This window comes from Rhipicephalus microplus, unplaced genomic scaffold, assembly GCF_043290135.1.
Source record: "Rhipicephalus microplus isolate Deutch F79 unplaced genomic scaffold, USDA_Rmic scaffold_35, whole genome shotgun sequence".
NCBI lineage: Eukaryota > Metazoa > Arthropoda > Arachnida > Ixodida > Ixodidae > Rhipicephalus > Rhipicephalus microplus.
In genome coordinates this window covers 4,167,805-4,239,893 of record NW_027464608.1, presented here as the reverse complement: position 1 = coordinate 4,239,893, position 72,089 = coordinate 4,167,805, and positions in this window count along the sequence as shown.

Below are 72,089 nucleotides of genomic sequence, written 5' to 3'. Positions count from 1 at the left end.
TTTAGAGAATGCGCCAGTTTCAAATAGCTGCTGCAGTTTTGTGTCGAGGCAGGCTTCACGCAACCAGGAAAATTCCTGTCGGTATTGGTTATCCCCGGCTTGCCTGATTGGTCCGCGAACCTGTGGATGCTGCAAAAACCTATTTAGGCAGTGACTTGGGTCCTTTTTGGTGAGAGTGGACTCGGGGTCAACAACGCATCTCACCACCGGAGACCAGTCAGGCAAGCCGAGAGGTATGCCATCATTTTTCATGTTTTGTATTTGTGATTTAGTGCATTGTGGGAAGTTAAGTTATATTAGATAAATAAACCCCCAATGAGTGCTAGCCGAAACCATCGTGTCGACAACCCCAAAGTTTAGCTACAGCAAAAAACAGTGATGAACACAGAGTGTAGATAAAATTCTTTATTGATAGATAACATGAGAAAAATAATCCAAGCACAAAGAACTGTAAAATTTTTTTTACAAAAGCACAAATGGGGGCATACGCAAACTAAAAATATACAAAATCTCACTAAATAGCAAACAGAGAATACAGCAAAACAGATCAAAGTTGAAAAGCGAAAGCGCTCAGACATGACCACTTATTATGGAAGCAGAGTTAGTATTTCTCGGCCTATACAAAACGGTGGAGCTGAATCGAAAAAAAAAACTTATTGCTTATTTCTAAACCTCTGCAGCAGCTCGCATTCCTAGCAGACCAAATTTTATGATAAGGAGTTTTGTAAGGTCTAGTAAGACATTCTGTTTCTAATGTAGGTTTTCGTGAACGATGCCTGGCTGAACACTCGTTCAACAGCAGCCCTTGACACTAGTAGCGACAGCAACGAAAGCACCAGCCGAGACACCACTGGAAACATTGAGTTCCTGGCAACATTGTTTTTTTTCGAATTGGGTACACTTACCCAGAATTGGGTTACAGAGTGGGCATCCTCTGCCAGATGGTCGACGCTGGTATGACGCATGTGATCACAGATTCCATAGACGAAAGTGAACTCTGCGTTACAAAAGTACTGAATCAAGGACGCACGAAATTGAAAAAGTAGTCCTCGACGCTGTTTGGCTAGAAAAGCTTCAGGTCACCCAGAATCTTCATGTTCATAAAAAGCCGCTCCAGTGCACTTTGTACAAATGTTATAACAAACTTGTGGCATATTTTCAACACAAATCTTTGTCCGAACCACTCAGCGAAGGCTATTAAAGACCGTCGAGAAAAATAACCCTTGTGCTGCATGCCCTCACATGAAACATGGGTTGCTCTAACTCCGCATTATCAGGTTCTGCATCACCGGACATACGAACTCTTGTCATTAGTACTTTTAATGAAATCAATTCTATATTGAACCTCATGAGTTCCGGGGCATTGCACTGGACAAGCACACCCATTCTCCTAAATTCATCGACTATTAAGCTTAGAAAACAAACAAAAAGTAATTTTTTATCAACGTACTTATAACTGAGTAACCTTGCTGCGTAGAAGCGTTTCTTACTTTTCATCTCATTGAAGTGGGCTCGCAGCGCATCCTACTGATTGAAGAGGGATCGCAAGGCAGGTGCAATGCTAAGCCACATCTTCGCACACATACCTACAACCTTCTGCGGGACATCAGCCGATTTGATGGCGCGTTATATTGCTGACTCGCCTTTTCGAAAAAACGCGCAAACAAGTTGAAGGTGTTGCGTACAGAGTACAGACTGTTCGTGGTAAATACATCTATCACCTCACTACGAGCGAGCGGTAAAGAATGGCACACAAACTTTACATGAACAGGCAGCCCATTTTCTGTCTTCAGTTTTGTGTATAGGCTGTTGTGCTGCCGAAAGATGACGCTCGCCCCATTTGTCCCGAGAACTACACAAAATTTGACTTCGAGATGGCATGCGTTCAAATGGCAGAATAGCCCTTTTGCAGATGCGTACGCCACTGGAACCAAGCGGAAAAAGGCTGTAATGAAAGCCGTTTTTCAGCGAGAAGAAAAATTCTTAAAACAGCTAGCTCTTTCATGCACGAGACATCCACGCTTTCATCCACAAAATGCACTCTTGATTCGCTCCAAAACCGCTTCTCTGAACGTCAAAGTTTTTTGAAGTTCAAAAATTCTTGTTGTTTTCTCGTCCAGGAAACAAAGAGATCTTGAGGCTCCTCTGCGAAGCATCCTCTGTCAGGTATATACGATCCACTGTGTTACAGAGGACCAAACACCCTTGAACAGTACGTATAGCACAGATAATTGTACAATAATCAACATTGATCAAAAAAGCAGAAAACAACAAAAAATCGCGTTCTCGGCATCCAGGCCATCACAAACAAAAGAAGCAATAGAGAAAATAGATCGCGTAAAAAACTTTCATCTTACTTTGAATCTGGCTTTAACTACATACAGCTGGTTTGTATTTAACATAATTAGTAATCACTCTAGAAAGAGATTACTATAGGACATTAGAGACATGTGATATGCATAACATTTTCTCAGCATAACACATTCAGTATACCTTTCCATCGCTGACCTGTTGTAATTGCTTAGGTCAATATTTTTTATATTCCATGAAACCGTATATTCTCTTGCAATAGCGCCTTTTAAAATTTCACTTTGAATGATTTTTCCGTATAATAAAACTTGACCCGATTTCCTACTTGTTTAATAAGTGGGCTTTTAATAGGTAAACGTTAGTTTATCATAATTTGTTCGTAATCGTTGAGGACGGCGTAAGCTTTGACGAATGGGATGACGGTGTTGTCTAGCTCCTTCGTTGTGCTTATACAATATTTCGCTGTGTAAGATTTGTAACATAATTATTGAGTAGACTTGATCCGCACAAAGCGTATTTTATCTTTCAAATAGACATGTTGTCTTCAAGCTTGCGTATTTTCTTTGTGATTGCAGTACAGACAGAAAACTCTTTTCTTTAAAATTACAAATTTGTTATAGTTAGTTGTAGTAGTTGTTTTCCACACTAGAGCTCCATAGCAAAGCTTAGAAAGAAAAAAGGCAATTGTATAGTGTTTGTTCCAACCATAGAGGAATCAGTTTAGAATCTTTGCTCATAATACCTACACTTTTTCATTAGTCTATAGACAAATGGCTATTATGTGCGTTCAAGCTTAACTTTTCATTATATGACACTCCAAGAAACTTCTGGTTTGTCACGTGCTGCAGTCTCATTCCTGCTCAATTAATGGTTAGTTCCTTATTGATGGATGTATTGCGTGACCTAAATATGATTGATTGATATGTGGGGTTTAACGTCCCAAAACCACCATTTGCTGATAAGAGACGCCGTAGTGGAGGGCTCCGGAAATTTTGACCACCTGGGGTGACCTAAATATGATCTATTTTGTTTTTTCGGCGTTTAGCTGCAATTTATTTTGGTTCTTAGAACAACCTAGTGTTCATACGCAATGATTCACATTGTGTTCTTATTTACTAAAGTTGCGCTATTTAAAAAAATAGATTGGTGTCATCGGCGTACATTTCAGATCTGGTGAACCAGCCACAAGGACTAAAACGTTTACAAAAACTATTATTATTAACGGGCCTAGCTTGGAGCCCTTAGGGAAACCTTGTTAAGCGTTAAATAACTACACAAAACATCCTGCATACATACGAACTGTTTGAGGTTACTTATGGTGCAGTCAGACGACGGACCTAATCCGGATGTGGCGGGACAGACGGCGCGTCACATGACCTCACATCAGCGATTCCCTCGTCCGTGACTCGTCCGCGCGGCTCACGGACGGATGACCCCAACCTGTTTCTCACATCGGGATTCTAGCGGCAGAAAGCCGATAGTTCAGCGGATTAGCTCGGGGTTTCTGGCAACCAGTACACTTTTCGTCTGCCCGCGGCATGTCCTTCATGGCTAGCGGACAGCTGCATGACTGGTCGCCATACGCTTGTGCGTGGTTTACTTAGTTTCCGGGGGCTTTGTTCTCAGGTGAATAAATACGCAGAAATCACTTTTGATGGTTCGGGAAATGTCACCGCCGTCGTTTGACACGCGAAATTCTTAGCCGTCATGGTGGTGAAATATTCTAACTTCTGCAACTGGCGACGTTCCGCTTCTAAAGAAGGATGGGAGACGCGTTCAAAAGTTCTACAAGTGGGGAACAATGTAGTTGAAAGAACATTCTGCCAGCAACTTCCTTTTCTCCTGAAGGAATAACATTCCTCGTTCATTTATTACAACGCGACAGACATCGCAGCAAAGCGTCGCTTCTTGCGGGCATCCATGTTGAATACTCTCAAACCAGTCTGCTGCCAGCGGGAGCAGGTGAGCGCTGAATATGCTGTCGATGGTAATCCGGCTGTTCTCTCCTAGGACACCGTCCGTCGTGTAGATGCACCTGCAGGCGGATCATCCGCAGATTAGCCGTCCGTGTCCACGACAGATCCGAATTCTGTCCGTCGTCTGAATGCACCATTTAGGGGGCCCTGACACTTTCAAGTAATCATAAAGTTAATTCACTGAAAGAGCTTATTTGAAGAATCCGCCCAGTGCGAGTGGAGTTACATAGGTTTGTCACATGTTGCAATGGCATTCTCTCTTCTCTCGTCCCGACGAAAGCACTGGAAGTTCAGCAGGCAGGAATAGCAGGGCCACAGGAAAACGTCACACGCGCCTCGTGACCTTAAGACCTTTTTTGTTTGTTTTTTCTCGAAAGGCGCGCCTTTTTAGTGGGGTCCCGCGTGGACAAGTAACAGCCTCCTGCGGCGATCTCTGTAACCAGCGAGCGCGCCATCGTCCAATCAGCCAAAGGCCCATAGATAAGCTTGCTACGTGTGATTTTTGAGCAGATTTCGTAGTCTGTCGAGGGAAGAGAAAGCAATTTGTAGCTGATCTTGATAATTTATTGTGAATTCCAGGCTGCGTGTTGCGCTATAATACTTAGCTCGCTTGTGGTAGGGAGCCTATACTGCCGACTAGCAGCGTTTTGTGACCATTATCAAACAGTGTTGAAGGGCCCCTTTAAGTAGCTTGCATTGCAAGCAATCGACTTGCAACACCCTTACTTCGTACTTGTTAAGTTTCTAGAATAATAGTTTGTGATCCATAGATTCAATAGCCTTCTTTCAATCTAAAGGTAAACCAAGCGTAAAGTCTGGTTCAATATTTGCAATCATAAAAGTGCTTGTTCAGTGGATTGATTTTTTGAAGGCGTACGGACTGTTTTTAAGTACACTGTGTGCGTTAAATATTATAACTAACTTGTCATAAACTATATGTGCAAAATTTTTGAAAAGCCGGTTGATGTACATATTGATCTTTAGTTACTGAATTGTCTTTTATCTTCCCCTTTATGTAATAATTTATTTGGAGATTATTTCAATTGATTCAGTAAAATACCTCCAAATAATTGTAAATTTAATAAATATGCTGGCACTTCGCTAGTATCATGAGCGACATTTATTACTACAATCGAAGTTACTCCGTCTTCCAGCAACTATATTTTGTTATGACTCTTTTATTACTGCTGCTTTGCCTGTATGATCTGTTCGTCTGAAAAAATACTTTCACTGACTTCGGTTAGAACTTCGTTTTTATTACTACAGCTTTCTGTGGCAGTTGAATAAGCCCAGGTTTTTATAAAGGGTCCATTCATGGCAACTGATTTTGTGTTTTCTGCTGACATCAGGGCTGAGTAGCATTGGTCATTTTTTATTCTTCCTGCTAAATTGTTTACTGCTTCCCAATTTTTCTCGGTTAATTGCGCAATCGGTAAAAAAGTTCATTTCTATATTCGTTCTACTCCATGAGTACTTCTTGATTGCGATCTGTAAAGAACTTGAGGAACATTAAATACTCATATTTTATGTGTTGGTACGCATTTTTATTTACGTATGGCTTTGTTTTGTTGTTTCCGCGATATGCTTTTCGCAATGAGAAAGAAATTTCATAGTATTTACGCAAGCGCTGCAAGAAAATACTGTAGACGTTTCTAGCATCAGATTAACGATGAACATATTGCAACCGTTCTTTAAAAGCAACAGTCTAAAGTTTTGCAACGTTTTATCATTTCTCTTGCGCAACGTGAATTTCGCGACTTGTATTTACGATATTCTAGCTCACTTTGATGACGCGAAAATAGGAAAATGATCGGTGACGTCAGAAGCTACAACACTTGCTTTGATGTCTCTACTGCATAAGTTCTATAGGCATACTTCTTTTAGAGTATTAGAAGTGACTGTTACTTTTGTGGCTAAATCAATAAAGTTTTTCAAGGCATCACAATGAATAACATTACTTATCTCGTGTGGCCATGCGTCTTCGGAGATAAAGTTTTTGTTACTATCACCCATAATAGTTTATGCTGATTTTATTCATATTGTTGTTGAAGTACCTGTTCAAATAATGACTCATTATAATTTTTGCCGACCAGGGGGCCTGCAAATTACAGATAGTTCTGTTTTTCCGATTCGCAATGTTATACACTGGATATCATAATTGATTTCTGAAAGATCTTAAGCCGCAGAGTAACAAAGGCAGTCTCGGCAAATATTGCTACTCCGCTTCCTTTCTTTTTGTTCTTCATGAAGTGTTCAGAATGATAGCCAAACAAAAAATGCAGTTAGATCATGTGCAGTCATCCAGGTGTCAATTATACAATTGATATAAAATTTACTTCAGCCGAATAAAAAATTCCCAGTAATCTACTTTATTTCTCATACTTCTCAAATGAACAAGTATTGCTGTTAAATGATTCCCTTCATTAAACTCTTTCGCAAGTCCTCATAAAGGGCACGAATCATTTTTTTGTTTTCGTTAGCCATTTCTGAAATACTCTCAATGAGTGCCCGTCTGTTCTGCTGGTGTCATTTTGCAAAGATTGTCTAGAGAAAGTATATGCAGAAGAGGGGTGTTGTAATACCTTCTTTCGCACACTTTACTCTTTGAGGTCCAAACGTACTTTCAAGTCACTTCTCGTTTGTTTTGCGGATGCAAGCGACCTCTCATTTGCCTTTGTCAGATGCCCATTAACGAACACATTATTTGTAGTCTCATAACGTAGTGTTGCTGCATTCAACCTCACTTTCCTTGCCAGTGTGAGAACGTCATCTCGCTTATTTCTTGGAACAAAACGAACAATTATATTCTAAGTTCCTGCCTTCTAAGTCTGCACGTAGTGGCAGTTGTCAATATCAGTAGGACTGATCGCAACACACACACACACACACACACACACACACACACACACACATATATATATATATATATATATATATATATATATATATGTGTGTGTGTGTGTGTGTGTGTAAGGGGAAAAAGTGTATACCTAAGGGCTCGTTTTTCCGTGTTTTGACACAATAATAATGAAATCTAACAGACAATAAGGCCAAGGAAAGCACAGGAGAGGTTGTTAGACCGAATTGTAAGGTAAATGTTTAGAAAAAAAGTGGGTGAAAAGATAACTTGCCGTGGGCAGGAACCAAACCTGTGACCTTCGAGTAACGAGTCCAATGCTCTACCACTGATCTACCACTGCGGCTATCTTTCCAGCCACTTTATTGGGTACATATGTGATGTTAAATGTGGGAGTGTCAGTCAGCGCCATCTCTAGGCCTGGCGGCGAGTGTGGCACACTCATTATGAGCCCGTGTAGCGTCACGTAGCACGTGATCTTATTACGAGCTGGCAGTTGACCAATAGTCTTTTGTATACAACCTAAGGCACCAAGTCTGCCAGTAGGAGAGCCTCCTCAAAGAGTAAGGGAAAGAAGTGTATACTTAAGGGCTCGTTTTTCCGTCTTTTGAAACAATAGTAATGAAATCTAACAGACAATATTGCCAAGGAAAGTATAGGGGAGGTTTGTAACCAAATCGTAAGGTAAATGTGAAGAAAGAAAAGTGGGTGAAAAGATAACTTGCCATGGGCAAGAGCCGAACATCTGACTTTCGACTAACGCATCCGGTGCTCTGTTCCTGCCCACGGCAAGTTATCTTTTCATCCACTTTTCTTCCTTCACATTTACCTTACAACTCTGTCTAACAACCTCCTGTATACTTTCCTTGGCATTATTGTCTGTGAGATTTCGTATATATATATAGGGAAAACAAGTGTATTTTAAAGGCTCGTTTTTTGTGTTTTACACAGTAATATATATATATATATATATATATATATATATATATATATATATATATATATATATATATATATATATATCCTGTGAAGCCCTACTTCTTTTCCCATTCATTTTTGCTATTGCACGTGTACTTGGTTGTCCCACTTTTTCATCCTCGAGGACTTCTTCTTAAGCTCATATATCTCGAGCTTCAAAGCCGAAATGCACTGCCACTGCCGGAAGTCGGCAATAGGTGCGAATTTATGCGTTCTAACACAATGATCAGTTATCTGGTACGACTGAAATCGTACGTGTCATCACCCTTCACCCCACAAAACATGGCGCCCGTCACGCAACCACAGCTGTGCATGCGCAGATTGGTCTCCTGAAAAAGGCCTATTGCCATATAGCTGTCGAAAAAGTGAAGAGGACGAAAAGTCAAAATACCACGGGCAGGCTCAACGAACCTGCTGGTTTACGGCTACCTACGGGTCACGTGAACTGCTAGCTTCCAGAACCACTTGCTCAATTCCTTTTACAGGAGGCTTGGCATGCACTAATTTCTGACCAAGCACCTCCCCTCCTTTTTTTCAATGTTTTTTTAACCTGTTCCCCACCACAAAATCCGGCCATAGAGGCTCCTGCAAACCAAGGTTAACAAAGTCTTTATATATGCGCATGCTTTCTTAGTTCTCCTACTGCGTGGTACCTCAAGGCTAAATTCTGAGTTGTCGCAAAGTCTTGAAATATTCGGAAGAACATTTGCCGTCTTTTGTCATAATGAGTGATGCATCACATGGATTCTTTCCGGTTTAGTGAAAACTGTAAATGCATGCGTGTTCAATAAAGTACTTCATAAGAACCATAGGTGTAGATTAGCAGAGTGTGACGTTGAGCGAAGTTGAAGAGCCTTTTAGAGGCTCTTCTACTGCTGTTTTTCATGATGTCTTAGAATAAGAAAAGGGAGCTGTTGAGTGTGGGGGGGGGGGGGGGGGGGGGGGTCTGGTGCTTGCTCGCCATCAACACATTTTTGAATCTGATGACGCGTAAATCCTGTTCTTGGACCACGTCTCCAGGTGCAGTGATCTTTCAACAAGTTTGAGAACTTTTTGTCGGGTCCTGGGGAAGCGTGCGCATGTAAGCATTTGAGCCGCTGGGTTGTTAGTATATCCATAGAAAAGGCTGAGAATGAAAGGAACGCATGTTCGTGCGTTCGTGAGCCGTTTGGAGTAGTCGGTGCTAAAATTCTCTACCATTGTAACTTCTTGCGGAGTACGATAACAATGTCGCTCAAGAATAGCCATATAGTAAAAGAAAAGAAATCCGACGGTAATGCAAACAATGAGTAACCCAATTGAGCTGTTGATAGCCCAAACTGCTAACGCTGGATTCTGCCATTGCAATACTGCAGTCGTCGAACGATCCGCATTCGCGCCCCATTATCTTTAGTCATAACAAAATATTGTTACTTTTCCTTAGAGATATTTAGGAATCCTTGGTGTAAATGCTACCTATATAAGCAGTTGATGTGAATAGTATTTGAATATGAAAAAAAGACCGCGTGTAAACGCGCAAAATTTGAAACGTCTTAAAGTGAGCTAGATTTGCAACATTTCCTAAGTTAGGCAGGCTATTGAACGAACATGTTCGAAAGTAGAGGTACTTCTTGGTTTGTCTTTGTTTTGTGATAAACGATATTTGTGGAAGTTTGCGGCCTTGTTCATTTCTTTCCTGCCTAACATTTCTCTAAATTGGTGCGTTCTTTGGCGATCACCAATGCTTTTAATTGTACCAGCGGGAGTTGGATGATCAATAAATGTCTGTATAAACATTTCATCATTGCACGACTGAGTGAATTTTTACTAATGCAGGTACATGGCAGATAAAAGTGCCCTAAATTGAGGTAATTACATGCCTATGGCCATACTTTGTTCTCGGAAATGCAAGGCAGTCTTACATCGTGGCTTAGAGGGGGGGGGTCAAGATGTAGGCTTGCTTCAGGAGAACAAGAGCTCATACTACACCCCGTGTCGACGCACATGGGTAATTGCATTTCACATAAATAACTCCTACCGTTGGCAGTAGACATGCCGTGGCGTCAGAAGTAACATCTAGGTGAACCTGTGAACGTACCTATCGCTCCCAAAGTAACTGTTGTTTTGAAGTACGTGCAATTTCTATATCAAACCTCCCTGCGAACAGCTGGTAAGATTGGGTGTAATTAAACATACATCACAGGCGAAATGTGCAATTGGTGAAAACTAAGGAATGATACACATTTCTTAAGACAAATTTTTAACCCTTTGTTCAGGGAACCAGGGCAATGTCAGAAATGTTTTTCGGAAGTAGGGGGGTTCAAATGCACCTTATGATTGTTCATGCGTAGGCTTGTATGTGTGCGTGTGTATATGTGCAAGCCAAATTGAAAATTTCGCGGGAGATTTGGTAGTTTTTCAACTTTACTCAACCTATCCGTCAACTACGCCCCTGTGAGCGAAAGTGTTTCAAGGAAACGTGGGGCAACCATTATTGACCTTCTTTGAGAGACAGCTTTCTTTCAAACAAAAGTAGACAAACATTAGGTAAACCGTCTTTAGAGAAAGTTTCTTTGGGCGAACGCAAACAAATTTGTTTCTTTAAATTCTTTAAACAACAGTAACAAAAACTTTTATAACGTTATGTGAATAGAACGTCCGAGGCCATAGCCTGTCACTAAAGTTAGAAGAACTTTGATTGGACGATTAAAAACAGAGTCAATTTTCGTTAGGGTATAGAACACGTTCATCTTTGGTGCTTTCTTACTTCAAAGATGAGCCACTATAAAAGACGGCATTCGCGTATTGCGATATTGTACACACGACTAAGAGACGTTTGATTAAAACGTCCGCAAGTTACGACAAGACGTGTACCGAGTTCCAAAGCTCATTTTCCTGCAATCTTTCGCAATAAAGACCTGTAAACTCTTTCAATGGCTGCTCACCAAGTACAATTTTGAGATGATGAGCGCAATGCATTCAATCATTGACGATCACGTTTGTCCAAATTCAAATCACTACGAACCACTGAAATTGGTCAAATATAAAGCTGGACGACGCTTTCAGTTTTGTAGCATTAGCTACACTGGCCTTGCTTAGCCAATTTCACGTGAGACTGGTCTGCGCATGCGCAATGATACTCCGCCGCCGCCGTGCGTGGTTCGCCGCCGGTGTGCGCGCAATTCGATGCTCTGCGCAGACAATCAGTGGTGTCATGCACCGTAGCCGGCACCTCCCTCGCACCCGGCCGCGGCCGTGCGCGACTCGCCGCCGCCGGTGTGCGCTTTCCAGAGGAGTGCCTTCATAGACTTGGTAGATATATGGACGCCGACGCGCGCGCCTTCCCTGTGCAGGCGCCATCTGACACTGCAGTGGAGCCACTTGATAGCGCCTCTGACTGGCGTTTGCCTCTGTGGTATAGCCATGGAAAAGGAGAGTGCAAATGGTGCTTAACGGTGCAGTAGAGCGGGGAAGCTTCACTCATCTGATCCCGAAGTAGTTGCCAGGCAAAATAAACATGTGCCACATAATACGTATACCGAGTGTATGATTGGAACAGCTGTAAGCATGATAATAAAGCTAATTCTGGACAATCAGGGAAGTTTTCCAGGGGAGTGACGTCATGACCTTGACAGACATATTGGCGCGAGCGCGTGCGCAGCTATGCTATCACAGAAAAACAGACAATTCCAAATACCGTGTTGGGGCCATAGAGATGGAAGCGTGTTACTTCACTGACCACCGAGCCGTATTTGGGGCAATAGAGAAGCTACCTGGACGTTGAGCAGAAAATATACATATGCCACATAATACGTATGCCGTGTGTGTGTCATTGCAGCAGCCGTAAGCATGATAATCAAGCTAATCCTAGACACTCTGGAAAGCTAGGAATATTCAGCTGAACCTTCGCTAAAGCTACGTATATCCTGCCATAGCTGAGCTAAGCCACTGCCATTTTTTCTCGCGTGCTCGCACCTACATCATGAGGTGGTGACGTACACGATGAAATAGCCCTGCGTAGATGGTCATGCTGTGATGTCGGTGCCTACGTAAACTACTGTGCTCTGACGTCACGAAACGTCGAAAATTATGTGACACGAATTTCACAGTTCATGAAGTTTGTTCTCTATGTAGACAGATCAAATTGGCCTAAATTATGAGACACCAGAATCACGACGTACATACGGAATGCTTGATGATAAGTAGACGACGCTCGAGAGGAGGAAATCATTGGTTAACCGTAACTCTCCTGTGAAGTTAGCCCAATATATCAATATAAAGACGCCAGAGTTTGCGTACATTGCAGAAATCACCTTTAATTTTGTTCTTGTTCTCCTATCGTTCCGTTCTTTCGCTTGTTCTTTTCATTTCTTTGTTATAGAGGTGGCTGGATCGCATGGTTTTTTCATATTTACAGCTTTATTGTCCGTGAAATGAAATGAGAGTGGTTCTTGTACAGACTGCTGTAGGAAGTTTGCAAGTCTAGGCACGTTCCTCGGATTGTAGTAGGTTGCATATGGACACATGTGAGTGTGGATTTGGAACGCATGTCCTGCACGGTCTAGTAATTGGCGATGAGGTACATTCGTTTATTCGTCTGTCCATCTGTCCGTCTGTCTGTCCATCCATCTGTCTGTCACTCAAACTAACGCTACCTGCTGAGTGAGTCAAACAACTAGATGGTTATGAATCAGTCACAACAGACATGCATGGACAGACCCGTGGCTCTAGGAACTACGTGCCTGAAAGTGAATGTGCGCATCTTATTCATTTTTATTTGGAAATGACAGAGATATCAGGGGCTAATGGGCCTCCGTTTCGCTTGCGTTTGGGTCTTTGGTTAACGCATCGAGCTGATGCGAGCCCTGGGAGCGAGAGTAATCTTATGGGGCGTTAGAACACCAGTTATGCTGGTATATTCAATCACGATCAAGTAAAAAATTACACGACGTTAGGTCACAACAGCACCACTCACGTGCCAGCAAAATGTCGTAGTTTTCGTACTCGGTATGTTGCAAGGCCTGATGATCAGAATGACAGCAGACCGCAAAATAAAGGGGGACCACGCCCAATCGCAACTCGTGAGGGCGACGACCCTTAATGTGCATCTTCCGTACCTTCGCGCCATCTCGCCAGTACTAACAAGAACACGAAGTCACCGATCTCTGAGTACTGTCAGTGAATAATGGTGTATGCAAATATCTCACCGTTTATAAGCTCAATAACGTATGCTTTGATGCCGGGTGGTGTGCTGCGGAGCCCGAGGTCGTAGCTTTGATTCCTGGCAACAGAACTTTCTTTTCTAGACTTTTCTATGCCATGTCTTGCTTCAAACTTCGAGTCCTGTCTTAAGTGAAGTCATGCCAAAGGAGCCACGATGAACTTTGCATTAAACATTTTTGTGTGTTGAAAAATGTCGCAAAACCTGATTTTCTTGCTCGGCAAATTTTGTGTTTTGGCTTATGAAACATTATAAACTGCACCACATTACCTGTTGTGCCATTATTACTATGATATAGTATGCCTTTTGTTGAAATAAAAATCAATGAAGGCGTTTTCGTTACCGTTACTTGGTGACGGCTACGCTTTTCCACTTGATAGGTACAAATAAAGAAAAAAAAACAATAGCATATATACATATTTGCAGTCCTACATGGGTGAGAGCAAAAGTTCTCCTAGGGGCAGAACAAACACGTAGACGCCACGCTCACTTTTAACATTTGTTCGCTCAGTAGTCGTCACAAATCTTCGTTTCTTCGAAGAAGTGCTGCAGCACCTTAATTTCTTTACCTTTTGTTTTGGATGGCCATGGACCTAGTATTTTATGCAAAGTGAATGGCCGCTCGGGATCTAACCTATGGAGTTCCTGTTCTAGTCGCCTTCGGTGTGTGTCGTGTTTCGGACAGGCGAGCAAGAGGTGACAGATATCCTCATCGTCGTGGCCGTTCGAACATGCTGACAATGTTGCACGCTGAATACGAAATAGGAAGTGCTTTGTGTAAGTAGTTCCGAGTCGTAGGCGATGTATGAGTGTGTCGATACGTCTTGCGAGGTCACGGTCTTATTGTTATTCAAGATTAGGTAAACAAAATATTGTATCGATACATTTGTTGTATCTGTGAACAAGGTAGACAGGCGTCATTCACGTTTTGCTGTTCTTAAACTTCCAATTACATCATATTGAGATACCGCAATCAGGTACGTTTGCGTAAAATTATGAGCGGTTTTCGCCAACTCCTCCGTCATTTCAATTCCTTTAATTCAGCAGTGACTGCGAACCCACTGGAATGCCACCCGATGATTGGGCTTCGTAGCTTCTGAAAGCTCTTTTAGTATAGCTTATACTATACGCACATCAATGTGTCTTGAAGTGGCTTTTTCCACAGATGCTAGTGCAGCCAGAGAGTCCGTAATTACCACCCATTTTCTTGGTGTCGTTGACAGTTGAATAATGTTTATGGCTAGCAAAATGGCTACGAGCTCCGACGTTGTTGAAGAGGAGAAGTGGCCTAACCGACATGCTTATTCTTCGTGCGATTCCGGAATCATAAATGCTGATGTCGCTGTCTCTTTGGTGACGGAGTCGCCAGTGTACACGTGAGTGTATCCTTGGTACCTGTCAAACAGATGATGTGGTGCCAACTGCTGTGCGGCAACGATTGACACTTCATGTTTGCCGCGAAGTCCGTACATTGACGTTTCAATAGTTGGTAGCGGAATCAGCCATAGTGGGTAGTTTTGGTCCAGTGGCCAATGTGTCGACAAAGGAAGCCAGGAAATGTACTGTTGGTACACATGGTGTACTTACGCTCCGGCACGGTTCACGATGTTTGATATGAGAGGATGCGAAGGGTATGGCGTGACTGGTCGAAAAAGGTGCCGACATGTCTCCAAAATTCTAATTACTCTAAAGTTGGGTTCTAGTGCTTCTGCCAGTGTCAGACAACTTGATGTCGCCTGTGGAACCCCCAGACGTACGCGTAAGCTTCGTGCTTGTAACAGCTGAAGTCGGTGTAGAGACGTCTGAGAGATGTTCTGGAGAACTAGCGCAGAGTAGGCAAGTTTCTGTAAGATTAATGCGCAATGAACGTGGAGTAGAGACGCTGATGTATCGCCCCATTTTGTTCCCGCGATGCAACCTATAACACTTATAGTGCAGTTCACTTGATTTCCTAGATCATCAATATGCTGATTCCTTCTGAGTTGGCTATCTAAAGTAACGCCAAGGAAGCGATGCTTTTATGCGATTTCAATTCTTTAGCCATCTACAACAAGCTTCAAGTTTTTCACTGTCTTTCTTGTGAACGGCGGAACTACCTATTTGACGTGAAAATTCTGCATGCCTTGCTCTTTGAGGTAATCACTTAATTGCATTTAGTTCTTGTTAAAGCCAACAGTCCATCACTTCCAGTTTTTTGTGGGACGTCCCGTCTGCATACATAGATATGTTCAAGGCTTCTGGCAGAACTTCTGCAAGACCTGCCATTGAAGCGTTGAAAAGAAGCGGACTTAGAACGCTGTTTTGGGGTACACATGTGCTCATGTTGAAGCGATCGCTGTCTCCGTTATTTGTTGAAATGTATATTTATCTGTTACGCAGGAAGTTGGCAATCGATTGAAGGATACCATGAACCCCTAGTGAAGTAAGCATATACAGCACAGAAAGGTGGCTCACAGAGTCGAACGCCTTCTTAATAACTATGGACGCCGCAATAGCCATGTTTCCACAACTTGTCTCATGTTCTACAAATGTAGCAGGTTCGAATACGCAGTCCATAGTGCAACGTTTTTGTCTGAATCCATTGATCTGTTCTTGAAGAAAGTTCTTAGCTTCATATCACCACTGTATTTTGTCAACAATTTTTTATGACTTTAGGTACTCAACTAGTGAGGCTGACTGGTCGAAATGAGTCAAGCGAAAACGGTGATTTACCGGGCTTCAGAAGTGGGACGATTCTCGTTACCGTCCAACACATTGGAACGTGCGCCTTCGTCCACATGTCGTTATATATCCATAGAAGAACTGGCATGCCGTTGGGTCCTAGATTCTTCAGAAGACTGTACGATACGTTGTCGGGACCGGTTGCCATTCTTCCGCGGGTTAGTAGTAGAGCAGTACGCAACTCTAGTAGACAATGCGTGTTATCCAGTTCAGCATGTGTTAAAGCGTATACATCTTGAATTTGCTGCTCTACAGAATTAACAGTGCAGTAGTATTGTAAACCAATTGCCCAGTTTCAGTCAGCATTGTGCAAAACCTATTAGGAACATCGCGTTCGGATAATCCAAGAGATATGACCGATGTTCTGAATTGGTTTCGCTGGGATACTGGATGACTTACAGCAGTGATTGTTTGCCAGATTTTCTAAAGTAGAGTAAATCATGTCAATGAATTGCAGAAATTGTGCCATTTTTCCCTATATAACCTTTGAATGTGTTGGTTAGATTGAATGTGTGTGGCCTGACTCTTCTTGTAATCTTCTAGCCTCCCAGTGGGGCGATAGCGACGTTCTGCTCGTCTTCTAATTGATCGTAGGCACTTATAGTCTGCATCTACACTGGAGTGGCCTGCTCGGACAGCTGTTAACTTTGTCGCACGGGAGTAAATGCTTTTAATGCAGGACATAAATGTATCGAATTCATTACCTCTCATTAAGTAACGTCAAGTATGTTCATAAAATAGTTTTCAGTTAGTTAAATCATTGTGATCGTTTGCACTTGCATCTTGGGTGTTGCATGAGAACTGAGTAAAAGTCACTCCTTCGTGTATTGAAGTCTGTACACCAGCTCATATTTCGTGCAGTGTCAACGGAGGCTACAGCCAAATCTAGACAGCTGGCATAGATGTAACCTCTTAAAAATGTTACTAATCCATCACCCAGTACAACAAGACCACATCGATCAAATGCTTTTTCAAGTGTTCTTCCACGTGAATCAGTATGAGTAATGCCCCACGTGGTATTGTGCACATTAAAGTCTCCACAGATGAGGGCAGGTCCCTGGGATTTACCCAATAAATGAACGAGGGATGATTAGGAGATGCGTGTTGATGGTTGCAAATAAACACAAATTACGGTGATGGTAAGTTTATGGAATTGAATTTGGCACCCTACAACTTCCGCCACGTCTGAGTCCGACCACTAAAACAAAAGAGGGTATGTTGCGCCGTACGCATAACAGTGCCCTGCTCATGCCTGAATTTTTTCTTGATGAATATGTGAAATAATTAAAAATTCTAAAGTCAGGGCCAACGTCGGTTTAATTAAGACACAGAACGGGGAAGCTATGCAGAGCAACCACCTCCCTAAAGCCTGCGCTTTTGGACCTAAGGCCAATGGCGTTCCACTGAAACACAGCTGTGTTGCGGAAACAGTTGCTTATTTGTAGAGTCAATTTTCGTATATAACATTTTTTTTGTTGTACTGCTAATACTCTAAAGAAACGACTGCGCTTACCTCTGAAAGGTCATTGGTCTGTGGAAATACACGCAGGATTGCCTTCAAAGCAAGGAAGAGCATCGAAATAACCATATCCACATCACTTGTTTTCGGTGCACGTTGCTCTTGTGCCTTTGGCTTTGATGAGGTGAAAGGTGTAGACGGTTGATTAGCCTGAGTTGCTGACGGTTTTGGTGTCCTGCTGTCACTTGTCCGCCTTTGAACGCTTCGTGATCATCGTAAACGGCCCGTTTTGGTTGTGCTTTTGTTTTTCTGAGCTGGAGCACGCCTGGCTACCGTCACATAAGATAGATATGATGTGCTCTTCTGTAATTTCGAAGTCTTAGAGAGTGGATGTACAGTTTCAGGATTCGGACAACGCCATTCCTTTTTGGAGCTCTTCCAAGCAAAATTTCTTGTCGCTTTAGTCGAGTAGCCTCCTAGTGTTTCGGACAACAAGCATACGATGCTACCTGGTCTCCGTTGCAATTCGCACTTTTCGGATGATTCCTCAATATACAATCTTTGTATTCATGTGCTTGTGCACAGAGTTTGCAGCGAAGTCGTCTATGCCACGATTTGGCAACATGTCCATATTGTTGATGGTTGCAACGTCGTGTACCTGGCTGTAGGTACTCTTCCACCAGATGACTTGTAAAGCCTAGGAGATTACGAGGTGGCAGTGGCTTGTCGAGGGAGAACTCAAAAATTACACTGCCGAGTAAATGTGGCTCTGCTGACCCATTTTAAAAAAAAAAACGCCGAGCCATTTATCTCCTGACTGAGATTACACCGCTGTCTCCTAAATATTCAAGCAGTTGATCTTCACTGTATTGCACTGGTACTTGTCTAATATTTCCTAGGTTCTTCACATACGACTGTGCTATATGCGGCGCCACTTCAAGACAAGCATGTGTTAACTCAAAAAGTCTAGAGGATGCAGCAACTGTAGAGCCACTTGAGGAGAAGTTGCCATCTCTGTTGACACGGAACGAGTGCACTTTCCCTTTAGCAGCAGATGCTACTTCACTGGCCAGTTTGTTCGAATTGACTTTTCAGAACGAGGTGCTAGGGTCTGTCAGCTTGAAAATTACGAGTATCCCCGCTGGTCGGGTTTCCTTGTGCGTGACTGTTGTGAAAGTCCTGGCTTCTGCTGTTATGTTACAGTTCATCTTCCGCAGAGTCGATGATCGTTGCATCGCTATAATCCTCTTGATTATCAGTTCGCACCTTCTTCGGAGTAATACACTCAGCGTTGGCGTTGAGTGTCATCGAGGGGCCGTCACAGTTCTCCTAGGGTCCACAAAACACGGGATTATCTTGCTTTTCTGACGCATTCATCCCTTCGTCTTCATTTGATGGGCGTTGAGAAGAATGGCCGCCACCAGTAGCGTAAGCTTTCGGACGTCGTGGCAGCCTAAGATAAGGCTTCAGCGCCTTGGAGACGTTGCGCCTGGTGCACCGCAAAAGTGGTGACTGAAGCTTGGCCATAAAATACAGAAGACGAGTAAGAAAACTTACAAAATTTGTGAAAAACGGCAGCGCGAACAAACTCACGCCCAGTGATTTTCCACTTCATCTATTATGTATCAGTGATTTATTTTTCTGTTATTTTATATCGCGCTTCAGTAGACATGCGAAGTTTTCGTCAGGGCACTAGCTATGGGAAGAGGAAGTTTTAAATCCATACAACGTTTTTACTTTTACTTGCGTACATATTGTGGAACCATATATAGACCAAAATATGGTTTAAGAAGTATAGTGGAACAGCTCTCCTCGAAAAAAACTTCTTCTACGCTATGTCCTACTGTTTCGTTGGTCATCTCTAAGAGTTATCTCTCAATAGTATCCAGTTACGTGTTGTCTTCTCTCATGCGATGTTTATTACTCTTTGTCAAACTACTCACAGGGTTTTCAGAATTGTATGTGCAGCTATGAAGGAGTTTCACGTAATATTTTGTTGATTGCATGGCGCAGCACCACTTCCGGACGTACCATTCAACCGGCTTTTCTTCTACTGGATACAAGCTCGCCGTCTTAACACTCACAATCGGTGGAAAGACCAGAAAACACGGCTATTTGACGAGGATAAAGCCAGCGCAGAATACATGAGGGACGATACTGTAGTAATACCAACAGGCATAGTGCAGCGTCCCTTTTATTATGAGTACGGGCCAGAAGCACTGAACTACGGTGCACTTGGAACGGTGAGCACTCACATTTTTAGTATTATGGATTAGGCATCCCGTAGTTCATGCGAGAGCACTTTTTTCTGTTAGCACTGCTCTCACACTCCAAAAATAAATGAAAGACGTGTCTACATGAAAAACACTGTCATGAGTGTAAAAAATCCTGTTTTAACAGCCTGTAATGTTTCAAACACAAGCTCTATTAGAAGCCAGAAAAGCCAAGCCGTATATGTTTTTTTTTTATGGAGGAATGGGACGGAAGGTAGGGGTGTGTCCAACCATGCGTTATGCATATCCGTGCTGGTTGCCCCACAAAATCCGGCAAAGCCACTCTTCCAGAAGTGAGTACCTTTGGTTGTTTAGGTTATTTTCAAATCAACAGGATATAAAAATAAAACAATCCGCAATTAAGGGTTGTGTGTTCGAGCTGACATTTTGACCAAAATCTTGTCTTCCTCGAAGCAACAACTCATTTCCTTAGGGCTAACGCGTATAGCACGCTTCTTAATTTTTATTTTGTTTCATTCGGGTTTCGCCTACCAAGCCTCTCAGAAATGCTCAACGCAATGTGCGCCTCATTGTTCGAGAAGGTTTGAAAGTAATATAGATAGTTTTCTTAAGGTTGCATGCAAGACATGAAAAATCGAAATTACAGGGAAGAAAAGCTCAAGTTTGCGCAGTACCGTTCGCGGCTCTAGCCGAAAGAGGGCAAAGCTCCAGTCACTCGGAAGTGCCACGCTTGCTTGGTTTTCCTACTGCGCGCACGGGAAACGTATGTCTTGAGCCTTTAATCTCGACCTTTGCACGCTATCGGGGCCGCTACTTTGTCATCTTGGAAACCAGGCACTTACTCCAGCTGTATTGTGAGCGGCTACAAAAGTTTTAAAATGTCGAAGAGCAGGTAACTGCGCGTGAAGTTGTACAGTCTCCAATTCAAAGAGTGCGAGAATCAATGGTGTCCAGAGTGCAAAAAGGCAGTTTATCGATACTTTTACGGTCTTGTCACTTAGAAGAATCATTTGTCGTGCTCACTATTACTAATCAATAACAGGGAGAAACATGATGGCTGGACTGAAATGAAAAGAAAGCGCCTTTGTAAGCTTAAGGTACAGCAAATAGACAACCACTCTAAGTTTCAAGATTGGACACTGGCTTTACGAGACAACAATTTGAAATGGGAAAACGGCGGAGCTTGCTAGCTTGTTACACTGCTGTTAAAATACCGTACTCTGAGCACTGCAAGTGTTTTATTGAGCTTATGACAGTACACTTGTCTTCACCACTTAGTGTAAACATAATTATGCTGCGTGTTTGCGCTGAGCGTTTATATGTACCTTGAATGTGAGAAACACCTACTGATAAGTTAGCAGGCTGAGGTGTCGCGATGCTAGCATCGAAGTTATAAGTTCCATTCCCATTTACACCAGCTGCATTTCTATAGAAGCGAAACATAGTAACAATAAATGTGCTTAGATTTAGGTGCAACAATGGCAGACAGGACGCTTCAAGATTGCATAGCTCAAGCGTACGGTGGGATTACGCTCAATGCAAACAAAATGGCGTGCGGAGTGTATTTATCCTTTGTTCGTTGTCGTCATCGCGCCTTACACTTTAAATATATTAAGGTGCATGTCAAAAAATCTCGGGTGGCCGGAATTTTACATGATTGATATGTGTAGTGTAACGTTCCAAAACCACCGTATGATTATGAGAGACTGTAGTGGAGGGCTTCGAAAAGATCGGCCACCTGGGGTTTTTTAACGTTCTCCCAAATCTGAGAACACGGGCCTCAGCATTTTATTGCGTTAGAAAATATATGAACTCTCTTGGCTGGATTTTGCCACCGATGTCGCGTCGATGTTGTTGTTGTTGTTGTTGTTGTTGTTGTTGTTGTTGTTGTTGTTGTTGTTGATGTCTTTATTTCAGACAAGGGTATGTCTCGGATACAACGGCAGAAGGCAGATGTCCTCTGCCTGATGGGACCCAAGTACCCGAAAGCACTACTCAGAGCATACAATAGAAAAAAGAAATACAATTTAACACACTAATAATGCATGCGTAACATCGTTTTTGTACAGAGTAAATGGAGTACAAACTTGTACAGTAATAAAAATATTCATAACACTACAAATAACGAAACCAGAGAAACATATGACTGCTATATACAGAACTTATCAATCTTGAGGACAGGATAGAAGGTAAGCTTTCGTATATCTTTTGAAAAATTTCAGAGACAAAGATTGCTGCGCGATTTCTACTACATGCGTATGTTTGTTGAGAAGACTGGGAATTAAATATGTGAGTGCTTGCGTTCCATAGGTGGTTCGGACTAGTGGAATTCTATAATGGTCGTATCTTAATTCATAAGGCACATATCTACTAGATTGCAGTTAAATATATCTAGAAGGATTAAGCGTACTCTTGTTAAAAACATAACAAAGTAAATGAAATTAATATAGTTGACTTATCTTTAGAACACCGTGTTCTAAAAAGTATGAACCTGTGCGATCGTTGTATGATAGGTTTTCTACATATTGTATTGCTCTCTTTTGCAATCCTATAGCCTAACGAGATTAGTTTTAGAAGTAGACCCCCAAATCATTATGCAGTGTTGAAGGTGTGAATGAATTAGGGTGTAATACAGCTGCCACTTTAAAGATCTTGGAACAAGGTCTCTAAGCTTGTGGAGTACAGCAAGGGACCTTGATATGTTGGCATGAATTTTATTAATATGATGCGACCATACTAAGTGTTCTTCAAAAAAGACAACTAAAAACTTGCAGGAAGAAACACGTTCAATTACAATTATTTTCAAATGCAAGCTTGCTGAAGTTCGAAATTATCTGGTTTGTTACGTGCTTTAAACACAATAAATTTTGTTTTACTAACATTCAGGTTACGTTTATTTATATGTAACCATACTGCTAATTATTTTATCCATGCATTAGCTTGAATGCCTATTTCATCTAGTTGCGTGCCAGAGAAAAACACAATAGTATCATCTGCGTACAGAGTGATTGCAGGAGTTCTTGGGATGGCTAGAATATCATTGATATAGATAACAAAGAATATTGAACCTAAAATAGATCCTTGCGGTACGCCATATAATAATTTTTTCAACTTTGATGGGTAGCCGTTAAAACACGTGTACTGCAGTCTATGCGAAAAATTACTGCAAATTAATTTTAAGGCTACTCCTCGAATGCCATAAAACGGTAGCTTATAAAATTAAATATCGTGTTTAATTGAATCAAATGCTTTTTGAAATCTAAAAAAAAGGCCAACAGTGAATCGCCTTGTATCTATATTACAAAGTATTTTTTTTTCTTTTACGCTAAGTAGTGCCATCTCCGTTGACTTCCCTTGACGAAACCCAAACTGCTATTTCACAAGGACCTGTATACTGCCAAAAAATTACATAGTCTGTCTTTTATCAAGTATTCTAACAGTTTAAAAAACAAAGAAAGGACAGATATAGGTCTATAATAAGAGATGTTATAAGGCCCACCTTTGTGCAAGACAACCTTTCTTGCAATTTTCATGCTGCCTGGAAAAACACCCTGATCTAAAGCATGATTACATATGTGCTGTAGTGGGGCACTGATTAAATCGGCAACAGTGACAATTGGTTCAGCCTTGATTTCATCTGCTCCTGCGGCAGTACCTTTATCTAAATTACTCAAGAAAGCGAACATTGCATGGTCACTGCACGGTTTTATAAATATGGTACTGACAACTGGAGCGGCAATGTAGCCAATAATTTCATGCTTTCTATCTTCATTGTGTGACGATTCTCCAGAAGATAGGAAGTGCTCTTTAAATTTGTCTGCCAAAGCACCGCTACTATATTCGACATTATCGAGTGTTAGTTCACTAAGGACATGACAGGTTACCTCGCCCATTAATTCGTGGAGACAATTCCAGATTTTCTTGGGACAGTTTGAGACTGCAGCAAATTTATTCTTGTAATATTTTTCCGCGCTTTTTAATGTCGGAGCCTAACTGGTTCTAATTTGTTTATATTCGTTATGTAAATTTGGGTCTTTTACTTTAATGAATTTGTGAAATAGTTTATCACGTGTCTGAATTCGTTTGTATAATTCCCTTGTTACCCATGGCTTTCCAGACTTTTTGTCAGATTTTCTCACCAATAAAGGAAATGCGCTATCATACTTGTCTTTTATTAACTCAACGAAGATGTCGTACGCTTTCATTGTAAACGTCGCTCCACGAGATGCTTTCAACCATAGAACAAAACGTAGCTAGATTATCTTGTTTATAACTATGGTATAATATTTGTTGGGTTGGTGTTTTTTTTCGTTTGCTCATTAATCTGGGAAAGAAACAAAATATAGGTAGGTGATCGCTTAAATCAAATGTGAGCAATCCTGCTAAAATACTAGACAACTCATAATTTGTGACACAGAGATCTTGTAATGTATCACTCTCCATAGTTATTCTTGTTGGTGACTGGATTACATTAGACCAGTCAAATGCATCAATAACCTCAAGAAATGAACGTCGTGGCAAGCTGTTTTTCAATATTAAAATCTCCAACTAAGATAACAGACATATTGAGGGTACATGCATATTCAAGGAGGTCACGTACGAACTCAACAAATTCGACAGTTTCACTTGATGGGGGGCGGTAAGCACAAGCAACCAGAGTTCCAGAACACTTCACAGCAATAGATTCATAATAAGTACAGACAAGAGAAAAGCCTGAGAATACCTCCTACTGAAGATTTTCTTTGAAGTACAATGCAACGCCACCACCTTTACGACTCTTTCTGTATACCCCCTCAGATTTGTATCCAAAAAAACGGCACATCAGTTTCACTTGTGAACCAAGTTTCCGTGAAAGCGAGTATATCGAATCTGTGATTCGAGGAACGCAATGCTGTCTGTATTTCGAACTCCTTATTTTTCATGCTTCTAATATTAACGTGAAAAGGCGATATCCTGTCAGTTTCACAAACCAGGGAACTGCGCACCGCTAATTTTAAAGATGAAGCATCGTAGTAAGGCGGCTTGTTTTCTGTTGCCATGAAGAAAAAAAAGTAAAACAGATAAAAATGATAAGTAAACAGCGGCAATCCTCTAGATTATCTTTTCTAGGTCGGCATCACACGAAATCTGTATTGCTGGTTCCCATGGATGTGCCACAGCATCCGTGGATGTGCCAGGCAAAGTCATGATGCTTTTCTGTAGCCTTTGTCCTCATAATCCACATAAACTTTTTTTTCTGTGCCGTCAAATTATCAAGAAAGTACACCGTTGACTTAGACTGCCACATACCCTGTCTTTTTGCAGTCCACTGATCTTTTATTACACGCGAGGAAAAACGCACCAGTGTTGCTGGAGTTTTGCCACGTTTAGTTGGCAGTCTATGAAGGTCTTCCACGTCTTGTTTAGTTAACTGAGGCAGCTCTAAGACCTGTGCAATAGCATTGACCATTTGTAACAGATTCTCATTTTCAACCTGCACAAGTCCATGCACTTCCAATTTATTTCTTCGACTATATTGTTCGAGGCTGTTTATTTGTTGTCACAATTCCATGACTTCCCGGTCCATGTTCGTGGTCTCAATATTTTCAACTTTTCTTTAAAGCAGCAATCTCAGTTGACTGAAGCTTCATTTCTGGTAATACTTTATCGTACTGATGTGAAAGATGCTGAACAGACTTTTCCATACCTTCCACGGTTTCCGGTGACCAGACTTTTCCATACCTTCCACGGTTTCCTTGACCTGGAAAAGGACATCCAGCTTCTGTTTGATTTCGGGCAGTTCATTCAGCTTTTTATTGATTTCTATGAGCATCTTTTCAGGGAGCGACTATTCGTTTTGTGCTTGCCTCGTTACTTTTGAAGGGCCTCGAGCGGCTAAGATAACGCACGTCTGACATTTCCAGCTTTTTTTGGCAGAGTCTGCCATTGCTTTGTAGTTTGACTTACTCGTACCAGAACAAGCGCCCAAATGATAACCATAATCACACTCTGAACAGATAAAACACGAACCGTCAGTTGGCAGCAACTAATCACATACCAGGCATATATCGAAAGCAAGATTAGTCATTGCGCTCACAATGATGCTCGAAGGTAAAAGTATGGACCCAAGCGCAGACACACACTTATGCCTGTGCACTCAAAATTAACTGGTAATGGTGTAACTAGAATAACTCAGCGGCATTGGCACACAACGTATATACATATATGCTCCGTATATGTATAAGTGTCTATATACACGAAAACGTACGAAAAAAAAATCAAAATAAAGACTACGGCGTGGAGAATCGAACGTGGGACCTTCACGTCGCGAATGCGAGGCGTCACCACTGAGCCTCCGTGGCGTACTTTAGTGACGTTCGAACTGCAAGCTATTTGTATCTCCAGCTTACCACTCTAGGCGGACGTCTCAGGGAGGAACTATTGTGTTTTCAGCATTATCAGCAAGATGGCGCATAGAGCGCGCGGCGGCTGAGAAAGTAATCACTGAGAAAAATTACTGAGGATAACAAGTAACAAGATAATACGTAATCACTGAGGATAATAATAATAAAACACTGTGGTCATACAGGAATTTAATTAGACTGCTTGAGCTAGAGCTTGTTAAGGCACGTGACAAGTCACCCCGGAAAAGAAGACACAAACCCAAAAGTTGGTGGGATGAGGAAAAGAGAGCCATAGCAAAACGTCAGGAAGACTCTAGGAAACACAGACATGCTAAGCAGCGGAGTGAACTGAAAGGTGAATTTGAAAGCAAATGGGGCTTCTTTCTAAGCTGTAGAAGGGAAGCATCCCTTCTGATCAATAAAAAGAATAAAAGAAAGGGGGTTCGGTGTCTGGCAGAAGTACATAAAAAGGATGGAAATGCAGCTGCGAAATTTCGGAACCATCCAAACTCCCTAAGAAATGAGATGAGCCTAGAGCAGAGGCTTATAACCACAGCTCAAGGTGCTAGGCTAGAAGGGGACGAAGCTATTGATTATATATAAACAAGAGTGACAGAAGAATTTCAACAAAAAAGTGCCTTATGCACCACAATAGACAAGGATGAATCAAGTGGAGCAATGGCTCCATTTTGTCAACGAGGGTGGGAAAGGGCTGAGAAGAGGGTTCCTAGTAGTACATCAACAGGCCCAGATGGCATTCCAATTTTTTTTAAATTATGCTGGTAAAGACATTGGGTCCGAAGTCTGAGCAGACTTTGAAAGAAGTGAGCAAAATATAATGAGTGGTGAAGTCCCCGATGGATAAAAACTTAGCAGGATGAGCATGATCTTTAAAGGAAAGGGGGACAAAGCTGACATAAACAACTACCATCCTATAACAGTGACATCAGGGGTCTACAGGCTGGTGATCAAGATTATAATAGAAAGACTGTAGGCATGGATAGAGGATGAAGGTATGCTGGAGGAACTACAAAATGGGTTTCGGAAACACAGCAGGTTGGAAGACATTCTGTTCTCACTGACGCAGTGCATCGAAATGGCAGAAAAAGAACACAGGCCCCGGTGGCTAGCAATTTTTGATATCAAGGGAGCTACGACAGTGTGGTTCAAGAGGACTTCTGGGGATTACTGGACACACTAGGTGTGTAAGATGGAGTCACTAATCTTTAAAGGATGTGTATAAAGGTTACAAAATAGTTATAAAGTGGGAAAAACAGGTATCCAAGCCCGCAGAGGTAAAAGAGGCGCTTAAACAGTGGTGTCCTCTGTCACCATTGTTACTCATATTGTACCTACAAGGATTAGAGGCCAAATTAGAGGGAAGCGGACTTAGCTTCAACTTCTCTTTGATCAAACAAGAAAAACTCATTGAACAGGCACAACCAGCATTGATGTACGCAGATGATGTAGTGCTAACGGCCGACAGCATGAAAGATTTGCAGAGATTGATGGACATCTGCAGTAATGATGGAGATAGGTTAGATTTAAGATTCAGTAAACAAAAATCAGCAGTCATAATTTTTAATGATAATGAAGGTAATTAGCTTAGAATACAGGAGGTCACGCTATAGATAACAGATAAATACACATATCTGGGCGTATGGATAATCAATGGGACTGAGTACCTAAGGGAACACGAAATATACGTGATGGCTAAAGTTAACAGGAATGCAGCAGTGATGAAAAATAGGGCACTCTAGAATTACAATAAATATAATGTTGTGAGAGCAATACAGAAAGAGGTCATGGTTTCTGTTCTGACGTTCGGCAATGCGGTCTTGTGCACGAAATCAGATGTTAGAGCCAGATTGAAAATTAAGCAACGTGGAATAGGTCGGCTACACCAATACAGGGAGTACAAGGTGATATCGGATGGACTTCATTTGGGGGCAGGGAAGCTAACAGCAAGATAAAATTTGAGAAGCGATTGAGAGAAATTGGGCAGGAGCGCTGGTCTGGGAAGGTTTTCAGCTACTTGTACATGAAGAATGTCGATATGAAATGGAGGAAGCGAACTAGAAACTTGACTGGTAAATACTTGAAAAAAGCAGGGGGCCAAACCAAAAAGAATTATCGGTTAAGAAGAAGGTGAAGGAAGCTGAAACCGATATGTGGAGAATTGGCATGATTAAGAAGTCCGCACTAGAGATCTATCGAACGTTGAAGCAGGGGATTGCCAAGGAAAGGATCTATGATAATAATCGGGGTAGTTCCCTATTGTTTGAGGCCAGGATGGAGTATTACAAACCCAGACATATCGGGCCAAATATGAAGGTGTAGACACGGTATGCAGTGCGTGTGGAGATGAGGAAGAAACTGCCAAACACTTAAAAATGTTCTGTAAAAGCTTCACCTTATAGTTCAGGATGATAGCACAGAGTTTTTCAAAGCACTGGTATTTAGGGGCAGGGAGGGCAAAATAGACTTTAAGCGGGTAGAATTAACTAGATGGAGGTCAACTGAATGGTGACTGAAATGAAGGCTCGAGTGAAAATTAAACCCTTCACTGCAAAGTGCGAGTCCTCAAGCTCACTATGTAAATGAAAAAAAAAGAAATCTATTTTGTGTTCACTAAGTATTACGGCTTCGTGGCGTAGGCCACCGCCCGATCTACAGGGTACAGCCATATTAATCTATCCATCAAACTGGCTGCAGCTGCTCTCATCTCTCACGAGTACTTGGGCCCGCGTAGAGAATAATTACGTGTATGCTCTATCAAGCACCCATATCTTGCAGTGGGGAGAATCCCACGTGCTCAGGGCACAAAGGTCACTGCAAACATTGCACATCCACCGTTTGCGAAAAGGGCGCGGTTTTCAAACAGGCGAAGTAACTACTGAGACTCTTATTTGTGTTCATCCGTTCCTGTGAGTACGTTGCGTGCGTTATTTGTGCCTGGGAAATGCGGGGCACGTTTCGATTTGCTTGCCATTCTGCGCGTGACCTGCCCAGTTGTTGCTATCGCGTTCATTGCTTTGCCTTTGCGGCAAAGCTGTGAATTTTTTTTGCCTCCATCGAAATTGCAGACGCTGCAGCCGGCATTTGGTCCCGCGACCTGCGGGTAAGCAACCAATTACCTGAGCCACTGTACCATCACAGTGGAGCCCGGAATTGTACAGGATACTCGCACCATGGCTTCCCTTCTAGTGTTGTGTTGGTTTTGAGACGTAAAATAATACATCCTTCTATGCACCTGAGTCACGGTTGATATACAGCTGCCGCTATGAAAACTTTTATGAAAGAGAACCAAGGTGGCAACGAAGTTATTCATTGTTTCACGACATTAGACGCGGGTATCAGGGGTGAATCACGGTGTGACCGAAAACATGTTTGAGCCTAGTAGGTGTTGTGTAATATGACAATGACCAAGCAAGGGTGTCAGAACAACGAAGGCGACATTCGAATCAGCTAACACGCTGCGTGATCAGGCTTGGATATTATCCAAAATGTAACATGCGCTGTAGAAAACATGAACATGCATGGTCGAAGGGGCATAAAAAGCTTTTATGTGTGTGTGAGCATTATTATGCTTTCAAAAGAGCTGTAAAGAAAATCCAAGGTGGCATTGAACTTACAATACGTTGTTATTAACATCTGATGAACATCTCAGAAAAAGTGAAACACTTGTGAAACCTTATGATGTTCCATCACGGTAGGCTAGTGGCTAAGGTACTCGGCAGCTGACCCGCCGGCAGCGGGATCAAATTCCGGCTCTGGCGGCTGCATTTTTGATAGAGACGAAAGTGCTGTAGGCCCGTGTGTTCAGATTTGGATGCACGTTAAAGAACCCCAGGTGATCAAAAATTTCGCAGCCCTCCACTACGGCGTCACTCATAATCAAATGCTCGTTTTGGGATGTGAAACCCCACAAATAATCATCGTTATCATCATGAACTTTATACTGCACAATGCTATGGCGCAAGCTACCCAGCAGGGGAGATGTAGGTTAAGTCTCCTCACACTGGTGATCTAATAAACTTAAAGCCTCAAGACAAACTTTGCATCCAAGCAATCCAAACCCGAACGCTATATACGAACGCACGCAAAAGCGTGGGGGTGATTTTCTAACAGCTCCGAGAAGACACGCGTGTCGCAGATATTGGGCAGTTTACCGGTAACATACATATACAATTCGTGCCGTTGCCTCATTAGAAATGCGACTGTGTTCACCTTTGCCACGAGCGTAGCACTCGCTCTATCACATGGTGTTCAACGACCTATTAGCTTGGTGTCGCAAAAATTGTCGATGAATAGCTCTCGTTTCTCATGATAATAAAACCGTGAAAAACGTATTTAAAACTTTTTGTAAACGCTCGGAGCAGTTTACAGGCGACGCTGCACGTCCAGGGCGACCGGACAACAGCGCGTGCAGAGCACATTAGCGCGCTGAATGAGCGCCGTCAGAAGGCAGGCTCGGAGTGAGGAGCGACCGGTTTTCAGTAGCAGGTGGTGAAACGCGAACACCGCGGAAACTCCTGGCCGAGACTGTGAGGCCTAATCTTAGAGCTTGCGCGATGACGAGTGATAAGGCTAGAATAATCAAGGGCACATATACAAATGCCGACGCGCTCCGTCACTTACCAGTTGATCGACGGCCGATGCTCAGTTAACCACTGTCTGTGCCACTGTGTTTCACTCTAATTTGACTTTTCGTTGACGGGCTACGTCGAGTTTTCGCCCCTATTTTTACGGCAGGGCCTTCACAGTTATGAAGGACCACCACGTCTTGTGCTGGCTAGCCACCTGGAAGGACCCTTCAAATCGACTCACACGATGAAGCCTGTGATTTGAAGAATATGGCATTACCATCGTTTTCAAGTCCGGTAGAAAACACTCCGACACCGACTCATTCTCTGGCCCGCCATTGACCCACCGCACCGCTACCCGGCGACACTGGTGACAACTGCTTTTTGAGAACGATAACAGCCGACAACTTCGTTAAACGACAGCGAACCGACCCGGAACTAAGGGGCCAAATAGAATACCTTGAAAGTAGGAACGCCTTTGTTCTGAAGGCCCCGCTGTGGTGGTCTAGTGGCTAAGGTACTCGGCTGCTGACCCGCAGGGCGCGGGTTCAAATCCCGGCTGCGGCGGCTGCATTTCCGATGGAGGCGGAAATGTTGTAGGCCCGTGTGCTCAGATTTGGGTGCACGTTAAAGAACCCCAGGTGGTCTAAATTTCGGAGCCCTCCACTACGACGTCTCTCATAATCATATAGTGGTTTTGGGACGGTAAACCCCACATATCAAAGCCTTTGTTTTGAAGGTATTCACAGGTACTTGCGTCGTTTTCGCTCAGCCTTCTCTAAATCAACTTCTCACCGCTTTGAGCCAAAAACATTCTTGTGGTGCCTTCAGCTCTGCGCCAAGAACTCTTCTAGGCTCTGCATGATGATATTTGTCAAGACTCCTCAGTCTTTGTTTCTGGGAGCGTCGCCAGGGGAGCGATACACCAGGTACGTGCCCCCTCTCATCTTATTCTACAAAACCCGTACAAAACAAGGCTCGGAAGGCGAAGGTCATGAACTCCACTGCGGCAAAAATGCGTTGCAGCTCGGCAACGACGCTTGACGCAGTGCTGCCCGGCGTTTTTGACGAAGAAACTCTCAATGTATGCCTCTGTCTCCAGCACGCTGAAGAAGCTCGTCAACTTGTCCGCGCGCACATCAGAAATGAGCAGACCACCGACTGCCGCCATTGCAATGTTCGACGAGGATTAGTGGAATAACAGTCCGGCAAACGCGTTTGGGTATGGACATCGATACGCCGATGTGGACTCAGCGAAAAACTTCTGCGATGGTACTTGGAAGCATACAGGGTAGTACGACGTTTGGCCCTCGACAACGAGCTTGTCCCGGACGGCATCAGGAACTCTCAACGGCGGCAATCGCCATCTGAAGTCGTCCATATCACGTGCCTCAAACCATTTCATGCATGTTATTGACCTGAAAGACTACACTTTCTTCTAGTTGTTGTTATTCCTGTATTCTAATTTTTTTGTTCGTACTTTCTTGCATTAATATTTAAACTTTATAATCTTGTAACACATTGGAACGATGCCTTTTTCAGAAGGGGGCAATGCCACGTTCTCGCCACAAGTTTTGTTATCACCCCGTTACATTCTACGTTTTTCTTAGCGCAAACCGCACATGTATTGTTCGAGAAGCTTCGGGGCTGTAGTAGATCATTTCACTAAGATTACGACCTGTTCGCGTACATTACAGATTATTCTGGAACCTAGGTGGCCGCTAGTGACAACGCTACAGTATTTGACTGCACGTCTATAAACGCCGACAAGTATCACCGCTTGTCAACTGATCGACGGCTGACGCTCTGCTCGCCGCTATCAGTATGAGTATCTTGCTGCAATTTGATTTTCCTTTTAGGTCTCGGCCTAAACACCAAGCTCCGCCTAAATACCATTCGACCTGCAGTCTGCTCCACTCGTCCACGTCATGACCCCATCACAATATGCTTTATAACCTCTCTCTCTCTCCTCTAAACCGATCAAAGGAGGTGGGGAGAACAACAGTGTATGTGGGGAGTCAGAGGTAGGGGGTGCCATGACAAATTGCTTGGGTGGTGTGTTTTTTGTATTTCACGGGCAGTTCTAGTTAGCATGAAAACACTAATAAATAACAGATATACTATTCCAAATTGCAAAATTGAATGTTTTACAAAGCGACCTACAGATTTCTCAATGAAAGTTTTCTTTATTTTCGTTCCATTACAAGTTAGCTAATTAAACTTATCTCAATAAACAATGTTTTAGAATGCAAAAAATGGTCTGAGTAATTCCATGCAATGCTAGGAAACGTGCATTTGGCCGCGTAGTAATTGCGTGTGCCGGCATTTTTTTTTAAACTCTGGCTACAGATATCTGGGGCACCCTGTGTAGTTCTGCATATACGTCCATATTCAAAACTTTTGTTACTACTTCAGCATTTCGGCTTTGTTATTTTTTCTCTTTTGCTCAGTCTCTTTCCTTTTTTCTCCGTTCTTTTCATGTTTGCCTCTGCACCGTTTTTTTCTTCGTTTTCTTTTTCTTTCATTTTGTTTTCTTGTGTTTATTAATTTATTTAGTTTTTCTGTAATCTTTATATCCCCTTTTTTCAAACCACAATTCTCCGTTTATTATTCTTATCATTATACTCGTTTTTTGTTTTGGTATATTTTCGCTACTTCTAGTTTTTCTTCTGGTTATTGGTTTCTTGTTCTTTTTAATTTTCTGATGTTCATCTGACAAATTTACGTTATTATGTCCTGGGCAGAGGCCACCATTCTAAACTTACTATAATTTATTTGCTGTAAAGGGTGTTAGAAGTGAGAAGAAGCTTTGCTTTATTTTACAGAAAAATCATTATCATCATTATCATCAGCCTGACTACATCCACTGCAGTACAAAGGCCTCTCCCAAGATCCGCCAGTTAACTCGGTCATGTGCTTGCTGCTGCCAATTTACGCCCGCTAACGTCTTAATCTTATCTGCGCACCTAACCCTCTGTCTCCCCCTAACTCTCTTGCCATCTCTGAGAATCCAGTTGGTTACCTTCATTGACCAGCAGTTGTCCTGTCTACGCACTACATGCCCGACCCATGTTCATTTACTATTCTTGATTTCAACTAATAGTTCATATTCTTGACCCCTGTTTGTTCCCTAATCCACTCTACTCTCTTCTGGTTACTTAAGGTTACACCTACCTTTTTTCTTTCCATTGCTCGCTGCGTCGTCCTCAATTTAAGCTGAACCCTCTTTTTAAGCCTCCAGGTTTCTGCTCCGTAGCTAGGTACCGGCAAAATACAGGTTTTATATACCTTCCTCTTGAGGGATAGCGACACTCTACCTGTCACAATTTGAGAGTGCATGTCAAATGTGCCCCAGCTTAATCCTATTCTTCCAGTTACTTCAATCTCGTGATTTCGCTCTGCGGTTATTACCTGCCCTAAGTAGACATAGTCTTTTACAACTTCAAGTGGACTATTACCTATTTCAAAAGGCTGCTCTCTCTCGAGTTTGTTGTACAGTACTTTCGTTTTCTGCAGATCAATTTTAGGACCAACCTTTTTGCTCTCCTTGTCTAACTGCGTAATCAAGAGTTGCAATTCGTCTCCTGAGTTACTCATCAATGCAATCTCATCGGCGAAGCGCAGGTTACTAAGGTACTCTCCATTAACTCTTGTCCCTAACTGTTCCCATTGTAGGTCTCTGAAAACCTCCGATAAGCACGCGGTAAATAGCATTATCGATATTGTATCCCCCTGCCTTACATTGTTCTTGATTGGAATTCTGTTGCTTTCATTATAAAGCACAATGGTAGCAGTTGATCCCCTGTAGATTTCGTCCAGGATGTTTATATATGCTTCACCGACGCCCTGATTCTGCAGTGTCTGCTTGTCTGCTGATATTTCTGCTAAATCAAATACCTTCTTGTAATCTATGAAGGCTATGTATAGTGATAGGTTATATTTTGAGCATCTCTCTATTACCTGATTGATAGTATGAATGTGGTAGATGGTTGAGTAGCCCGTTCGAAACTCTGCTTGTTCCGTTGGTTGACTGAGTTTTTATGTTTTCTTAACTCTGTTAGCTAATACTTTTGTAAATAGCTTGTTTTCTATGCAGAGGAAGCTGATTGGCCTGTAATTCTTTAGGTCCTTGTCATCTCTTTCTTATGTATTAAGAAGATATTAACATTCTTCCAAGACTCTGGTACTCTTCCCGTCTGGTATTCGTAAATTGGGTGGCTAGATCTTTAACACAATCTGTCCTCTATCTTTCAGCAGTTCTGATGTTACCTGATCCCCACAAGCAGCTTTGCCTCTTTGCATGCTCTTCAAGGCTTTTCTGACTTCTATCATTACATGTGGGGGGTCATCTGGGTTACTGCTAGATCTTATATATGAAAGTTATGGTTGTCCAGGCTGCTGTACAAATCTCTGTAAAACTCCTCCGCCATTTTAACAATCCTGTCCATATGGGTAGTTATTTTGCCTTCGTTGTCCCTTAGTGCATACAACCGATTTTGCCTATCCAAAATTTCCTCTTCACTGCTTTGACGCTCCTTCCGTTTTTCAGAGCGCGTTCAATTCTCTCCATGTTATACCTTCTTACATCGGATACCTTACGCCTAATATTAAACTTCGAAAGCTCTGTCAGTTCTATTTTGTCTGTTGTACTTGAGACTTTTATTCTTTGTCACTTCTTAATCGGATTTCTCGTTTCCTGGGAAAGCTTGCCAGGGTTCTGTCTAACTACCCTGCCTCCAACTTTCACTGCACACTCCGTAGAGATACTGGTCAGATTATCATTCATTGTATGTACGGTAAGGTTGGTTCCTATATAAGAGCCGAGTACCTGTTCTGGAGCGAGACTGAATTCCTGTACTTTCTATCTAAGAGCTCTGTCTAAGAGCTCTGTATATCAGTTTCTGTCATTCCTTCTTCAAGTGTAGGAAAATTTGAGACCGTGCCATTCTATGGTCACTTCGTCGTACCCTGCCAACCACTTCCACACCCTGCACGATGCCTGGGTGTGCACTCATTATTAGGTCTATTTCGTTTTTGTTTTCGCCATTCCGGCTCCTCCATGTCCACTTACGGTTTCCTCGCTTTCTGTAGTAGGTATTCAAAAATCCGTAAATTATTTCTTTCTGCAAATTCTACCAGTAGCTTTCCTTTGGCATTTCTAGTAACGGTGCCATATCCTCCTACTGCCTGGTCTCCAGCCTGCCTTTTCCCTACTTTTGCATTAAAGTCTACCATAAGTATAGTTTACTGTGTTTTTACCTTACTCATTGCCGATTCCACGTTTTCATAGAAGCTTTCAAATGAAGCGTCATCATGGCTGGATGTAGGCACATACGCCTATATCCCGTTCATCTTGTATCTGTTATTGAGTTTATATACGATACCTACCACCCTTACACTATAGCTATAGTATTCCTCTATGTTGCCAGCTATGTTTCTGTTAATTAGGAACCCCACTCCCAGTTCTCTTTTGTCCGCCAAGCCTCAATATAAAAGGACGTGCACATTCTGTAGCACCGTAGAGGCCTCATCTGTCCTGCTAACCTCATTGAGCCCTATTATATCTCATTAAACACCCTCTAGCTCCTTGAATAGTACAGCTAGACGTGCCTAGCTAGATAAGGTTCTAGCATTAAGCGTTGCCAAGTTCATCTGAAACCGGTATAATTCAAATGAAGAATGCTGATTGACGGGTGATAATGGCGAGCGAAACAGTGGCGTCATTAAGGTCCCTTTCGATTTTAATCTAGGATAGATGTTTGGTGCGTTGATTTTGATTAGCCAGATTTCATTATGCCGCAGTGATTACCAGTGGCCAAAAGGGTGTTAGAAGTCAGAAGCACCTTTCATTTCGTATATAGAGAAATCAGTATAATTGAATGGTGTATGCTGGTTCACGAGCAATAACGGTGAGCGAAACAGTGACGTCAATAGGTACGTTTTCGATCTGAATTGAGGATGGGATGTTTGGTGCGTAAACAGCAGCCATCGTATACAAAGTCGCTTAGAACTCCGAGGAGGCGTGGGGCGCGGCGCGATGTAAACAACACTTCGACACATGTGTAACGGGCCTCTTTAGAGGCGCGGACTCACATTGGCCTCGCCGAAAAAGTCTAGGAGCACGTGCAACGCCCGCCGGAGTGTCCCAACGTTAGCCCTGGGGAACAAGGGTTGTTCTGGTTTCACGTATGGCAGTACCAGTTGCGCGTAGGCGTTGAAGAGGCGGCGATGAATCATTGCGTATCCTGGGAACTGACACAAGATATGTCCGACCGTTTCGTCGGCCGGACACTGCACAAACAAAGGGCTGCCACTGCCACTCTGTCTGTATAGTCGGTGTGCGGTTCGGCTGCATCTAGTTCGAAAACGCAGCAAGAAAGCACGAGCACGCAGACCAATTCCTGTTGACGGCAGGCGTGATACAGGATTTCCGGTTGCTGTGTGGGGGTCCGGGCGCAGAGCCCAGACGTGGAAGGCGATTATCTGCCGCGCCACATTGAAACTGTGCACGAAGTTCGTGGCCTGTGTCGACGGGTCGTGGGCGTCCTTTGCAAGCGCGTCGGCGGCCTCATTGCCGCGCTCTGCGACGTGTGAGGGACCCACTTCAACTACACAGCCCACCCACTTCGCACAATTACCGTAAACGTGCGCCTGAGGCACTGCTCGATCGAAGGATCATTTTCACTTTTCGCGAGGTTGAGGAGCGCCGTCCGAGAGTCGGAGAAGACCACAGCCAATGGCGGCAGGAGCTGGGCCAGCTGATCGGCCGCTAAATTCAGTGCCACGACCTCAGCGGTCTTCGGTGACGCCGAGCGGGCAACACAGGCCTTCTTCTCGTCTAGAAGCGCCGGAATGATTCTGGCAGCAGCAGCCGAGCCGTCCCTGTTCACCGAGCCGTCTGTGTATAGATGGAGGTGGTCGGAGTAACGCTCCTCGATAAGGGTGGAGGTTTACTCTAGTAGGACAGCCCGAGTTGTGTGCCCCTTCCTGCGTATGCCCGGAACTCTGGTCGATATGAACAGCCGGGAGTCTCAGTGAGGTTGAATGGGCAGGAGTCCGGCGACAGGAGCTGCGACAGGAGCCCGCAGTGTGACCAAGGAGAACGCATATTTGACTCTGGCTCCAGTTACGGCGTTATGCATCCTCAAGGCGATGTCAGGCGAACAGCCTTGACGCCGCGCGAGGAGAGAGGAAGCCGCTCCTGCAACTGCGAGAGCTGAGTCGGTGGCTGGCAACTGCTGGCTTCCAGCTCAGGCAGTGATCCAGCGTGATTCCGAGGTAGCGCACTGATCGTAGCCATGGCAGAACGCGTCCCTAGAACGTGAGGTCCAACCTCGTATCGCGCCCTGAGGGTGGGGTAGACGAGAAGCGCTTCGGTCTTGGCGGTGGAGATCAGAAGCCCAATGCTCGAGATGAAAGCATCCACAGCCTTGAGAGAGCGCTTGATTCACTGTCGGACTTGTTTTCCGCGCGAAATGGGTCCACTCGCGAAGAGGTTGACGTCGTCCGCATAGATCACCATGCGCACCGTGTTCTCTAGGTCGTGAGGAAGATAGTCCACGATGCGCGCGAGGGCGAGATTTGAGAGCATGGGACCCAGAATACTGCCCTGCGGAACACCAGCAGTGGACGGGTGAGGCGCGCTGAGGCCGCAAGCAATGCGTACGCGGAAGATTCTGTCACCGAGAAACTCATCAATATACCCAAGAAGCCTGCCGCACACACCCATAGCACGTCAAGCGCCCGAAACGGTGGCATGAATCAGGCAATAGAAGGCACTCTTGATGTCGAGGAGAATCAAGTATCCGGTGTCACCATGGAACTTTGCATCCTCCAGAATGATGACAACGTCGTAGATGCAGTCTGCGGTGGATAGGTGGCTGAGGAAGCCGGTCTTCTCGTCCGCCAGGAAGTTTAGGGCAGCAGCTATCTATTCGAGACGCTTGAGAGCCATGGCCTCCATTACCTTCCCAGCAGCTGACGTAAGCGAGACTGGGCTGTAGGAAGTCGGTTCTGACAAGGGCTTGCCCTTTTTGCGAACCGGAACGACAAACGCCTCCTTACAATACACTGGAAAGGCGCCAGAACACCAGACGCTGTCGTATCACTCGAGCAGGCCAAGAAGCTGTCTTTCGTCGAGGTTTCGCAGCATCTGGTATGTGATGCCGTCACTGCCGCGCGCCGAATGGTTCCTCTCCATCGCCAGGACGCGATGAAGCTCACCGAGGGTGAAGTCCACAGTACACAGGGCCTCGAACTGCAGCACAATCTCCGACGTGGGGAAAAACCGCACCGGTGCAAACACCTCGAGCCGATGATGCGCTGGCACAGGGGGTGTCAGCACTGCGTCAGGGACGAGCACAGGAGCGCGGAAAGTGTCCGCGAGTAGCTTCGTCAGTTGGGCCGTGATTAGGTGCAGGGCGATAGCGATTGACAGCAGCGGGGCCTGCGGGACCCACGGTCGCAGCGTCAACCCAAACACCCATTAGGCGCGCCGGTTGTTGCGCTGCTGATCGAAGGAGTGGCAGAGGCTGGATCAGCTTTCGGCGCATGCGATGGTGGGCGTGGTGCCTACACACCACGTCCAAGTTGTTGTACATCATCCAATCCTCCACCCTCTCGGAGCGCTCAGCTCGGCGTTGAATCCAACGACGAGCGGCCCGGAGGTCAAGTTGTTTCATATCGAGAGCCGGCGTTTTGGGAGGAACGCGCCACTTCACTGTAGTCTCGCGCGCGCACTCGGCCATGTGTGTAAACACGTCTCCTGCGACTAGCACTGACGCACACAGTTCGCTAAATCATGAGAAGTTCACCACCGAGTAGGCGCGCGTCTGATCAGGCCGGGCGGAGAGGTGCCCGAAGCAGATGGAGTAGTGTGATCCGATCCCTTCGTGTCGGGGCTTCGAGACCACCGGTAGCAGCAGTCTTCAGTGATGAATGAGAGGTCGATCACACTAGGAGCCGACCTGCGCCCCAGGAAGGTATGTCTGCCATCGTTCGGGAGATAGAGACCGGCAGCGAGAGACGCATCCAACACTTAGAGCCAGAATTGTTCACCCCCGCACTTTCCCACGCCGTGTGGTGACAGTGTAAATCACTGCACACAACTGTCAACTAGTTCTCCCCCTCTCCCTCCCCAAGAAGATCTAAGGCATCGGTCGATGGCAACACTGGTGGCGGCACTGGTGGCGGCTCTTCATGCGTTCCTTGAGACGGCGGTGTGCAGACCGACGACGCGCAAGCTTTGCGTCGCAGCTTCGAACGCCCATCAATATCTATCACACCATGGATAGTGCATCGAAGAAGCCGCGGCCGCCGATACTCCAGTGGAACACCCGTTCCCTCCAACGCCGTCACCGCGAGCTTGTCCGTTCACTTCTCCAGTGCGAACTGGATATCCTGGCTCTTAAAGAAAAGCATGTTCGTGCTGGGAAACTCAATCTCCCCGGCTACATGGCTTACCAGAGTGCAACGTAGTGTAAACGCGCCGACTGTGTCAGCCCCCACTGCACGAAGTTTCGTATTCGCCTGGATCGCCCCGTGCGCCTATTTATGTGCGTGCGCGATTACCGCAGTCAGCAGTTGACATCACTATTATCGTGTGTCCTGGCGTTGAGTGCGTTGCCGTGCGAGTGCGTGTTGGTGCGACAGCCACGAAGACAGCCGGTGTTTACGTGCGCTTCCCTTGACTCTGGGACCCGGAGTTTTTCGTGCGACTGGTGGACCACCACTGACCATTTCAACACTGGTGGACACAATGCTATAGCAAACATTTACTAGCGCGTTAGGCAAAACGGTGGCCTGTAGGTAATTTTGCCATATTTTTATTGCAGGTAATAGGCCACGAGCTTATGCATGCATTCGACGTGGCACATTTGGGAGAACTCTTCTGGAACACGGAAGAGGTAAAAAAGGAATACACAAAGAAGGCCCTCTGCTTACGGAGGTCGCATAAGTCGGTTGTAAGTATAATACCCTTTTTCCACGCTTACGCATACGCATGATATCCCGACTATAACACAGTTCAATTACGAAACAGACAAATAGGATACGGGTGAAACAAGCGTAGTGCTTCTGCTCGGCGGGTGTCTGTAACCCCCGGAAAGTGGTAAAGTAAGGTAATGTACCCTGACCAGGCCTTTGTTTTCAGCTCCTAAAAAGTGTCATAGCCACGCGTGCGTCTGGTTCGCCATGTTCCCAATAGAAGTGCCGTATTGACAACACCTTCACACCCCTCGAAGTGTCAATCTCAATCCAAGCGTTGGCTTCGTTGATAACATGTTCAGTATTCTCAGCCTGCTGCGCAATGGTCACCTTATTTGAAGCTCAACGTCCAATTACCAAATCTCTTCTGGCAGTCAACGTTTTCTCTGTTATACTGTCACCCTTTACTACAATACCCATGGAAAGGGTTTTTAAAGATGATGATCTTTCTTCGGACACTTCAAACAGCAATTTCACTCTGTCTGTCGGGCTGTCGGTTCGTCTGTCACATGATCCAACCACCAAGCAAAAATAGAACTTTTACTCAACGCCCAGCCATCTCAAACTGGTGGCTGCGTTCTTACTTGTAAACATTTACGGCCAAAATCAAATATTCACGAATGTGAGGTGCAACATCCACGCGCAAGTATTCAGTGGAGTGTTCCTTCACCAGAAAATAAATCTATACGGAATTCTGAAATCATAGTGTTTCTACGCCACGCTCAAAATCTGACGCTATGCACAAAAAATTACACCAATTCCCACTAAAGGTAAGCATGTATAAGTGCAAAGCTGCGTGTGCTGAAAATTACATGGGCGGAGGCGTTGACACCGACGTTCATCGCGACGTTGCGCAGGAGAGAATTCTGGGGAATCGCAATGCATGCAGTAATGAACCGATGTTTCCTACCAGAAGATGTCAATCGCTGCTAATGGGCAATGGGAAACACAAGACTCCGATTGAACAGAGAGACCCATAGTTCACTTTTAGTTAACGCAGGGGCTGCAAATTTTTATCGCTCAGCAACGCAAAGAGGAAATCAGCCACCGGCACTACCCTTGAGGTCAAGATCCAGTGCCTATTATATACACGGCGAATGGTCAGTGAATAGTTGTGAAGTGCGAGCAGTTAATTTTTTTTTCATACAATGCGGTGGTGAGGCTGGGCCTCCCCATCCCAACGGGCGAGCGGCCCGCGATCCTACCCCTATAAAATGGGGGTGGAATCCTTTAGGGCCCCAATAAACGTTTTTCGTCCATCCATTCGAGAAACTCGCGAGGAGACGCTGCCTGCACCGGTGTTGTGAGGCGAGAGAGGCGAAAGCGTAGGAGAGAAAAATTGGGGAGGGGGCACTCATGGGGAAGGAAGTGTAAACACCGCTGGGAAGGATTTCCAGAGAGGGCGGACGAGCGTAGGCTAGCAGACGCTGCCTGCGTCGGCGTTGCGAGGCGAGAGATCGGGGAGCGTAGGTGATGAAAGAGGGGACGCACAAGCGCAGTAAGAGTGGTCACGCCGCACACCGGAATCAGCTCGATCATAAGACGCTTCGCATGTGAAAGCATTCTGCAAACGATATGGTGTTCTGACGAGGCCGTGGTCCTGGGTTCTTTCCAAGCTCATATTTCAAGACGCCATTGCCGAATGGCCTAGATATTTCACGACACGCTTGCTCTATTTTAATATCACCAGCCAAGCGGGGCCGAATAAACATAAAGGAGGCACTGTATGAGCGAAGCCAAAGGTCAATGGCCACTTGGCCGGAAGAAGACAATCTTCTTATGATGATATTCGCGCAGAAAAATGCACATTTATGGCCAGCGTTTTAACCATAGGCTTTAACGCTAGTCGTAGAAATGAATGTACACCACCGAGCGTCACTGTGATCATATCCAGCTTAGATGCTTTTAGAGCTGCCAACCACTAATGGACATTGTAGAATCTCTCTCACATGAACATCCAGTAAAGGTGCAACTTCTGTGAAGATGCGTTTTAAAATCCTGCTGTGCCGATTTCGAGGCAGAAGGGTTCACCATTATGTTTTCTACTTTCACGCACCCTTATCACAGCTGTTTGTACATACTAGGTGTGCTTCATTCTCACACGCTGCCTGTGCAAACTTTACAAAAATGATAAACTGCTGACTTGTATATTTTCATGAAACGACAATTCACTCGACCAACTCCAGTGCTGGTTTCGTGTAGGTATATTCACACCTACCAACTTGTTCGTGTTGAGGCACAAATCAGAGAAGCTTTCATCGACAAACAATACTTTCTTTCTATAGTCCTCTATATCAAAAGGCTTATGATACGACATAGCGCTTAAGAATATTAAGGGACCCCTCTCACCTTGGCGTGCGCAGGAGAATGTTTACCATACTGGAAAATCACTTGTCAAATCAAACATTCCTTGTCTAAGTGTGCAGCATTCTTTCCAAAGCATTTGTCTAAGAAACAGGAGTGTCGCCATGTGGCGTGCTTAGCTGAACACTTTTTAATATCAAAATGAATTCTTTGCGCTTGTCCATTCCTCAAATTAGGTTTTACTGCACATATGTCAGCTACTTCCATCTTCGTTTTAAGTCTTGGGATCTGGCCATGTGTGAGGGGCACGTTCAGCTTTGTTTGAAAAAAAATAATCAATTGAGCAGAAGAAAACGTGTTCCGACTGAATGCACAGAAAAGCAAGAAAAGCAAGTGTGCTTTACGCCCCAGGAAAAGAGGCATTCACTACGTACCCGATAATAAATTGCATGGGCAACGTCTTGCTGTTGGTACTGAACGCAAATTCTTAGGCCTAATTTTCGACCCCAGGCTAACCTTGATGTGTGATCACACATCAAGTATTTATAAAACAAGTGCATAAAAGCCTTGAACGTTCTCAAAGTTGTGTCACGCACTACGTGGGGAAGTTACAAGAAGTGTCTGATGAATATGTATAGAAGCCTCATATGTACTCGCCTAGACTATGGGTCAATAGCATAATAGCCTGCGACACCTAGTGCCCTTGAAATGCTTGATCGTGTTCATCATCTAGACATCCGCCTTTCTACGGCCGCTTTTCGCACTAGCTCAATGGAAAGCTTGTTAGTTAAATCGAACGAATGGTCTCTTACATACAGAGAATGTCTTTTAAATATTATTCTAAAGTTAACGCCGATAAGGAACACCCTTCAAATTTTACAAATAATGGCAAGAGTAAAAATGGCAAAACTAAAAATGAAATAGAATTCATTCTGTGTGTGCACCCTGGCATCGTAGAGGATGCAGAAGTAGTCGTCAAGATCCGATGCAGTGACGATAGAATGGTAAAAGCTCACATTCACTGAAATTTAAAAATACAAAGGTATTATGTGATTCGCAAAAAGGCGAATAATGAGCTAGCAATAAGAGAGAAGTTACAAAAATTTGAAGTTTTGCTTCTGAATAGATTCGCGGCTCTAAACGGGTTAACGGACGCTAGCGTTGGCATAATAATTGATACATTTGCTGGTATTGTCAAAGAGTGTGCGATAAATGTTGGAGGTGTAGTCACTAGACAGGACACTAACGAAAAATCTAAGGAGACGAAAACTTTCAGTAAAAGATGACATACTATGAAACCTCAAATGCAACCGAATAAATAAAACTGATGGAGTTTACGCATTCAATCTATACTCTTAAGTTACCCGACATCAGAGTGTATAACATGGAGATATTCAAGCAGGCCGTAAAAAGCGGCAGAAGCCCGAGGCTGCGAAGGCAAACTTGTACATAAGAAAAAATTAGGTGTATCCAATGAGGCGCAAGGAAGACAGTGTCATAACCAATACAAATAGAATACTTGAGGTGGTTGAGGAGCTCCACTGTGGTGGACTAGCGGCTAAGGTACTCGGCTCCTGACCCGTAGGTCACGGAATCGAATCCCGGAATCAGCAGCTGCATATCTCATGAAGGCGAAAATGCTGTAGGCCTGTGTGCTCAGATTTGTGGGCACGGTGAAAAACCCCAGGTGGCCGAAATTTTTGCAGCCCTTCACTACACCGTCTCTCATAATCTTAAGGTGACTTTGGGATGTTCAACCCCACATATCGATCGTTCCAAGTGAAGGAGGAGTTTCACGCAGGGCTGTACATAAGCCAAAAACAACTAGGATAATATCGTAAGAAGTAATAACAGCCCAGAGAAATTCGACACCCTACCAGTAATTAAGGGAAGTAATAAAAGCTTTAGAACAAACGCAAGCACGCAAAGGCAGTGTTGACTAGGCGGTTTCAATGGACCCGCTGAAAGATAGCGGAAAAATTGCTTAGGAAAAACTGGCTACCTAGTTCTCCATAGAAAGTGCAGTTCTCAATGAAGTGACAGAATTCCAATAAATTAAGTTGTAAAGCCGAGAGACATGATCTTTACAAAGCTATTAACCGCGTATTTAGAGGAAGTTTTCAGCGCCCTAGCTTAGGAAGAGTTAGAAATAGGTGTTATTAGAGAGTGGTTTAGTAACCTGCAATTCACTGTTGACATTGCCTTTATGAGAAACTCACACGACGAACTACACCTCATGATTGCAGAACTGGACCCTGAAAGCAGAAAAGTAGGTCTAAAAATTATTATTCACAAAACTAAAGTGATGTGCAATAGTCTCAGCCGAAAACAGCACTTTGAGATAGCTGGAGAAACGCTTGAAGTTGTTGTGAAGGAGTATGTCTACGTAGGAGAGGTAGTAACCGCGAAGTGGAACCATCAGAGTGAAACAACTAGAGGAATAAGAATGTGGGGGGGCATCACTGTCGGCAAGCAATCCCAATTCATGATTAGTAATCTACCACCAACCGTCAAGAGATTGTGTATAACAGCTGCATCTTGCTGGTACTTACAAATCAAGGAAAAACCTGGGGTCTAACAACGAGTGTTAAGCTTGGATTGAGGACGGCACAGCGATTGAAAATGGTAGGAGCAACCCTAACAGACCAAAAGAACACTGTGGGTGATGAAACAGAGTGGGGTAAAGCATATCATTGTTCAAATCAAGAAGAGCAAATTGACACGGGCCAGGCATGTTGGACGTCGGCAAGATAACCACTGGTCATGAAGGGTAACTGACTAAATTTCTAGAAGAGGCAAACGCACGACGTGGGGACAGAAGGTTAGGTGGTCCAATCAGATTAAACAATTCGCAGGTATAATGTGGCACCACAACACCGGGCTGATTGGTGGATCATAAGATAGGGCTTTTTCCTGCAGTGGGCTTTTCCCTGCAGGCTGCTGCTTCTAAAGTTTATTCGCCATCTGAAGTTTACGAAAGTGACGCGCAATCTGCTCGTGATACTTAGCACATCGACCACATTGAAGGGGTGTTATACGTATGGTAGCACGTATACAGCCAGTACAGCCAGAAACAGATGGCAGGGAACGCCATCCGCAGCTCATGCACAGCGCCCGCGCTTCACACCAAGAGACTATACCACTTGTGATTGCCTCGATGAATGATCATTAAAATACACATGTATGTCTTATGTCTTGTGTACACAGTTATGTCTTGTTTACACAGTATGCCGGGTTCCGCCACAGCTTCGCGGATGTACTTCCGTCACAGAAGTGACGTTGAAAACCACCGTGCTGCGGTTGTCTAGTGGCTAAGGTACTCGGCTGCTGACCCGCAGGTCGTGGTATCGAATCCCGGCTGCGGCAGCTGCATTTCCCATGGAGGCGGAAATGCTGTAGGCCCGTGTGCTCGAATTTGGGTGAACGTTAAAGAACCCCAGTAGGCCCAAATTTCCAGAGCCCTCCACTACGGCGTCTCTCATAATCATATGGAAGTTTTGGGATATTAAACCTCACATATAATCAATGAGGTTGAAAACTTTATGCTAAGAGATAGCAGAAAAAAGGCCCCGTATCTGCCTGTAATCTACAAATGTCATCGGAAGACGATAGTCTTGCGTGTGGAGAGAACTAACAAAACGTTTATTTGATGTTCTGCACAAGAAAATTGGTGAATTGTATTCCGGAGGCGCTGCGTTAGAGTGCCTCGAGCGAGCAGCGGAGGTGAACGAGTGCATCAAGTCACGTTACACGTGAGACATGAGCGCCATCTGGTAGTTTTTTTTAAAACAAAACACGTGCCTCTAAGATGGGTGTGCCTGCCCGTCTCAGAAGCGATAAGGTGTAGAACGCAAGGCGACGGGCAGGTGCCGCCACCGTGTCGTGTTAGCAAAGCCCTGGAAACCCTCGCTTCTGCGTGCAAGCGTTACATTATCAGCGCAGCATGATAGGTGCTACAGTCCTTAAAATTACTTATGTAAGCATTTTCTAGTAAAAGGCGAACATGCAGAATATATACGTGTTGTTATGATGCCTCAGATATGCGCAATAATTGTTTTTTATTTCACAATCACACACGTATTAACGCTGGTTCTTGAGCAACATTGGTAGGCCCTGCAGATAGGGTCGGCAGTTCAGGTTATCGGCTGGTGCTGTTTAGACCACCCGGTTCGTGGTTATGGTAGACAAACAGACAGATGTACAGACAGACAGACAAACAGACAGACAGACAGAATGATTAAAGTTTTTGCGTCGAAGGTCCCCAAAAAATACTATCTTCTTTAAAAACATAAGGCTAGCACCTGTCGCGCAGAAGCTAACCAGAAATTTCTTGTTTCAGATTGCGCGGCTCTACCCATTATGCCACCGAACATAGGTCAAGTCGAGAGCTAACGCCAAGCCATTTATATGCCCCATACAGCGTCAGGCAGTCCTCAGAGCTTCGAAGATTTAGCGCGTTTTGTTGTCAGTGGCACGATGGCGCGAGAAGCTCACGTTTGGGTGCGCTCCAAATGTCGTCGCCTCCACGGTGCGCCGCCTCCAGGGAGCATGGTCTTTCCTGAACGCGCATCCGGGATAGGACGAAGGGCACTCCACACGCAGCCTCGGCCGCGTTTATGAAACGATCAGGTTGCAAACACACAGTGCGGGAATAATTGTGACTTTTCTTATGTGATTCTCCAAAAAGAAAAGAAGATAAAAGTGAGCCCCGTAACTGTCCGCATCACAGTGCAACACCTCAACAGTAGCTCATGAGGGATGGAGGTAAGGAGGGATTAAAAGGGTGGAATTAAAGGTATAGTGATTGAGAGAGCAGGAAGGAGAGAGGTTGGCACAAGGACAGCGACATACGGAAGGAGCAAATAGAAAAGATAGACACGGTCGCCGGAGTCTCAGGACGCGGTACCACTCGGCGAGAGGTCTTCTCGGCGTCAGGAGAGGGCGTAGGGTGAGCTAGTCTGTCAGAGCTGCGCTGTCGTCAGAGATCGGCAGGGCACAAGCGATCAGCACAAAATTCAGCAAGGGAGTCTGTGACATTGCACGCTTTTCCCGTGTATACTTGTGCTATATTTTGTGCCAGTTTCGGTTTGAACGGCGCGCTTTACGCAACGAGCTTTGAAAGTTGTTGATCTGCGCTCGTCCTGTGTAGGGTAATCTTGTGTGTGCTTTCTGCTTGAGGTTTGTGTGGCAAGGTTCGAGATGCTTGCCGTTCCTAACGTGTCTTTGCAATTTGTCGCTGCGGCTAAAGCAATGCACAGTAAACGCTCAACTACATCTGTAAAGGCGCGTTTAATGTTATACTGCTTCCTACTCAAGGGTATTAGTGACGTTTTCTTCCGGAATTCTATGAGAGGCCATTCTGGCGTTTGCAAAGAAACTCTACACCGAGGATGAAATACTGTGACACACCTTCAGTTCCATTTCAATGAGTATTTCGGAAAAGCATTCGTTATCTTACCTTTTTACTGATGTTCGGGACGCTGTTTATATCGGAGAGTATTGCACAATTTATGAACTGTGCAGTTTTTTCTAAAAAAACGATAATGTCAGGCATTTCTAAAGAATAGTCATCCAACTTCAATACCCGACCTGAGCGAATTCTAACCTCTGGGAACTGGGTGCATGTAACCAGGTCACAGAGTTCATATTTTCAAGTTTAATGAGCCTGAAAGGGCGTCTCACAAGTTTAATAAAAAAAAGCATGCCCAAGGATAACATGGTTTTCAGGTTGGTATATGCAGCACGCTTTGATATTTGTTACGTTGTTTCTGAGCTTGCAGATTGTACAATTCATTTGGCTCAATGTCAGAATTTTATGAAATGCCTAAATTCTGACATCAAAATTTCGCATTGTCATGGAGGTTAATTTTGCTATGTGAACATCACATATTTTCATGAAGTGCTATTTGTGAAGCAGGGTATTGTTTCCATAACGTTGCGTTCCACGAACGTTCGGAAAAGACCAATGCCCAACAGGGATGTATCGTAACATTGCTAGACATTGGTCTTTCAACAATCATTTGCTTAGTGCAGCTAGCTGTGTGGTCACGACACGGCGTGTTAGGAATTCGTAGATGATGTTGTTTAAGATTCGGTTAATGAGACTTCATGCTGTGCAATCAGCCTCCTTGTTTTCCTGCAGGATTTCTGGTTCTGTCTTAGCCTATGACTTTGATTACTTCTGCGCATAGGGTTTTATACAATATCACCTAGAGTGGAATCTGGCGCTGCGATCGTGTGCGGACTGTAATAAGAATTATGAGATGTAGAGGCTTCGAATTAGATTGCGTTTGCTATCGAACCAGTTAGGGATCCTTTACAACGCTTTCCGTTTCGTTGTTCGCGCAACGTGGGTAGTGGGGTGCGGTGAAAAGCTAGGGAGCCTTTATGTACACGCGTCCTCGATTTAGGATGTTGAAAACTTTGATCATGTTTGCTTAGGACTGGCTAAAATGGCCGCCATACTTGACGGGCTGTCATGTTGGTTTTCAGTAGTCACTCATTTACATTGAAGGCAGTGTTGATTTAAACGATTATGGGGCGTTATTTTTTATATGGCTAGTTCTGAAAGCTGACAGGTTCTTTTGTGATTGAGCCGCCATCTTGTAGAACAGAAAAAAGCGTGTTCGCGACTCGAGTTTGTATATAATACCGCTGAAAGAGTTCAGTTTCCCTCCTCGTAGACCCACCACTTTGGCGGAGTTAGAATATTTAAAGCGCGTATATCTGCGAAAGGGAGAACCTCGACGTAGCTGCGAACATACTTCGATGTGTGAGCGGCATTCCTGAAACAAATTCACCTTAACACTGCAGACACCTTGAAGGTCTTCTAGTGCAAGGCTCAAGACCATGTTGTATTATATGATGGTACCCATAGCGATAGGAAAGGGAAATCAAACAACCGTGTAGCTTGTGATGTTTTCATTAAACCGCATAACTCCCCTAGCCTGTTTCTCATACCCTAAATATTGCTTTTGTCCATACTGAAATTTCCTGCAGCAAGCCTAGTTTCTGAAAGCGAATCTGTACAGTCGACTGCTTAAAAACCTTACGAGCCTTAAATATTGACAGAAAATAGTAGGGCAGTCAATCATATTACACCCCCCCCCCCTCACAAGCCTGTATATTAGGCTAGTAGAAAAGCAAAGGGGAGAAACAAGCGAGAAACCAAGATTTTCCAGGTAGATTTTAGTTCAAGCATTCTCCAAACAGCATCAGGCCTTCATTTCTTCAAACTGTCCTGCCTCCTTTGCTGGAATCATTTGTCCTCGCAGTGGGCCTACAATAAATCAATACAGAGAAATGGCATACACGGTGCTGACTACATATACGGAGTCAATACACAATTTCTGTGCAAGCACTAAAAAAACTGAGTTCACAATATGAAATCATCTTTGCGGCTGGTTTTGAAACAAAAAGCGGTGACAATAACGACGCGGAACCAACCTCTCAGGCCTAGTTCATACTGAAACATCCGCTTTCTACAGCGACCGAAATTCCCCTGCCGCCGAAACGCTGCGTCGTTCGCACTGGATGCGTCCCGCGCTGCCATATATGCCATCTACTACGGGGCGAACCCGGGATGGATGCACTGTCACCCGCTTGTTGTCGTGGCTCGCAAACGCTACTACGCTATCCCGTGGTGTATACTTCGACAATTCTCGTACGCAAGAAGCAAGAAAAGACAGTACTGCTTACTTTACTGGCAAGTGGCTGTCTTGTAATGCACGAAGAGCAGAAAAACCACCGACGCAAGCGGCGTTGGTAGGTTAGTTTTGCTCTGCAAGACCGCAATAAGCTCGGTCACGCGAACAGCGAGCTCGGTCACCTCTTTCACAAAATAGGGAGGTGAAGTAGGCACAGAGTAGGTTAAACTCCCGTTGGTTTCAACATTCTGTTACGTGCACTGCGGCATAACAAGTGAGTAGGGCTTGGCCGCCATTTTTCAAAATTCCTTGACTAGCGCTCCTATTGGTCCGCGGTGACCGATTCGGCCGAGAGTGATCGATTGAATTCGCCCGATTATTCGGCCGAGAGTGAACGATTCGGCCGAAAAATTGGTCCGAGAGTGATCGGCATGGAGAAGGCCCTTTCGGCGGATCTCGCCGCCGCCGAATCGGATTCGGAGCACTTTCGGCGGCCGAATTGCTCAGTGTGAACGCGGCCTCATAAGGCTTACTTACGTTATAGGCCAACAACCGACTTGCTTAGTGCACATATATACTGCACCGTAGAGTATCAATAGACAGACAGCACGACGGACGGACACGAACAGTAAATCTGTCGCAATCTATATTCATAAGGCGACATTTTTTTGCCATAGTTCAGTGAGTTTAGCTGTAGTTCCGCGTGTCATTTAAGGAAACAACAAATACCCCGTGGCAAGCCAAACAAAATTTTTAGTTGCGTTGCAACTGTGCTTGACTAAAAGAGTACCAGGAACGCGTTTGTTGGCTCGTCGGTCTATATACCTCTCCAAACGTCCCCACTCAGCGACCGAGGTGAAAGTGCAGGAACGTGAACACCTGTCGACAAAGGAAGGCGCAAGCGTGAGCGTCTGTTAGTGGTTTACGGGCCTGGCGTTCCGCGTGACTTATGCGGCGATGGCTTCGAAAACCAATAAAACGCAGAACGTGAGTGCATGCAGCACATCACGTTTGATTAGGCATATCATGCGATTGGTGAACTGCACTTGGACTTCGAGGATGAAGAAGCCTACCCAAGTTAGCCAGCTTTCACTCGCATAACCCGGCGTAGCTGTCCGAAGCCTTGTCTATTTTTTTACTGCGCAAATTATCGTGTTTACTTTACTCAAACTGATTTTCCTCATATGATTAAGTCAACAATTTCACGAAGTGTGCGGCGAAATACTCAATCCACTTGCAATACAACGCCCACTCACCTCACAAACACGGCAAGAAGTAGTCGGCTCCAAGCATATCTCGTTTCACTTGTGCAATCTAGCGTTTCGATCATGGGCTGTCGGGAAGCGGAACAGTCTTCATATAATTTTTGCATTGCGGCACGTAGCACCCTGGCCTTTGCACTCCAAAGTTCCTGTAGGTGGTCTTAGTGCGAGAATGGTGTCGTAGTGTAAGGTAGGTCTACAGTGTAGTCAAACGCAGTTCTTAAACTGCAGCTTGCACATCCGCGCCAACATGCAGCTGGTGCAGCGCGGCGGAGCAAGAACGCCTGGCCGCAAGAACCAACATGGCGCTTGTTGTCTTAGAAACCGGGACTGGCAACATTTTGTTTTAGCGGGCGGCGGCAAGTGGTGGGTCAAATGATGACACCACCCTAAAACACGGAGACACGGTGACATAAACACGGAGACTTAATGGCTTTCAAGTGAAAAGCACTGGAGTATTGGCTTTGTTGCTCAAAAAGGCTGAAGACCACTAGGTCTATGATTTACTGCAACTTCGGCGCTTTGCGAGTCGTATTTCACAGTTTAAGCGAAGCGTCATCCACTTGCCACTGCGCATAGATGTAGGGCCTCATGCCAATGCAGATTGCAATCATTACATTAATTTCACTTTTTTCGTATTCGCATCCTGCCAAAACTCATTAAAATTGACTGCATAACGACAGCGAAGCTAGGAAGACGCACCATCACGCTATGTGATACCCCTTCGCGGTGGTCTAGTGGATAAGGTACTCGGCTGCTGACTCGCAGGTCGCGGGATCAAATTCCGGCATCGGCGGTTGCAATTTCACTGGAGGCGAAAATGTTGTAGGCCCGTGTGCTCAAATTTGGGTGCACGTTAAAGAACCCTAGGTGGTTAAAATTTCCCATGCCCTCCTCTACGGCGTCTCTAATAATCATATAGTGGTTTTGCGACGTTAAATCACACATATCAATTGCTCCTGTCACTCGATTTTACAATAATAAAGAGAGGTATGTTGGTCGCAGACCATTCAGACAGATGCACCTGCCATCGCGGTAGACGAAACGTTAGGTGTTTCTCACCTAATACCGTACGGTTATTTCCATAAATATATAATTCGTACTGCCAAGAACAAAAGAAGAATGTTCGTTTTGAGATGTAAAAAAATAAATAATTTCCAAGCATGCCCAGTCTGTAACACCGTGACAGAGCAACGCATACCCTGGTGGTTAAATTCATTTATGTTCCTCGTTTGCCTGATGGTCATGAAAACGTTTTGCAGCAAGATAAGCTTACAACGAAATGAAGCAGGTTTCATTTAGACATGACTTTATATTAGTTTGTCCATACTCGGCAACCAATCGTTGCGAATGTCAAGAACGTAATCTATTTGTAGCAGATCTAACTCAAGTATTTCCGGTAATTTACGTGAGAATTATGAAAAGTACAGGATTACGCTGGAGGTTCTTGCGAAGACACTAGCGCCAGATTGTCCTTTAGGCATTATTGTATGACATTCTGTGCTTTTGCGTTAAGAGTTTCGTTCAGAAATAAGCAGTAAGCCGCTCATACATCTGTGATGACAGATGCAGATGTCTGCACTCTGCGTCTGAGAGTGTGAGGGAGTTATGGTCACGGGTGATGGTCAATCACTACTAGCGCGTACCTCGACTCACGTCTCCACGATAACTAAGGTCTTACGTCTGTGTTGGGCCCATCTGTGTCGTTGGAGAAGTAATAGCTAGGCTTGTAGTGAGTTAGCATGGCTTTTTTGTTCGGTTATATGTGGTATGCATGTTCCTATTGTGCGTGGGACAGTTATGCTTTTCCAGAGATACTGTGGTAGCAGTCACGTTGATTCTCTGCAGTACATGGTGAAAATTAGTGATCTACCCTTGAAAAGCTTCCCTGCTCGTGGTGTTGTGTTCAGGCGTTACCGCTACCCTATAAGTGAGGCTTTGCCCGTTCCCTGATAGTGTCGTCAGCTCCTAGGGCTAGCAGCCGTTTTTTCTTTTGAGTGTGCGCACGTGTGCTGCCGAATGTGCTGTGTTTATTTCTCTTCCCTCTCTGCTCTCTATCTTTCATCTCCCCCATCTCCCTCCTATGCGCAGGGTAGCAAACCGGCTGCGTATAGACCGGTTAACCTCCCTGCCGTTCTTTACCTCCTATTTTCCTTCCTTCCTTCCTTTCATGCTGAAACCATTCAGTAGTTGTAATGCTGCTTTCTACGCGTTTCTTGTATGTCTATCTTCTCCTTCGCCCCTTTACGTGCTCGGTACGAAAGCCCTTGGGCAGTTGTAATGCCGCTTCGCACGCCTTTATTATGAGTATGTCTATTCTCTCACTTGCCGCACCATGATTCTCCATTTTGCCCATCCCAACCACATAACTGCACTGTATGTGGTAAAAAATAAACTCAAGCAAACTGAAACTCACGTGCTCCGTGCTAGAACCGTTGGTTAGTTGTAATGCCGCTTTGTACTTGTTTCCTGTGAGTACGTCTCTCCTCTCATTCACCGCTTTATGTGCTCCAGGATAGAACCGTTAGGTAGCTGCGATGCCTTTTTCTACGCGTTTAATATTAGTAGGTAGACTAATGGCAAGAGCGTGCATTAATAATATGGCTTCGTTTCCGATAAGTTTGTCTTTGCTTAGCGTTATTCAGATTTTCAGGATTGCTATGCTCGTGACTGTGCGGCCCACTTATTGGGATCACTATATTGATGACAACGTTTTCGTTGTTTTTTAACTTTCAAATAATGCAGCCCATTCCACAGTGAACGCAGAAGTGGAGTACACGAGTACAACAGCAAATAATAGCAACAATATCACAACAATATTATTGCAGAACAAATATCGTCACCTCCTAAGCACAACTGGATATAGAATGAGAGAAAAAGATCGTGTGACTTGAACGATTTAAAAAAAATTCATGTATTCATTTCATGAACACAACAAGGCATATCATTCTAGTAAGCAATTGTCCTTGTAAAAAACTGTATTTGAAGAACTTATTTTCTGCAAAAATGACCTAACGTTAGGATTGTGACCTGTTCTCGTTGTGAGAGCACTAGCATACTTGACGTATTTGTAATTAGATAACCGGAATGACGATTGTACGAAAGAGTGCAATAGTTTCAATGAGTGGACATGAGGCCTAGTACGCAATGGTGATACATCAAAGATTTCATTGCAGATGTGAGAGAAATATTGTGGTAATATCAATGAAAAATTTATTTGAAAAAACTTAGTTTTAATGAATTCACACATATTGTAGGGATTCCATACGCACAAAGCGTACTCTAATACAGGACAAATCAGTGTTTTGTACACTCGCAGTTCGGTGAATTTCGGAGGTGCAATTACCATACGTCCTAATCCATATATGCCTAGTGTCTAACATGTTGGAAGGTGAAATTTTTCATTGAATATTGAACGTTTTTCTATAAAAAGGCTAGCGCTACGTACCTGACGTGTGTTGACGATGCTATTCCCTTCTGACGGGAAAGTACAGGTGATTGCCGGGCCACGAGTCACTTCGTGAGCGCAGCTGAAAATTGTTGCACCATGCCGTGGAAGAAAATGCAAGTAATACAGAGCTGACTTGTTCGCGATGCTGCCAATATTTTTTTGGGATAGTTTGTCGATTATTGGGCGAGCAGTAAAGCTCGTATGACTATAGTATGTGGTAAAGTTTATTGTTAGCCGTCTGTCAGACATTGGTGTCCTACATGTAGAACGACGAGTCAATGTCTTCTAGAACAGAACTATGCCTTGAACGTGAGCCGTGAACGTGGCGCCCCAACCTCGTATTTTGCCCTCCTCTTCCGGTACGAAGATGAATGCCTGTGGCGGCTGCCACCAGCACACACAACAGTGCTCTCACAGTTGCCTCCGAGCAGCTGTGATGTCACGTGACTAAGTGGTATGGTATTGTCCTTTGACTGACTGGTATGGAGGAGAGCGTTCATACACGGCGGCATGTCGCAACAGGCATTAGGAGGCATGGCCACAGAGATTTCATGCTGGCATTAAGTTGTTGAGTTGCATAAACTTTATTGGCCTAACGGTTGTACCCGGTGATGGGCTGCGAGAGATCCACCGTTTGAGAAACATTTTTAGGCGTCCTCGGTGATGGCCCTTGCCTGCTGGATGGCCTACTCCTGTTCTTCGGGATCACCGCGGAGCAGGGCGGCTTCCCTTCGCTCAGCAAGGCACGCCACTTCAGAGGGTCCTTCCTTTGCTCTCGTTCTTTTTCGTGGCCTCTTGTTTTTTGCGCATTCCGGCGACGGGTGCAGAGTGCGCCCCAGGCGGTGCAGATGGAAGGAGATGCTGGATGTTCCCGTCTGCAGTCGCCTAAGGTTCACCGCCTGTGACCTGTCCAGACGCACGTGAGGTTCTGGATATTTCTTTTTGCCTATTTTATAGTGACCTCACGGTACGTGGCTGGGACCTCTTCGGCATAGCAGTCAGCGCACCTCTATTACCTTCACACCGCACTCCCATTCTAAATTGCCGCAGTAGCGGAGGTGGTCGTCTTGGTGACAGCTGGCGTTCCTCGGTTGGAATTCAACCCAACAACGCTGGCGGCTTTTCATGCATCACGGCGGGTAAGTAGCAACGCGACGAGGTTGGAACGCTCGGCGGGATGCTCGCGTCTCTGCTACCGTAGGAACTGCTGCTGTTTTCTTTCACGGAAGTTGGTGAGTCTAGCTGCTATGTTCACCCCGCCGCGGTTGTCTAGTGGCTAAGGCATACGGCTGTTGACCCGCAGGTCGCAGAATCAAATCTCTGCAGCGGCGGCTGCATTTTCTATGGAGACGGAAACGTTTTGGGCTTGTTCGCTCAGATTTGGGTGCATGTTAAAGAACCCCAGGTGGTCAAAATTTTCGGAGCCCTCCATTACGGCGTCTCTCATAATCATATAGTGGTTTTCGGATGTTCCACCCTATATGCCTATTATTATATGCTATATTATCTATTGGGGCGGGGAACCACTTGAGGGCTTTGTCCGTATTTTTTTCTGACACGAAGTCCACGGCACCGGCGTTGAGCATGCGAGCAATCTTTTGAGACAACCGGCCTTTAGTAAAGTTTTGAATCACTGATATTGAATCACAAGTTATCACGATGTCATCCGCACTACCGTGGTGTACCGCTAAAGCTAAGGCCATCTCTTCCGCAGCTTCCGCCGACAGTAGCCTCACCGATGCCGACACCCGGACCTTTCCGGTCGTATTTACGACCGCCGCAGAGGAGGCAGGCGCCGCCGGCGATATTCGTACTGGTCGATGTTTCCACTGACGCTGCTGTCATTGTTGTGGTAGCTTTAGTAGCGGGGTGGTGTTTGTGCCTCCCGTTCGTTTCGCTCATTATGTTGTAGCAGCGGCAGTAGTAGCGGGCTCTCGTCGCCATCTCAAGCAGGACGCGGATATCTAGCTGCATCGACGAAGAAGACACCCACTCGGTTGCCATGTTCTTTCGAGATCGCTAGCGCTCTGCATTTTCCACCGTTGCAAGCCAAGAACAGGATGCATGTTCTTGAAGATGTTTTCTGTCAGGACGGCGTCCCTGACTACAGGTAACAATGCTTACTTCAGGCCCTGTGTCTTGCGATATTAAAGTCCGGGCAGGTCGAGAATGTGTCTGCCTGTTCTGGTGCCCGAAAGCCTCTCGAGCTGTGTGATACTCTGTGCCTCGGCGATATCGTCCAGCGTGTTGTGCATGCTTAGATCGAGGATCCGATGGGTTTCCGTGTACCGGAGCACACCCAGGGCTAGTTTGAACGCCTTGCGCATTGTCGTGTTCAGCTTCTCGGCTTTGTTCCTGCTCCAGTTGGCGAATGCGGCGACGTACGCTACGTGACTCAGCGAGTACGCATGTATCAACTTCGTTACGTTCTGTTCCTCGTTTTTTTCTTTGCTTCGTTATCCGTCGAAAAATGTGCATTAATAAGGCCACTTTCTTCTGCAGTCACACAACCAGCTCGTGGTTAGCACCATTCTCTACCAGCCGTAAGCCCAGCACTCGCATCTTGAACACCATCGGTTTCAGGCTCCCTCCCTCGTCGTGACGTGGATGCCCAAACTACGGACGTCCATCACAGCCTGTGGGTGAGGTCGTCTGCTGCACAATTTATGGTGAAAGATTTCCAATTTATCGGGAGAGCAAATGATTCCGTCCACGAGGTGCCACTCCACCTCGTGGACGGTGCATTTAGCTTTGCATTTAGCCTTGCATTTAGCCGATACTCGTATTTTCCGAAGTACACACAGTCAAGTCGCCTCGTAGATCGTGTGGTTGATTCCCTCTGTCACATCGACACGTTCAGGTAGCCCGATCATGAAGAAGTTGAAAAGCACAGGGGAGAGCGCAGAGCCCTGTGGCGTACCTGCATCCCCCATGCAAACAGTGCGTGGCAGGGTCCCGTCAATCTTGTCCGTCACCTTGCGTCAGTTCGGGAAGCTGCTGGCGTACCTATAGAACCTAGCCCCGAGCTCAAGTTGGCTGATCTTATCCAAAATGACCGTGAGATCTGCGGTGTCGAAGGCGCTCTTGAGGTCTAACCTGAGCACGGCGCGCTCATGCGTGCTTGGTGCATTCACAACCTGTTCCGTGACCTGCAGTATGGCATCCTGCGTGAAAATTCTTCTGCGAAAACCGATGATGTGGGTGTCCGAGGCATCCTGCTCCTCGAGAACCATCGTTATCCTGTAAAGGCAGCCGTGCTCCATTACTTTCCCGACGCATGACGTCAGAGAGATCGGCCTCATGTATTGAAGCTCAAGCGGTTTACGTGGCTTGGGTATTAGTATCACGTGAGTGGCCTTGCATTCTTCCGGATTGTGGCATTCCTTTCAGCACGTGTTGATGTACTGACATAGCTTCTTGGTGATACCATTGTTCAGGTTCCTCGAAATTTGGTTATTGATCTTGTCAGGACCAGGGACTGACTTGGCCTTCAGCAGCTGGAGGAACGCTCTGATTTCCTATATGGAAAATCTGCCTCTTGTTCCTCGTTACTCCGGCCAGACGAGCGAGTGAGGGGCGTCTGCGCAATCTCCTCCACAAAAGGGATCCGCTAGGCGGTGTAGGGCGGTGAGGACATGCTCACATCGCTCCCCACTTTAATAAACGATATTAGGCGGAAACTTCATTGAAGTATACCTAAAGAGTGTGTCATCTTCGTCGTGAAGTCGCGAGAACTTGAAAAAAAAACTAAACCTGGGACCTAGACCTCTTTGACGAGAAACTATCAACATTGGAAGACATGACGTGCTCGAACGCAGCTCACTATATCACCGGCTTCGGTCGGCGGCGCCGGGACGCTAAGCCGTGCGGGGTGCGGCAACGGGTGTATGTGCGTCGACAGGCTCAGAACCATTCGAATGACTTTCTCCGACATTTTCTCACCGAGTCGGAATTCAATGGTGTGTGCCATTTAACCTCCCTTTCGGACTATATGCCTTGCGCACAGGAAAACGTAGGTCGATCTATTCCCCTGTTTCTACTGATCATGCATGCACAAGAACGCATAGAAATTCTTTGTGTACATGGACGTTGACGAAGAACCTCCCGGTGCATCTCTGGTGTCGGAGAATCATCCAAACAACGCGAGTAGCGTCGCGCCGAATGAGGAACCAAGTAACGACGCACGAGTGTCCAGCGGCGCGTCTCTCGATAACAAGAACGACGATGACGGGGGACTGGCTCCTACTTGGACGGGCGACGGCTGGTACACTGTGCTTTCATGCAGAAGAAAAAAAAATCCTAAACAAATCCAGAAAAAGCCCGAAAAGGAACTAGAGAAGAAAAAATGGCAGCATATCCACAGAGGGAATGATGGATACTGGGGCGAAGCATCCGTCCGTTCATTCGTTCTTGCTTCCATCCATGCATGCGTGCGTCTGTGTGGCCGCCTGTGCGTCCATCCGCCCGTCCGTGCGTGCGTCTGTTCGTGCGTCCGCACGTTAATCTGTGCACCTGTCCCCGATTTCATTCATGCATTCGTTCTTGCGTCCATTCATCCATGCGTCCGTGCAGCCATCCGTGCGTCAGTCCATGCATCTGTCTGTGCGTCCGTTCGTCCACCTAATCAACACTCCAAGTACCACCATCTCGCATCTTTTCATCGTATATTACACATATAGAAGCACCGCCATCCAGCGGACATTCCAAGGACTCAACGAGAGGAGGCACACGCACACTTTCTTACGGCTTGCGCTTCTTGTCTACTTCCCTCCTTTAACCACCTCGAGTTCATAGTATATACCAGTTCACTGTATTCATGGCACTATGGCCCAACACTCGCTAAACCTTTCTAAAACCTACGTGATTACGCCCAGCGAGTATAACGTAGCAACCCTTTCTTGTCTTCTGTGCGTTGTTGAACAATAAAAAATTCGCAGCGTGCGCGTTAACTAAAAGCCGAATTCTCCTGTCTCTCGTTTTTCCTTAGCAGTCACTGGCATGTACATTATGTACTATCTTTTATTGTTCAACAACGCATAGAAGAAATCGCTCACCGGCACCACCTTGGAGATCAAAAAGTTATACTTGTTACACACCACTACAACGGCTACGAGAGATGAACGGGTGCCTCTATAAGAAGCTTCGCCCCTAAAACGAAAAGTCAGCAGGCCGTGCGCCTCTCGACGCAGCACGCGACAGCGAAGTGAAGCGGGATTTACAGCGCACAAAATGACGAGGCCCGATGCCCTTTCCAAAGGACGACATAAAGGTTGTCCTAAGACCGCACAAGGGCCTCTCAGTGCAAAATTATTTGGATTGGAGCTCTCTATGGCAGTGATAGAAGCCTGCCAGAGCAGCTTTGGAGGAGAAAGTTATTTACTGTTGGTTCACCCCGGATCGAACATCATATTATTGTCTACGCCACATGAACAAGTGGCGGGCAGGCTGAGAGAGATCAACCAATTGAAAACCAGAGGACACATTCACCTCTTCAATGCGTACGTGGCCGACCCAAAAGACGTGCTTCGAGGACTCGTTCACGGACTACCGCCCTGAACCACTTAGGCCGACCTGATAGCAAACCTATGAATACGGACACAATAGGTGAAGATAGAGAGAGCCAGGATGCTGGGCTCTTTAAAGTATGCAAAATTAACTTTCTCGGGAAATGTACTCTCTAGTTGTGTCTATTTTATGGGTGCAGAGGCGATCTGTTATCCACACAAGCCTACCGTACAGTTTTGCAAGATTTGGCGATCAACTACACACCGAACCTATTTGTGCCCGACTCCGAACGCCAACGTGTGCTCCAACTGTGGGACGTGTGATCCTAGTCAAGGACACGAATGTGCCCTGAACTGCGCATACGCGGTGAAGAGCACGTTACAGGAGATAAGTTCTGCAGAAAGACACTGAAAAATGTGGCTTCCCGAATATGACCAGTGCAGACGCCACGAAGACAGAGTGGACTTATGCTGAAAAGGAGTTCCCGCTACTTGAGCAACACCAGCAGAAATACACTCACTGGTTCAACTCATACCGAGAGGAAGCGAGACTTCAGAAACGGCAGACATCCACATCCTGCTCCAGATCACGATCAAGATCGAGATTAACAACAAAGACTCCTTAACAGCGAAACATCAAGCCTGCGGAGGATCCTGGCAAGCCTAACTCGAAGAAAACGCCGAGTAGCAGCTCGGAAACAAGCTCTGCCCGTACCAAGAAAGAAGCAGCAGCAGCAGCAGCAACGACTGGCCTTAGTACAGAGGACGTACGAAACAACCAACCAAACAAGGTAAGCTGGGCAAGTCTAGTGCCTCCCAATGTACCGGTAAACGATAGCTTCTTGTGTAGGAAAATTCTACAGGATAACAAAAGATTAAAACAAGAAATTATTCAGCTTACAAGCGAAATGACTGCGGAGCGTTGAGTATTAACTGGTCAGCTCGTCCATAGAAAGCAAATTATAAATTACAATAAGAAAACAAAAAAGCAAAGCACCTCACCGAGGGCAATAAAGAGGTGCGAGAGCGTCTAGCCGACGAGAAGGATAGCGCAGAAATGAGCGAGGAAACGATAGACGAAGACTTGTTCGCTACTTAATCAGAAAGCAGTGAACTAGTAAAGCAATTGCACACGCAGGTTCGAAAAATGGGGAAAGCATAGCTTCTTAACATAAACTTCCACCTGATTTTATGGCAGAAATAAAAACGTTTGTCGGAGAAGAACTGAAAAATCAGAGGCAGTATGTTAACGATGCAGTAGGAGGCTTGCAGAGGGCGCTAAACAAACGCTCCCTGTTCACCCCAGTTACTGACAAACCATTCAAAGCGCACCACGACAACGTGAACACGACCACGCAGCATGGCCGAAAATATTATGAAAAGTGTAGAACGTTCATAGATTTGGCAGTGGAACCGTCGCAATGTTCAAAAGCGCACCACAGCACTCCAAAATTACATTATCTCGGTACTGATTCAGCTAGACATAATATGCCTGTGGGAGGTTGGGCCCAACATGGTCAACCTGCCGGGATATCAATGTTTACAAGATCCAAATTATTCCCACGTAGCTTCGCTGGTTAGCAAAACTATTCCCGCAAAGTTTCAGCACATAGAAAGTTTGCGGATAAATCATCAGATAATCAACCTCCTTCCTCTGAAAAGAGGCAAAGTGAGAACCCGCCTAATAAATATATACAGCCCTCCCAAAGATAAATACGAGGACTTTGGTGCAATGCTTAAAGATGTCGGTATTTCATGGGCGAAAGTATGACTTGTGGTATTGGACGACTTTAACGCACACAGCACCACCTGGGGTTATTCGAGAGATTGCCCAAAATAAACACGTCTCGAGCATACCGTATCCAAACTAGGATTGAACCGAATCACTCTACCTACAACAGCTATGAAGCTGGGTAACAGCGTAAGTCAAGACACGTTCCCAGATCTGACATTCACACGTAATATTAACGACACTAACTGAACAAACCTGTAAGAAAATCTCGGTAGTGATCACTACATAATCAGCATTTCCCTGTCAACTCCAAAACTACGTAGTGTCATAGGACACGTGGTGATCACTGACTGGGAAAGGTACAGGCGACGCGATACCCCACACAACTCTGTAACGGAGCCAATTGGGGAATGGTCAGAGTACATAATCTCAGTTCAGAAAAAAAAACATCTAAACGCATTGCAAGAACAGCAGAGACACCAGCAGTCGGCAGGCACCTGCTCCATTTGTGGGAGAGCAGGCGCTTATGATAAAAACGTGGAAAAACCAGCGACTTAACCGGAAACTTCTGCGCAGAATCGCTGCTCTAAACGAGGAGGCAAATTGATACGCTAACAAAATTGCAACTGAAGGATAGATCCAGTTCTGCAGTTCTCTACAGGATAGTATGAGCATTGCGAAAACTTGCGCCATCCTAAGAAACATGCTTGACCCATAAAAATCAAAATCGTCCACGAACAGAACGCTACAACGAATAATGCATGATTTTCCGGGCACGAAGGAGGAGTTAATACAAGCACTTAAAGACAGATACATAGAAGAAAATACTGAGAGCTGCAGTATTAAAATGCAGTAAACTGGTGCGAAAAACGACAGACTGAACGCCACAACCACCGAGGAAGATGTCTTTGCGGCTGCCTAAGCAGCCAAGAAAAATTCTACACCTGGTTTAGATCAAATCACAAATGCAATATTAAGAAACCTCAGTGATAAGGTCATAGAGGCACTGACAAACCATTTGAATGACAACTCTTGGCTCAAAAAGAAGATACCCGAGGAACGGAAAGTAGCCAAAATTCTTATGATAGCGAAACACAGGAAGAAGCCATCCCTGCAGGCACTCAGACCCATATCTTTAACGTCATCCATGGAAAAGCTTTTCGAAAGGGTTAGTCATAATCGGATCCAAAACTTTATAGAGGAAAACGGCCTTTTTACAGCCACTATGCTGGGTTTCAATAATGGCCTTTCACTCAAGACGCGTTTCTTCTATTACAAGAGGACGTTTTGAGCTGTATACCCACGGGATGACAACAACAAATAACATCCCTTGATTTGAAACGAGCATTCGACAATATCTCGCATAAGGCCGTCCTAACAGACCTAAAAAACTACGTATGTGGGATAAACACCTACAATTACATCAAGGCATTCCTCACAGAAAGGCGGGCTTCGATAAGCGCATTGCACAAGTCACGTCAGACGCTCATCAGATGCCAAACAAAGGTATCCCTCAAGGAGCCATCCTCTCTCCCCTGCTGTTCAATATCGCCGTGTTAGGACTAACGCGAGCTCTGGATGAAGTGCAGCAGTTAGGATACACTCTCTATGCGGATGATATCACCCTATGGACAACGTGTGGATCTCTGGCTAACAAAAAGAAGACACTTCAAGAGGCTGCAACAGCTGTTGAAAACTGCGAAGGCAAGCGGGCTAAGCTGTGCCCCACAAAAACCTGAAGCTATCAGGGTACACAGAAAACAATACAAAATTAACGGAAACAACGACATACACATTGAAGGTGTCAAAGTACGGGAGGTAACCGTCGCACATATTCTGGGTCACTGCGTTCAAAGTAACGGATAAACAAATCATACATTAAACATAATAAAATCAGCCACGAAACAAGTGGCACGAAGGATTCATAGAATAACATATCACAAACAGGGAATGAAGGAAGAAGACACCATTACATTAGTACAGGCACTTGTACTGTGTAAAGTTACGTATAGTCTACCTTTCCACGCGTTAAATAAATAAGAAGAAACCATCGAGTCGATATTCAGGGGTGCTTACAAAGTGGCCCTAGGTCTACCGGTAAGCATGCGTCGCTCATAACCATATGGTGGTTGTGGGACGTTAAACCCCACATATCAATCAACCGGTAAGCACAGCAACCCAAGAGCTTTTGGACCTCGGCATATATAATACTTACCCTGAGCTAAATACAGTGGTACTGACTGCACAGAGAAATCGTCTAAGTAAAACGAAAGTGGGGAGAGAGGCACTTGCTAGGGTGGGCTTCCCGCCATACCCCCAAAACCTGGACGAGGTTCTTGGAGCAAGTCCGGGTCCCGTCCGCAGCAAGATCTCGATCTCACCGCTGCCCAAAAACATGGACGTTAAAACAAACAGAAAGCGCAGAGAGGAGAGAGTGCGATGGCTTTGAAAAACATTAAAAAACAAATCAAATGCTTTGTATGTAGACGCTTCGAGGTACAATTTTAAACGGTCAGTTTCATCAGTACTTAGCAACGACAACTGCATGGTGACATGTGCGTCGCTGTACACGTCCTCAATCGCAAAGGCGGAACGCTTTGCCATTGCCCCTGCAATCAAAGCACAGGCACAGAGAGATGAACCACATACATTTATCAATTCCGACTCGCAGAAAGCGTGCCGTTTCTTTTTAAGAGGCCGCCTTCCGATATAAATACGCGAATTCTTAGGCGGGAGATTGATGAACAAACTCAGGCTGATCTGGTGTCGAGGACACGCAGGTCTGGAGGTGAACGAAAGTACCGGCGCTTTTGCTAAAGGGCTCACGAACCGAGCAGAGGTTCGACAGCACATTCAATCCTTTGAAACTATCCAGGAGGAAGCTATCGAGGAGGATAACGACCCATCCAGAATTGCCCCTCGCGAAATGCTTGCTAACCAGCGAAGCATGCGACAAAAATACAGCGTCCCTCACAAATCATTAAAACGGGAGGACGCCATTGACCTCCGCAGAATTCAAACGGGAGTCTTTAGTAATCTTCAAAGATTACACAAAATTTTTCCAACGCTGTACGGGCATGCGTGTTCGTGGAGTGGCAGTCACCATGGCTTTACCACATTTCGTGGGGATGCCTAAACTGACCACCAAACTTAAGATATCTTTTTAGGTCAGTACAAGCTTTCTAATACTTTCGAGCAATGGCAGGCACAGCTCGCCAGCTCTGATCCAGAGGTGCAGCATGTAGTTCTGCGTCATGTCAAGCAGGCGGCAGCAGCGAGTGGAGACCTCGACTTGGGACCCCACCCATCAAGTTCAGGACCCCTGTCTCAAACGCTTCCGAATACAGTTTTTTCTTCCTTCCTTCCTTCTTTCCTTCCTCCGTGAAAGCCTCCGGGTTGTTTTTGTACTTGTGTCGCAGCTTCGCCATCTGCAAACGAGTCGCAGTTCTGGTGCTGGTCGGGTCTAGACGGTTCCTGAGGATCTTCCAGGTGCGTCCGATGCTCATGTACCCGTGCATCGTCTGGCAGAGCTCCTGTCATTTCTGTTTGCACAGTCGAGCCAGTGAGTCTCAATATCTCGGTCGAACTTGACAATCTTTTTGCGTATCTTTCTGTGGAGTTTCTTTTTACTCGTTCTTCGCTGCGTAAATTTGTTGGCCTCCACGAGATGCGCCAGACGGCTATTAGCTCTGATCAGTTCAGGAGTGCCGTCGTTGGTGCCTCCGAGGGGCCTTCTCCACCTTTTGAAACATTTTGTCGCCAGTCTGTCAAATCAATTTCTTTTGTAGCTCTTTCAACATCCGCGAATAGTTCCTTGCACCAATCTCTAATATCCTAAATTGAGATTTCTTGCTTTTCCCGTACTCTGTTTTCTCAAAAATTGTCCTAATTCACGATCTTCGCCTCTCGGCAGCCGTCCACCTCCGTCTCGGCCTCTCTCGCAATCAGCTCCAAGACTCGGTGATCGCTCCCCAGGTCTTCCAAGGAGTTCAACTACGCAATCGTGCTCACGTCCGACCATATAGAGATGTCGGTTGACGTGTCGCGGTGCGCGCCCAGTCCGATCCTAGTGTGCGACGCTGGTTCGTTAAGTACAACAAAGCCAAGGTCGTTTGAAGTCCAACTAGCCTCTTCCGTTTCGGTGAGTCGGCTTCGTATTCTCATTGTGTGTGCGGCGCGATGAAGTAAGTCTCCGCTGATTAGTAGGCGACTAGAGGCGGCTTTAGCCATCGCTTCGCAAAAAATGGCAGATCCCACGTACAGTGACAATCGATGGAATGCGAAGCACGAGTGATAAGTTTTGATATGTCACTTTAAAATGCGCACAACACTACGAGGTGGAAGTAAATAATGCTGTGCATAACTTCCGTGTCTTGTTTATAATGTTTGGATGTGTCGTTTACCTTGGCCATCTATTCACGTCACGCGATACCAAATTTAGTATATGTGGAGCTATCGAAACGAGCGCGAGCATGCTATGAGCGTGGTATGTTGTCATGTTTTTACATGACACGCGTGTCAGGATTAACATGTTTTCACCAGTCATATATTTCGTCATCTATTGATGTCACGTAACACCAAATTTGCTATATGTGGAGTTAGCAAAACGGCCACGAGCGCATCATGAAGCGCCCAGTATGCCCTATGTACCGTTGACGCGCGCGCATGCTGGGCACAGCGACACTACGTTAGCTAAACGCGAGCACTCTATAGTCTCACGACAGGCGTGACCAGGGCCTGTCGGCACGGCCCGACGGCAACCAGCGCGAAATGCGACATGCTGCATTTCGCGCCGATGCGTTACCCATTTATTACTGCGTCTCCCTTTTTTCGTGACGCAAGGACGCCGGAAGTGCTGATGCGCCCACACATACAGACAGATAAACTTTATTAGAGCAAGTGTGTTAGGACCCCCCGAGATCCCTGGACCACCGCGCGGTCCCGCACCACGCCTACACGGTCATGCCTTTCGCCGCGAAGACATCGGCTGCCCTAGTCATCGCAGCAGCTGCATCGCCGGGTCCCCAGACGGGAGCAGGATCTCCCAGTCCTCCCAGCTTGAGATGGCATGCTGTCCCTGCGGGGGAAGATAAGCAGGGAAGCCTAATAGGATATGGGAAAGGGTGGCATAAGGTGAAACGCATGCGTCAAAGCAACGCAGCGCGGCGCACGCTTGCGAGTATATGGCGGGACCGGCGCCTCGCATGGCAAACGCCGGCATGACGCGACGTAATGAACGCTGGCGAGCACGCGCACCGCGTCAAGTCGAATTGTATGGGAACCTTCACTGTGCCATGTAGTCATGTTCTCACATGACACGCATCTCATGATTATCATGTTTGAACCAGTCACATACTTTCGTCATCCGTTGGCGTCATGTGATACAAGCTTTGGTAGATGTGAAGCTAGCGAAACGGCCGCAAGCGCATCATGAGTGCGGCATGCAGTCATGTTGTTACATGATACGCATGTCGTGATTAACATGCTTATATGTGTCATTTACCTATGTCGGTCGTTCGTGTCACGTAATACCGAGTTTAGTATATGTGAAGCGAGCGAAACAGCCGCGAGCGCATCATGAGCGTGGCATGTAGTCAAGTTGTTACACGACACGCATCTCATGATATTCATATTAGGGTCTGTCGCTTGTGTTCGCCATGCACTCATGCCATAACATACCAGTTTTGCTACATGCCATCTGAACGAAACCACCACAAGAGCTGCACGTCTTTGAAATGTAAATCATGACATTCATAACATACATGTCATGATTTTCATGTTGTGACAAGTCAAATGTGTTCTAAAGTCGTGTTATGCCATACCACGTTCTGTACTGATACCATTATCCAAATGGCCAGGAGAGTTGAAAGTCGTAAGTGGCTAGATGGGTTGATAGATAGATTGATAGACAAATAGATAGATAGATAGATAGATAGATAGATAGATAGATAGATAGATAGATAGATAGATAGATAGATAGATAGATAGATAGATACGCACGTTCTTTTCTGTGTCAGATTCAATCAGTCCAGTCAGAAGCGTCTCAAACATTCTCTCAGTGTTGTTTGTCTATATGTTCGCCAAGTCTTCGATTGCGTTGATCTTCCGGGCTCCTGGTCTTGGCCGTTTTAGTTCTTGTGTGCGATTCTCTGCGTCTTTCGAACATTGAGCACCACCCTGGCTTTTACGCTCACAGCTCAGAGCGGGAAGTTATTCTTCACCATCGCAGCCCATGTCGATCTCCCCTCCTCCTATTGCCGAAGTTACATCGCCTTGCGCCGTACCCGCACGGAATGCGCAGGTGCTTGGTGGATGGAATCTTTTGAGTGTCCTCCGATGCGATTTAAGATTTCGTTCAGCGTCTGTTGTAGCTTTTTGATTTTCCTGCTTGATTTTTCATTTTGCTTGCTGGCCCTGGCCAGCTCTTCTCTAAGTTCCTTGTTTTTTATCTATATACTTCATTCGGGGCGCTAGGTCGGGCTCGCGAGGGGGGACCCCTGTACAGTGTCTCGGTCTCTGCCAGTGACAATGTCGGACCTCCTGATCTGGCGCTGCCCTTACTGTGTATCGTTAGGTGCAGCCTATTCTCCGTCTTAAGGGAAATGGTTTTCCTGCTGGCTGCGGCTTAGCTCCGACTTCAACTTGTGATCTTACTGCTAGTTCGGCTTCGTCTTCTTACCAGCGAGGGTCATATGGACCGCCAATGCCTCGTTAGGAAGGGGATCTCGAGCGACTCGTGCGCTTGCCTTTGGCCGCATTACCCCTGAACTTCGATGGCGATGGGCACGACTCTTGTAAGCCTCTGCATCATGCCTGCCACCTCCGCTGCTTCACTATGTTCGGCACCTTGTATTTGGCTTTGCACGTTCGGTCGGCCATAGGGTGCGCTTCACCGTAGATGCGGCACTTGGGCGTACATTCATGTTCACTGCTGGAGTTCTTCATTCCGCAGATCAGGCACAGCTTGATATTTGTTCTTGGGCCCACGTCAGGTCAGTAACTGAGCCTGCCACACTTTCTGCAGATGTCTATCTCCTTCAGGTACAGGGACACTCTAATCATCACACTATCGAAATCAACACACGCGGGAACGCGATTTCCCCCGTAAAACAGTATCACGGTGGCCGTACGGCCGAGCCTCTTAGCGTAAGACAGAAAGGGGTTTCGTGTGTGCACCAGCGCGTGCATCATCTGGTCTCTCGTGTAATTCAGGGGTATGTTGCAAATAATGCCCTTCCCCATTTCCTCGGGCGCCGAAACGTACGCATTGGTTTCCCAATTCTTTCAGCTGATTGTCAAAATCTTGATCGCGGCAATTTTGTCGCCGTTTTCTTCTCTGGTGTGCTGATCACCAGGTTGTATAGGATGTGATGCGTAGAGTTCGAACAGATTGTGACGAGTTTGTTGTCGCCCACTCCTGCTTCGTTGCGCACCCACTCTTTGAGACTCATACCACACGTGCTTCGTATACTGAACCCGTTTATCGGCGTGACACTTTTCGAGATATCATCCCTAGGCAGCCTGGGCCTATTGCTTCTTTGAAAAAGCTTGCTTATGACGCTTCGGACACCTCTACACGTCGGGCTCGGCGAGTGGGCGTCTTCCTGCCCGCCACCTTGTTATGGCTTGCACATCCTCTTCAGTGTGTAACCTCAATCAACGCCTCCTAGATAACCCGTCCATCTGCGAAGCTGCCAGCGTCTTCATTGTCCGACACAGAAGCATTTCTTCCTTCTTCGGTTTTGTTGTTGGGGGAATCCTCGGAGCTTGGCTGGTCTACCTCCATCGTGGTGGCTCGTGGAGCCCTCAAAACCAACGCGGGATGCATCCGGCCTAGCGGCAGTTCAACCTAAGCGCTCGCTTGCACCTAGTGTGGTTTACGTGCCTCAAAACTCAAATAAAGTTCACGCTCACCTGAGCAAGTGGTTCGCGATGACTAGCTCTGTATGATTATAACCGCTTTCAAGGGTGGGGTTCAAAAAACGTGCAGGAATAATAACAACTCAATGGAGTCCATGTGAAGTGCGTTCGCTTCTATTGGCGACCACAGTGCCCCTCTCTGGCAGGGAACTCCCAACTGAAAAGAGAGCGACGTTCCAGGCAGAGTTTTTAAACGCGAAGCATTTCTTAGCAAACTTCGGCGACTTTGAGCGTATCTATCTATCTATCTATCTATCTATCTATCTATCTATCTATCTATCTATCTATCTATCTATCTATCTATCTATCTATCTATCTATCTATCTATCTATCTATCTATCAATCTATCTATCTATCTATCTATATTTCTATCTATCTATGTATCTATCTATCATTGATGTGAAAGTCATGACATATATGTTACGCATGTCATGATTTACATTTCATGGTCTTGCTGCTCTTGCAGTGGTTTCGCTCACATGACAAGTTGCAAAACTGGTATGATAAGACATGACTGCTTGGCGAACACAAGCGACAGACCCTAACATGCAAATCATGATATGCGTGTCATGTAGCAACGTAACGATATGCCACACTCATGGTGCGCTCGCAGCAATTTCGCTAGTTTCGCATATAGCAATTTTTGTATTACTGGACGTTAATGAGTGACGAAGGTGTGTGACTAGTGCAAACGTGATAATCATAACATGCTTGTCATGCGGGACAACGACTACATGCCACACTCAAAGCGCCAATACACTTCGGCGCACCGGCGTTCATTTTGTCGCGTCACGCCGGCGATGCCACTCGAGGTACCGATCTGCCTGCCATATAGTCACAGGCACGTGCCGCGCCGCGTTTCTTTGACGCATGCGCGTTTGAGCACACCCGGTGTTCCTCCGTCACGAAGTGAGGCAGACGCAATGCTATCTTATGCGATTCTTATAGGGAAAAGAAGAGAAAATTGAGCCCCGTATCTGTCTGCATCACAGTGCGACACCTGAACAGTGGCTAACAAGGGATGGGGGTAAGGAGAGAATAAAAGGATAGGACTAAAAGTATGTATAGAGATATGAAGGTGAGAGCGTGGGGCAAGGACAATGAGCGACGGAAGTAAAAACGACATAGGTAAGATGGACACGGTCGCAGGAGTCTACGGAGGATGAGAAAAACTTTGTTTATCCCAAGAGGACAAAAGTGCGGCAGTGGAGTGCCAGAGGAGCCTACCCTTTCGGCCCATTCGAGGACGGGCACCACTCAGCGAGAGCTCACGTCGGCGGCAGGAGATTGCGTAGGGAGAGCTCAGTTGGCCAGGGCTGCGCTGTCGTCAGAGATCGCGGGGGCACAACCGGTCAAAACGAAATCTAGAGAGCAAGTTTCGAAGTGCTGTCTAGGTAACCTCAATTGCACGAAATGCAGCATGTGGCATTTCGCACCGGTTGCCGCGAAGCCGCACCAACGGACGCTGGTCGTGGCTGTGGCACCTGCCGCCAGACTATAGAGTGCTCGCGTTTGGCTAGCGTAGCGTCCCTGCGCCCAGCGTGCACGCGCGTCAACATCAAGTGGAAGTATATTGGGCTTT